The sequence below is a fragment of the Silene latifolia genome, chromosome 2 (genome assembly GCF_048544455.1).
Source record: "Silene latifolia isolate original U9 population chromosome 2, ASM4854445v1, whole genome shotgun sequence".
NCBI lineage: Eukaryota > Viridiplantae > Streptophyta > Magnoliopsida > Caryophyllales > Caryophyllaceae > Silene > Silene latifolia.
In genome coordinates this window covers 68,700,466-68,772,554 of record NC_133527.1, presented here as the reverse complement: position 1 = coordinate 68,772,554, position 72,089 = coordinate 68,700,466, and the positions used below count along the sequence as shown (strand labels likewise).

General features: G+C 35.6%; 3 protein-coding genes, 2 long non-coding RNA genes and 1 other non-coding gene across 7 annotated transcripts; all 6 read left to right on the top strand.

Annotated features, from left to right (window-relative positions):
- Positions 1–2,100: 2,100 nt before the first annotated feature.
- On the top strand, positions 2,101–2,207 carry LOC141644887 (small nucleolar RNA R71). The gene has a single exon (XR_012544489.1). It is a non-coding gene; the product is annotated as a small nucleolar RNA R71 (small nucleolar RNA).
- Positions 2,208–13,839: 11,632 nt separating this feature from the next.
- Positions 13,840–24,487, top strand: LOC141640929 (protein FAR1-RELATED SEQUENCE 5-like). Its single transcript, XM_074449607.1, has 9 exons — positions 13,840–13,894; positions 16,244–16,326; positions 16,371–16,434; positions 17,448–17,711; positions 17,805–19,186; positions 22,334–22,503; positions 23,704–23,737; positions 23,801–24,190; positions 24,470–24,487. The coding sequence occupies exons 1-9, from the start codon at positions 13,840–13,842 to the stop codon at positions 24,485–24,487; spliced, it is 2,460 nt and encodes an 819-aa protein (XP_074305708.1).
- An 18,300-nt stretch (positions 24,488–42,787) lies between these two features.
- LOC141640928 (uncharacterized) lies at positions 42,788–44,610 on the top strand. Its single transcript, XM_074449606.1, has 3 exons — positions 42,788–43,574; positions 43,677–43,864; positions 44,119–44,610. The coding sequence occupies exons 1-3, from the start codon at positions 42,788–42,790 to the stop codon at positions 44,608–44,610; spliced, it is 1,467 nt and encodes a 488-aa protein (XP_074305707.1).
- Positions 44,611–47,806: 3,196 nt separating this feature from the next.
- LOC141640927 (uncharacterized) lies at positions 47,807–50,524 on the top strand. The gene is made up of 3 exons (XM_074449605.1): positions 47,807–48,892; positions 49,154–49,460; positions 50,022–50,524. Exons 1-3 carry the CDS (start codon positions 47,807–47,809, stop codon positions 50,522–50,524), a joined length of 1,896 nt encoding a protein of 631 aa, XP_074305706.1.
- Positions 50,525–51,062: 538 nt separating this feature from the next.
- Positions 51,063–53,371, top strand: LOC141642794 (uncharacterized). The gene is made up of 3 exons (XR_012543440.1): positions 51,063–52,603; positions 52,805–52,979; positions 53,220–53,371. It is a non-coding gene; the product is annotated as an uncharacterized LOC141642794 (long non-coding RNA).
- Positions 53,372–53,653: 282 nt separating this feature from the next.
- Positions 53,654–65,935, top strand: LOC141642795 (uncharacterized). 2 transcript variants are annotated; one of them, XR_012543441.1, is made up of 3 exons: positions 53,654–53,719; positions 65,189–65,344; positions 65,693–65,935. It is a non-coding gene; the product is annotated as an uncharacterized LOC141642795 (long non-coding RNA). The 2 variants fall into 2 exon arrangements; XR_012543442.1 differs by lacking the exon at positions 53,654–53,719 and adding an exon at positions 62,788–62,899.
- Positions 65,936–72,089: the final 6,154 nt, after the last annotated feature.

Sequence of the window (72,089 nt, the reverse complement as noted above, 5' to 3'; positions counted from 1 at the left end):
TCATTGTGGTGACTTGAGTGGAAATGGTCACCAAAGCCTTGGTCGTGGGTCATAGCATTACCAATATAAGGGTTGACTAACCCTTCAAACTCATCATCCCATAGACCGCATACTTCATCTACTTGTTCCCCAATAGTATCATGAGTTAATGAGAACAACTCCTCTTTCTTCTTGTCATTATGGCCAGTGAGGCCTTCCTCTTCTCTTGTCATGAGTGGTGGTGAGCTATTCAAGCTCTCATTCTTGTCGAAACATTCTTGCTCTTTGGGTGGAGCATCTTGGAGATTACCCTTTTTCTTCTCCCATATGGGTGGTGATTCTTTACCCATAGCTTGTTCCTTGCATTGAGATGCCAACTTCTTCCTATCACTTTCTCGGCTATAATGATCAATCGTGAAACATGGATCATGTAGTCGGGGATCTCTCATTGTCTTGTCAAGATTAAAAGTGATTGTTTCATCTCCCACTTCGAGTGTGAGCTCTCCATGTTTCACGTCAATCACCGCTCCCGCGGTGTCTAAGAAAGGTCTTCCTTAAATGATAGGAATGTTGGAGTATTCCTCCATGTCAACAATAACAAAGTCCACCGGGATGAAGAACTTGCCAATTCTTACCGGCATATCCTCCCATACCCCTAAAGGTGTCTTCGTTGATCGATCCGCCATTTGAAGTGTGATATTAGTGCACTTGAGCTATCCCATTCCTAGCCTCTTGCACACCGAGTATGGCATGACACTCACACTTGCCCTAAGGTCACATAGAGCTTTGTTGATTGTAGTATCGCCAATGGTGCATGGGATAGAGAAACTTCCCAGATCCTTTAGTTTTGGAGGTGAACTTCCTTGTAGGATGGCACTACTCACCTTAGTGAAAGCAGTAGTCTCAAGCTTCTGGAAATCCTTTGTAAGAATATCTTTCATGTATTTCGCATAGGCCGGAACGTCATTGATCAATTCCGTAAATGGAATTGAGACTTCCAAGTTTTTCACAATCTCCATAAACTTCCCAAGTTGTTCATCAAACTTAGGCTTAGCTTGACGACTTGGAAATGGAAGTCGAATCACAATAGGCTCTTTCTCCTTAGCCTTCTCTTCATTCTTCTTTGAAACTTCTTGAATGGTGGTGGGTTGTTCTTCTTTCTTAGAGTCTTCAACTCTTTCCTTGTCACTAGCATTCACAACATCTTCATCAACGGGCCTCTTCGGCCCTTCATACCTTGTACCACTCCTCAAATGGATGGCACTCACCGACTCATGTCTTGGGGGATTGCCTTGAGGTGGTAATTGCCCCTTTTGTCATTGTGAACTAGAAGATGCTAATTGAGACATTTGGGTTTCCAACATCTTCGTGTGAGCTAGTATGTTGTTGATGGTGATGTCTTTTGCTTGACTATCTTTTTACATTTGAGTGAAAAATTCTTGTTGGTTCTTTTGCATTTGGAGGACCACTTTTTGAACATCAAAATCTTGGTCATTTGTTTGATTGTATGGAGTTTGATTTTGATAACCTTGGTTTTGATTGTAAAAGGGTCTTTGAGCTTGGTTTCTCATTGGAGGCGGGGTGTATGTTTGTTGAGGGTTTTGAACATTTTGGCTTTTGTATGAGAGGTTGGGGTGAAATTTGGTGTTTTCATTGTAATAGTTGGAATAAGGGGTACCACTCTTGTATGCTTGGAAAGCATTCACTTGTTCACTTGTTCCCCTACATTCACTTTGGTCATGTCCCAAAGTTCCACAACTCTCACATACTCCACTTGGAATTGATGATGATGATGCTACCATAGCATTAACATGTTGCTTGGGTGATTTGGAGGCCTCTTCAAGTTTAGCCATGGCCTTCTCAAACTTCAAATTAATGGTGTCAATGTGAGCACTAAGTTGAGCACCCAATTGAGTAATAAAGACCACTTCATGCTTTCCTCCTCTAGTAGCCTTCCGAGGTCTACTATATTGTGAGTTATGGACCGCCATTTCTTCAATCTTGTTCCATGTTTGATTGTCATCAACTTCGGTAAACATACCATTTGATCCCATATTGAGAATGTTTCGGGAGTCTTCATATAGACCACTCCAAAATTGTTGTACAAGGAAACACTTACTAAGTCCATGGTGTGGACAAGATCGACAAGTATCCTTGAATCTCTCCCATGCTTCATACAAAGATTCCTCTTCCCTTTGTTTGAACCCGGTGATTTGGGCTCTCAACATGTTAGTCTTCTCCGGAGGATATAATTTTTTGTAGAAAGCAAGTGCTAATTTCTTCCAAGAGTCAATACCAATAGTAGCCTTATCTAGGCTCTTTAACCATTGTTTCGCGGATCCAATCAAAGAAAGAGGAAATAAGACCCATCGAATTTGGTCTTAAGTAACTCCGGTTTGAGAAATCGCATCACAATAGTCACAAAAAGTCTCCATATGAGAATGAGGGTCTTCACTAGGCATCCCCCCAAATTGACTTCTCTCAACTAGTTGTATAAATGCGGATTTTGCAATGAAATTACCGATTAGATGTTGTGGGGTAGGAGTACCATTTGGTAGGTTCTCCTCGGTTGGTACGAAATATGATGAAAATTTAGGCATTGTGGGTTGATTTTGTGGTTGATTTTGTGGTTGGTTTTGTGTTGGGTTATCCTCTCCTTCTCTTGCAAAAGGGTTGATGAACTCAATATTATTTGGTTGAATGTCCACAATCTCACCAATACCTCTCAAAGTATTTCTAGCAAGTCTTTTATTGTTGGTCAAAGTTCTTTCAATTTCAAGATCAATGGGTAACAAGTTACCTTGTGATCTCCTAGACATGCAAAATATCAAACAACACAAAAACAATTAGAACAAACCTTGAGGAGTTTAACTTCCCCAAGGTAAAGAAAGACACAACTAAAAATAATTAAAGAAAATCAAATCAAGTTAACACCGTCCCCGACAAAAGTTACCTTGACCAAAACAATATTTATAACTTCACAAACTACTCTACTCTTAGTAAAGAGGTAATTAAAGGTCGGATCCCAAGGGGCGGGTATTGATGTAGGATTTTCAATTGCAAATGGTTGTGTCTAGGGGTGTCACAATTTGGGTTGAGGTAGGAGATCAACTAAACTAATAAACAATGTAAATAAAGTAATGAAAATAAGAAAGATGATTAAAATGAGATGTAAACAATTGATTAAAAGCACTAGGGTGTCATGGGTTCAGGGGATTTATGGGATTTGATCATATAAACATATTCTCTACTAGATGCAAACACTTAAAAAGGTTTGGGTCCCGGAGCCGAATCGATTGTACAACACCTACAAGTCGACTTAATCGTTCCTATCCAACTATATGCATGGTCTAATGAGACTCAAGTTGGTTTATATCTTACAAGTCTCATTGAAAAGGTAAGTGATAGGTAAAAAAATGCAAGGATTCATAGGCTCGCATTTCATCAAACATAACATGTGCATAATTTGAAATCACAACAAGCAAGCAAATTAATTATGAAAACATATTAGATTAAGCATGAATAAATCCCCAGGTTGGTTTCCCCTAATTCCCCATTAACCCTAGTTAAGGAAACTACTCACTCATGATCAAGTTTAACATGCTAACAAGGTTGTCAATCATACTAGTAAGGCAAAACATGATGAACAAATGAAAATGATTAACAATAATAAAAAGGATTAAGAGAGAATTATACCTATGAAGATGATTCCAAATAATAAAGCAAAGAATAATAAAAGTACTTGATGATTGATGGAAGGTTGTCAATCCTCCAAATAAACCCCAAATAATCTTCTAATTACCCAAAATAAATGATGAACAATAGAGAAATTACGGAAAGATTAAGGAATGAGATTTGTATTAATACTAGATTAAAAGTTGATGACAAGATTAAGATAGGATTAAGATTGTATTGAGATGACATGCTAATCTAGGTTGTACAAAGGGGTATTTATACTTAAGATTAGGTACAAAGATTAGGGTTACTAAGGTCTTAAATGACTATTAAGACCCTTTAGAAAACTTGAGGAAGTGCTCCTCTCCAAGGACATGCGCATCTCCGTTTTACTAGTCCCACGAAGATATGCTCATCCCGAGCGTCTAGGAAGCTGGCACGGTGGAATCTGTAAGGGGATCCGAGCAGATCATGGAGGAGACGCTCAGATTGCTTGGCTTCAAGTTGAGCATCTTGGCATTGGGACGCTCGGATGTGTGGGCAAGGAGACGCTCGGATTTCTTCAATCCACTCGGATTGGGAGACAGGCACTTCTCTTTTCTTATTTCCTCAACAATCCGCGGGGATCTTGTTGAGGATTCAAGGATCCTTTCATCATTGCCCAATCTACTTTATTATCTATATAGGCCTTCTAGTATCGCCTTTCCTTTGATGCTTGGTCATTGAATGCGATCAATTTAGCTCCATTTCGCCGTGAAAATGCAAGGTTTGCACTCCTCTCCTACCAAGGAAACAAAACCTCAAAGAATATGCAAAATGGGAAACTAAAGATAGTAAATGGCCCAATTATGCACTATAAAGCATAGGAACGAGGCTAATTCGGGGACTAAATGTGCTCAAATATGAGTCACATCAATCAATTTTAGGGAAAAGTCTCGCATCACTCAGTTCATCAACTATATCATCTAGCCTTTGAATTGGGAATATATACTTGTTAGTGATGTTATTAATGGCTCTACTGTAAGTAAACATTCTCCATGTTCCATCCTTCTTAGGAACAAGCAGTGCAGGGACTGCACATGGACTCAAACACTCCCTGACAAAACCCTTGCTCATGAGCTCTTCAATTTGGTGTTGCAATTTCTTGGTGGCTGCTGGATCACTCCTATAAGCAAGCATGTTAGGTAATACTGAACCTGGTACAAGATCAATATGGTGTTAAATCCCCCTCAAGGGGCAGTCCACTAGGTAATTCTCTTGGAAACAGATCTCTAAACTCTGAATCAAGGGTCCAACCTCTACAGGCACCTATGTACCTTATTTCTCAGTCACTTCCTTAGACAGTAAGATCATTACCGGTTGTTCTTTCTTCATTTCTTTGATCATAGCTGCCTCATATAAAAACAACACCCTATAAATCTCTTAAAGCATGCTGGGACTCCCATAGTTTTTCTAGTTAGGGGGCAATGGGGTTAGTGTGACCTTCTTGCTTTCATGCTTGAAACTGCAGTGTAATGGTGATGGTCTCTTATGTTTTGAGAGACTCGAAGCTGAAACCAACAACCTATAGGGTTGTTCAGAATCAGAGTAGCAACACCTTAAAACAAGGACTAAATTCTTGGAAAAACAGAGGAAATTAAGGCTGTTTTGTGAGATAATTTTCTGAAATAAGATGCAACAAATAAAAGAGATATAATTACTAACTTAATTTCACAAAATACTCACAGGAGATTAAGCTAATAATTTGGGGTATATTGAACTTAAATTCCACAACCTAGGACAGGAATGAAAGAATAATAAGAAACAGCAGGTGTAACTTAATTCACAGTCTTGCACAGAATCAAGCTATCCTTACCAACAGACTTTGATCAATTCCCTACAACAATGCACAAGAGAATTATCAGGTCTGACTCTCAACTACAGCAAAGCACAAGTTGAAAAGATTTTTGTTTGAGAAGACATCTCAAGTTTTTCTTTCATTCAATCATAATCTACATAGTACAAGGACTAAAAGGCTCATTATATAGAGCTTACATATTCAACAAAATAAAACCTAAGAACAAATCCAACCATTGATTTAAAGCTACTTTAATCTAAGGGTTGAGTTCAAAAGAGAAAATAGGACAAATACAATAAAGGGGGTAATTTGTAGTGACTTGGAGACAAGTAGAGTTGTGCCTTATACATTTCGTGGCTCAAAACTGTGCTGGTAGCAGAGGTCAGTAAAAGGAGGAGACAAGAAGCACATAAGGACAAGCTGTCACTTTCCTTGTGTCTTTCCATATGTAAACTGCTTTTCCCTTTACCAAAAGGTTTCATTTTCCTTATAAATAAGGCTCACATACTTAGTGTCATTTAGGGATCAATTTTCATCCTTGTACGTGCCACCTTTGTCAGGAAAACTGGAGAGGAATACCCTTGCTGCACATATAATGCAAAACAGACAACTCAAAGTCATTCAGGAATCAGACCTTTTTTATAGATGCCATATCTTGCTATTCAGGATGATTTAGTGAGACTCCCATATACCAAATGGAAGCTAAATTAACTAGCTTGCCCCTCCACTTGGAATCATTGAAATAAAATGCTTAGAACGTGAGATATAGAGCCTTGATTAAGTTCAGGTCAGAATTTGAGTTCAGCAGTTTCCTGTGCAGCATCAGAGATTTTGAAAAATCATATCTCTTGTCTCAGGTTCAATTAAATAGCTTATGATAGCTCAAATGGAATCTAAGGATGTTATATTTCATATCCAAAAAGAATTAGCTCCAGAAGTGGCCTATAACTTAAGATATAAATTTTTGAGTAAGAACAGGTCAGATTTGGATGTTCAGAACTCTTCCTGTGCAGTAGCAGCATCTTTGAAAATTCATATGTTGTAACTCAGGTAGGCTAAAAATACTCATGATAGCTCAAATGAAAGCTAAAGAAGTTAGATTTCACCTCCATAAATAATAAACCAAAAATATCCAGTGGATTTTGAGTTATTCAAGTTTAAACACTGACAGGTCATTTCAGAAAACTGAGTTGCATTTCTATGTGACAGTCTTTGAAGCCTTCTTGTGAAAAATATACTCGATGAATATTGCTGATTCCAATGCCATTAGAAAGAGGACTACTCCAATATTCTAACCATATAAAGAAAAAAAAAATTACCATATAAATCTCAAGATATAATTAGTTGAAGTCAGACCCGAGATTCTGAACTGTTGGAGCATTTCAGCTTGGCTTGTCTCTTTTGGACAATGCATTTCTCTCAAACAAAAATAGCTTTTGGCCCCAATCCAAAGCTTAGTTAGCTAAGATCATAAGCCTTCCAATGACATAAGAATTAGAGGATTTGCATGAGTAGAGCCTCAGATATGAAGCAAGCAAAATGACCTTAAATCTAAAATCAAAACAGGATGCTTTAAATATTTGTTCATTTTGTCCTTTGAATTACATCCAATTTTGCCATTGCCTTGGGATAGTTCTATGGAATGCTATCTTACCCTGAAAATGAAGGGACTAGGCCCTAGCTCCTACTGCAGCCTCCCCAGTTTGTATGAAATTTGACCTCAAATTTCGAAGGCAAGAAAAAAAAAATTTCCTTACATTTTTGCTGGATCAAAAGAGCAGTTATATCTTCATGGACTGATATCACACTTCTTCCTCCTGGATCAAAGACTAAAATAAGGTGCTCTTCTTTTGGATCAAGCACATCCTCAAATTCAGATTGTCTCCTTGAGAAAACATCAATTTTTTCACTTGGATCACACACCATACAGAAAATTCTTTGCCTCAAGTAGGAAGTATGCTCATGTACATGATATAATGCACCCAGTTCAGTTTGATGGTGAAACCATTCATCATTCCCTATTAATATATCTGAATTTGCACTTAAATGGATAAGTCTAACTTATAACCTCACCAACATGTAAAAATAGAAGTGTGGAGTTGGAAGAGCACAAATTATACCTCCCAAGAAGCAGGTTCGGAACCCCATACAACAACTAATGCAATAAGTTTGTTTTTCTGTTTTTAAGCATGAAACAAGGCAAGAACATCCCTTTTGTTCATTCTTGCTTGAACTCCAACATCTTTTATCATCAAGTAAGGTCAAGAACTGATCCATCTTAAGGCTTAAACGTTGCTGTAATCTTTTGCTTATGTAAAGATCCAAAGGACTCATGTAAGTTCTCAAAAACAAACTTTGGCCAACAACATCATTTTCGTGTTTTGCACCATGAACTTGAACCAGATTGATTTCAGCTTGTTCTTCTTCTATTGAAGGCAAAGGAACATGACTTACATCTTCCCCTCCATAAGGAAGAACCTCTATAGACTTAGGCTCAATTGAGTTCAAGTACTCCTCTGTATAAGCACCATTCACATGGCTTACTTCATGACATACACTTTCAACAAAATGTGTTGGAATCTCAGGTTTTACACACACACTTTCCTGAGCATAGCATCAACATAAGGCTCCTTAAGAACTTGATCCTCATCATCTCCATCCAAAACAGTTTCCACACATCTTAGACTGTTTTCTAATAACAAGTTCTTACTTCCCCTAGTGTTGGTGATCCATTTCACAACAAATATATCCAAATCATGTACCTTACCAGCTGAACAAGCAATTTCCAAATCAGATTGCTCAACAGTTTCAAGCTTTAGTTCATGATAGAGTTCGACACCTTCAGGCTTTGACTCCATGCTCTTTTTACACATAGGCTGGTGTTTCTCACATGGTTTAGTATCCTCATTGAAAACCAAAAGATTATGTTTTAAGGCCTCCACTTTGGTCTCTAATTCACTCATTGTACAAGAAGAAGTGAACTTTATTCTCATGTGGGATTCAAGTTTATGCCAAGATTTAATCCTACTTTTCCCATCCAATCTTCTTGAAAAATTAAGAGTATCATACCACAACAAAGCAACACTCTTTAAACAAGACACAACCAGTTCACACTTCTTTGAATCAAATAGACAATGGCTCTTAAAATAGCATTTGACTTCATACAACCAAAAAAAACTGCTACTATCTTGACCATCAAAAGTAGGGAGTAATGGTGTTATACCTTTGCCCCTTAGGGCGGAGAGGACTTAGGACACTCATGAAGCAGGTGGTGCTCTCCTTGGTACAAATCAGGTGGCTTTGGTTCCCTTGGAACTCCATGGCTGCTGGTTGCCTTCTTTGTGTGCACTCTACTGTCATACCCTCTTCTTAAGGCTTCTAACCTTCCTATGACAGCTTCTAAGGACTTGGAAATGGAGCTAAGTTCACAAGGCTTCCTTTTTTAGCATGGAACAAAAGGAACAACACCAAAAGCTATACCGATTTTCCCATGAAAAATCAGAATGACAACAACTCAAGTAAAACAGGTTTTTCAAGAAACAAACCAAAGCTTTAATAAACCCTATTCTCTCAATGGGCTGTTTTTGTATTTGTAAAGTAGTTAGGAAATATAATGAACTCACAAAGGCTTGAATTAACCCAAGACTAACACAAAGGTGGAATTGTGTTATAACCTGGCTCTGATTACCAAAATGTTGTGTAATGGTGAGGGTCTCTTATGTTTTGAGAGACTCGAAGCTGAAACCAACAACCTATAGGGCTGTTCAAAATCAGAGTAGCAACACCTTAAAACAAGGACTAAATTCTTGGACAAACAGAGGAAATTGAGGCTGTTTTTGTGAGATAATTTTCTGAAATAAGATGCAACAAATAAAAGAGATATAATTACTAACTTAATTCCACATAATACTCACATGAGATTAAGCTAATAATTTGGGGTATATTGAACTTAAATTCCACAACCTAGCATAGGAATGAAAGAATAATAAGAAACAGCAGGTGTAACTTAATTCACAGTCTTGCACAGAATCAAGCTATCCTTACCAACAGACTTTGATCAATTCCCTACAGCAATGCATAAGAGAATTATCAGGTCTGACTCTCAACTACAGCAAAGCACAAGTTGAAAAGATTTTTGATTGAGAAGACATCTCAAGTTTTTCTTTCATTCAATCATAATCTGCATATTACAAGGACTAAAAGGCTCTTTATATAGAGCTTACATGTTCAGAAAAATAAAACCTAAGAACAAATCCAACCATTTATTTAAAGCTACTTTAATCTAAGGGTTGAGTTCAAAAGAAAAAATAGGACAAATACAATAAAGGAGGTGATTTGTAGTGACTTGGAGACAAGTAGAGCTGTGCCTTGTACATTTCGTGGCTCAAAACTGTGCTGGTAGCAGAGGTCAGTAAAAGGAGAAGACAAGAAGCACATAAGGATAAGCTGTCTCTTTCCTTGTGTCTTTCCATATGTAAACTGCTTTTCCCTTTACCAAAAGGTTTCATTTTCCTTGTAAATAAGGCTCACATACTTAGTGTCATTTAGGGATCATTTGTCATCCTTGTACGTGCAACCTTAGCCAGGAAAACTGGAGAGGAATACCCCTGCTGCACACATAATGCAAAACAGACAACTCAATGTCATTCAGGAATCAGACCTTCCTTGCAGATGCCATATCTTGCTGTTCAGGATGAACTAGTGAGCCTCCCATATACCAAATGGAAGCTAAATGAACTATCTTCCCCCTCCACTTGGAATTATTGAAATAAAATGCTTAGAACTTGAGATATAGAACCTTGAATAAGTTCAGGTCACAATTTGAGTTTAGAAGTTTTCGTGTGCAGCATCAGAGACTTTGAAAAATCATATCTCTTGTCTTAACTTGAATTAAATAGCTTATGATGGCTCAAATGGAAGCTAATGATGTTAGCTTTTATATCCAAAAATAATTAGCCCCAGAAGTGGCTTATAACTTGAGATATAAATTTTTGAGTAAGAACAGGTCAGCTTTGGATGTTCAGGACTCTTCCTGTGCAGTAGCAACATCTTTGAAAATTCATATCTTGCAATTCAGCTAGGCTAAAAATACCCATGTTAGCTCAAATCAAAGCTAAAGAACTTAGCTTTCACCTCAAAAAAGAATCAACCAAAAATATCGAGTAGATTTTGAGTTATTCATGTTTGAACACTGACAGGTCATTTTAGAAAACTGAGTTGCATTCCTGCGTGACAATCTTTGAAACCTTCTTGTGGAAAATATACTCGATGAATTTGCTGATTCCAATGCCATTAGAAAGAGGACTTCTCCAAGATTCTAACCATATAAAGAACAAAAATTTTCACCATCTAGATCTCAAGATATAATCAGTTGAAGTCAGGCCTGAGATTCTGAACTGTTGGAGCATTTCAGCTTGGCCTGTCTCTATTGGATAATGCATTTCTCTCAAACAAAAATAGATTTTGGCCCTAATCGAAAGCTCATAGTTAGCTAAGATCATAAGCCTTCCAATGACATAAGAATCGGAGGATTTGCATGAGTAGAGCCTTAGATATGAAGCAAGCAAAATGACCTTAAATCTGAAATCAAAACAGGATGCTTTAAATATTTGTTCATTTTGTCCTTTAAATTACATCCAATTTTGCCATTGCCTTGGGATAGTTCTATAGAATGCTTTCTTAGCCTGAAAATGAAGGGACCTAGGCCCTAGCTTCTGATGCAGAAACTATAAGTGTTCTCCTTACCCTGGTGTGATATTTCTGTCATACTCCCAAGTTTTCCCCAATAACAAATGGCGAGCATCCATGGGAACCACATCACACATCACTTCATCCTTATATACCTTGCCAATTGAAAAAGATACTAGACATTGCTTGTTAACTCTTACCTCAGCTACCTTGTTTAACCACCTCAACTTGTATGGATTTGGGTGCTCTTGGGTGGGTAAACTGAGGTTGCTGACCAAGTTGGTGGAAGCTACATTGGTACAACTTCCCCCATCTATGATCATGTTGCACACCCTTCCCTAAACTGTACATCCGCTTCTGAATATCAGGGATATCATATCAGCTTCTAGTGAAGCTTGTTAGAAATAGATAACCCTCCACAAGACCAAGCTGTGCCCTCTGTCAGGGTGAGCTACAACCTGATCCTGACTTGCCCTCTCCTCAACTCCTATTTCCTCTATGAACAAGTTCTCATCCTCCTCATACTCAACCAGGCCCTCTCTTTCCCATACTTATACTTCAATTGATGTCAAGGCCCTGTTGAAGGTCAGTCCTTCTTGAAATGGCCATATCCTTGGCATTGAAAGCATTTGATTTTGTCCTTGGACAAAGGTGGTTTAGTTTTAGGGTTCATGGGTCCCTTCCCTTTGTCTCCTCCATGTTAGGTCATGGGTTTAGGTGTCTCACCAATTCTAACACCAGTGTAAGGTTTGTAAATAGGCTTAGGTTTAGACACAGCATGCTTAGTCTTTCCCATATTTTCCACTCTGAGAGCTAGGTTTACTACATCATCATATGACCACAGTGGTTGCATCCTAACTCTACTGGCAATGTTTTTATCCAAGCGTTCCAAGAACCTATCAATCATTTGCTCAGGATTCTCAGTTATCTCACATTGCAGGGTGAGCTGTTCAAACTCTCTTAGGTAGGACTCAACAGATTTCTCATCTTGTTTAAGGTTTGACAGCTTAATAAACAAATCCTGAGTATAATACTTAGTGACAAATTTACTCAACAATGTTTTCTTAAGTTTAGACCAAGATCTAAGTGGTTCTTTCCCTTCTCTAAGCCTTTGGTGTTTTAAATTGTCAAACCACAGAGAAGAATAACCCTTTAATTTCCAGACAATAACTTTAAAGGCTTCAACATCAGTATATCCCTTATACTCAAAGATTTTCTCAATATCCCTAATCCATTCTAACAAGTCATCAGGATTAAGGCTACCAGAAAACTCAGGAATTTCTACCTTTAGATGCTTGTCTGTGTGCTCAGGAATCTCCTCCGGAGTTCTATTGCTATCTTAAGAATCCGACCACTCTTCATGCTCATGTGGTGGTTGTCCTCTTCATGCTCCCACAAAGAAGCCTCTTGCTCTGCCTCTGCCTCTACTAGGTGGTGGTCTTCTCTTAGGATCAGGATTTGGGATCGTTTCCATGACAACATTCATGGCATTAGCCATCACATTGACAGTTTCTGTTAGTTGCTCAATTCTTGTTTCAATACCAGCAAGTCTCTCTTCACTCATGGTTGTTTTTTTGTGTTTTTAATGTGGCTAGGGATAATGAACTCACACTTCTCTAAACTCAAGACTAATACAATGTGGAATTGTGTTATAACCTGGCCCTGGTTACCAATTTGTAGTGTAAACTCAGACACTTAGCAGGAATTGACAAACAACAAGCTCTCTGGATTTCAATGGACTTTACAGTTTTAGGAAAAATAGCAAATGGACTCCCAAAATCATGAAATTTGGTGACAATTAACTTAGATGCTTTAACTTAATACTGGAAAATTTTGAGGAGTTTTAGATGAATAGAAGTATTTTTAAAATTTCACACAAGACAGACTGTCTGAATAAGGGTGACTGGTGACCTGTGAGACTGTTATCTGTAATTTGAAGCTAAGGACTGGATATAATTATCAACTTAGTTTCTAAGAAAGCACAAGAAACCAGGCTAACAATTTGAACAACTTAAACTGAAATGAATCCAGCAAGCACAGATAAATTCAGTTAAGTTGTCAGCTGTAATACTCCGTATTTAATAATAATAATAATATTTTATTTATACGAGTTATGTTGAGACGGAATAATAATAATAATAAGATACATGTATTATATACTCCCTTATCCTCATCCACCCAACCTTATCCAATTACAATCCACCAAAATCCATCATCAAATTAGAGAGAGGAAAGAAGAGAGAAAAAAAAAAGGCAGATCGCCTTTTGTCCCTACGCCTTGAGATCGTAAGGTAAACCGTCTTATACTAGCCTTTAAAATGTTATTATTTTTATACCATTGACCCGTCCCGACCTTGACCCACCTTTGACCCGTCTTTGACCACCATAGGGTTGTCGTTGACCACCCATATAGTGGTTTGATCGAGTGGATTTTAGGGGTTTTATTGGGTTTGTGCAGAACCGAGTTAGGGCTTTGGTTTAGGCTGCTTATTTAGGTCGGGTTGGAACGGTTTTGGGGGAGGTTTGGTTGAGGCTGGTGAAAGGAGTTGAGGGGAGGTCGTAGGTGGTAAAGATGGTGGTTGTGGGTGACGTTTTCAGAGGGAGAAAAAGGGATCTCGTGGTGGTGTTGTTGGTTGTTGTTTGTGTCGGGTTTAGGGCCGATGGCGGCGCGTGAGGGGGGTGATATGGTGGCCGAGGGTGGCTGGGCCCACTGTGGTCAGTGGGGGACCCACGGTGGGGCGTGGTGGCCGTGTAGGTTGTTATTGTTGTTGGTGTTGTAAGGTGTTAGTGTTGGGGGTGTTTGTTGGTTTGGTTATGACGGTTAGGGGCGGGTGGATGGTGGATTGGACCCACCGTGGCAGGGTGGTGGCCCACAGTAGGGAGGTGAGGTGGTGGTGGTGGAGTTGGGTTAAGTTTTGGGTATAGTATAAGATGGGTTTAATTAGTAGTATTCATATTGGATTATTATATTTATACGTATTTGTATATATATTTGAATGATTAGATGAGTATATTTATACATATTTGTATTATTATCGTATTTTAGGATATGGGTTTTGTGAGACGGTTTTACGAGACTGGCCTAGCTTGTGTGACAGATTGCTTATGCGGATATACTATGAGGTTGGTTTATCCTACTCAGTTTCATTGTTGCATTTATTTATAAAATGAGTCTTTTATCATTCATCTGTATTGAGTGAGTCGGTAATTGGCATGCTATATGGTGTATCGTATATGTTGTGTTGTCTTGTATGTCGGAGGAGATGGTGGTTTGATTTGTTACCTGTTTTGGAGACGTAAGACGGTTGAGAGACCGTCTTGCGCTTAAGTCGTCTCTTGGAGCTTCCCACTCCAAGAGGGATGTGCACATTAATGGCCCGAGTTACGGAGGATCTCGTGTGGTTGAGACACGACGTCTGGTAGGGGACCCGGTTGGCTTCCGGACCCGGTACGTCTGGGCGTGTCCCGGTACCTATTTGTGGTTATCGATATCTCTGGGCGTGTCCCGGTACCAGTGTGGTTGTCGGTATGTCTGGGCGTGTCCCAGTACCGTGGTGGTGGTTATTGATGGTGGTTCATTTAATCATGGTCATGTTGTATGTTCACACACTCGAGTCGAGTCACACTTTAATTATTTATTGAAGTTGACGTTTGCGTGTCTGTGTATTGTCACCTATCTCTTTTGGGGTGGCCTGTGTCGATCGATATGATATCCTTTGGTCATATGGGGAGCAGGTTAAGTACGGGTTATTTGGATAGTACGCGAGAGACGGGATGAGCTTGATGATATCACGAGACACGTCTAGTTGGCTAGAAGAGTATAGATATCACGAGTTGTATTTTATTTATTCATTTGTTTACGTTTATATAACTCATTAAACCTTACATTAATAAAATGTTCTTTGATTGAAGTTTTGAAACCCTACCTCGGGAAACCGAGATTTTAACGCTCCAATTATCTTGGCCGGATAGTTGGGGCGTTACATCAGCAAGACTCAGACAAACCAAGCAAGCACGGGTTTGTTCAAGCTTTGCTACCAGGTTCTTAATCAACACCCAAGCAAGAACAAGATGTCACTAAGCCTGACTTATAACTTCAGCAAACTGCATAAGTTAATAAGATTTAAAATGAGAGAATTCTCTGGTTTTTTATTACAAAATAAGCTGCCTGTGAACAACCGTCTCAAGGTCCTTATATAGGCCTTGATATTAGGTTACAATTTCGAAATGTTTCCATCCAAGGGCCAGGATCCCTTCTAGGATAAGTACAAATGAAAGATATGTTAGAGTAGGTGTCCTTCACAATAGTGCGTCTACATTATTAAATCTCGTACAAGGAATATCAGGGATGTATTTTATATTTGTCAGTTGATCAACGTATATCGGTAACACTCGGCTGACTAGAGTTTGACGTTACTATCATTTGACGGTGGTGTGCAACTGATCCCTTTCGGTCACACCTATAGGATGACGCACAAATGAAAAATCTAATTATTTGTATTTGATACAAGTTAGTCAATCTCTTACACACACACACACATATATATATATATATATATATATATATAGAGAGAGAGAGAGAGAGAGAGGCAATATCCGGTGAGTTTGACACTTTTCGTGAGTTTCCCCCGCATATATAAGCAAATGAGTTGACAAAACCCAATTATCAAAAATTGAGCCGTCATAATCTTCCCAGCTCTTTCTCTCTCTTTCTCCCCCTTTCTCTCTCTACTGATCAAACACTCTGTTTCATCTCAAAACCACGCGAAATTTTTTCATCAGTTCTTCAAATTTTGATCAACAAATTTGATCAACAAATTCATCAGTTCTTCAAAATTTGATCAACAATTCATTCATTATTTTGATTTTTTCAATTAAAACTATCAATTTATTCATCAATTTTTCGAAATTTGATCAACAATTCTCCGAAAACCCTAATTCTTCAAATTCGACTGAAGGTATTGATATTTCTTCCGATTTCTGATTTAATAATCGAATAACTTCAGTAATTGAATCAAATAACAAATTCTGATTTGATTTACGTGTTTTTTCCATAAATTTCAGCTTCAACGATGCTGAATTCAGACGATCAAACGCTTACTCTGCATGATGATATTGCTAATAATCAAACAACGATGAATTCAGGTGTAAATTTGTGACATAATGCTGATATAATAACTGTTGTTATTAGGTTGATAAGTTTTTTGTAAAAATTACTGATTGCATGAAGATTGTTTTCATAACAGTAATTGCATGTAGGTTTTCATTCATGATATCATTCAATATCTAGTATTTGAATAACTGGATTACAATAATATAATAACTGCCTTACAGTATTAAAATAGCATTGATATTACATTAAAATAACTGTGTGTGCATTGTGGTGGACTAGGCTACCAAGTTCACAAAAATCTTCACCCCCCCCCCTCTGATAGAATAATTGCATTTGTATAATACAATAACTGCATTATAACGTTAAAATAACTGCTGTAGCAGAGATTGTTTTTTTCATAATAAATACTATTTTACAGGATCTGACAAAAAAATCCTTACAATAACTACTCTTTAATAATGAAATAACTTTAATACTACATTAAAATAACTGTGTGTGCGTTGTGGTGGACTAGGCTACCAATTCCACTAAAACCCTCCCCTCTCTGATAGAATAATTGTATTTGTATAATACAATAACTGCATTATAACGTTAAAATAATTGCTGTAACAGAGATTGTTTTTTTCATAATAAATACTACTTTATAGGATCTGACAAAAAAATCCTTACAATAACTACTCTTTAATAATGAAATAACTTTAATATTACATTAAAATAATTGTGTGTGCATTGTGGTGGACTAGGGTACCAATTTCACTAAAACCCTCCCCTGTCTGATAGAATAATTGTATTTGTATAATACAATATCTGCATTATAACATTAAAATAACTGCTGTAGCAGAGATTGTTTTTTTTTATAACAAATACTAGTTTATAGGATTTGACAAAAAAATCCTTACAATAACTACTCTTTAATAATGAAATAACTTTAATACTACATTAAAATAACTGTGTGTGTATTGTGGTGGACTAGGCTACCAATTTCACTAAAACACTCCCCCCTCTGATAGAATAATTGCATTTGTATAATACAATAACTGCATTATAACGTTAAAATAACTGCTGCTGCAAAGGTTCTATTGTTTTGTTTTGTATAGAATCTAAGATATTGAAATTAATAATACCATAACAGTTCTCCTGTTTTAATGTTTCCAGGCATTGAAATTAATACTACCAATGCAACAACTTTTTCTACACCTACTGTTGCGTCTGAAACAGGAGAAAATACTATCCATAATCTGGGATTGAGATATACTCCAGGTGGCAGTGAGGAGTGGAATAAGATGGTAGAAAATGGTTTCAAACCTTCTCTGGGGTTAATGTTTGTAAAGCTGGAGGAGGCAATAGAGTTTTACAATTTATATGCTGTGGCTTGTGGTTTCATACCAAGAAAGTACACAAAAACAAGATTCCGTGATGGTTTGATAGACAAAAAATCAATGGTCTGCAACAGACATGGATTCAAAGAGGATCGCAAAAAACTCAAACCTGTTGTTGAATTTGAAAACACAGAAGAGAAAAAGAAGAGGAAAAGGTCTGTAGAGCCAAAGAAAACAAAAATAACAAGATTTGGTTGCAAGGCAAAAATACGGTTTTGTGCTGTATTCAATGACCTTAAGGAGCTAATAGGGTATGCTATTGATACGTTTTATGAGGGTCATAATCACAGACTCTGCTCACTCAAAGAACGGGAATTCCACAAAAACGTAAGAACACTTAACCTTTACATGAAGCAGACAATTGTTAACAATTGTAAACTCAACATCGGGACTACCAAGACTTTTAGAATTATGGCAGAACAATCAAATGGGTATGCAAACATTGGTGCATCTCTCACAGAATTCAAGAACTTCAAAAGAAATATTAAATGTTATATAGGTGAGAAGGATGCTGACATGATTCTCGATTATTTAAAGGCACTTTTTGAATCACAAGATGGCTTTTACTATGCTTACCAAGTTGATGAGGATAATTGTTTGGCTAAAATCTTTTGGGCAGATGCACAAGCAAGAATGAATTATTCCTTGTTTGGGGACACCATCACCTTTGATCCTACTTACGGTACTAACAAGTACCACATGGCCTTCACCCCATTCACTGGTGTTGACAACCACAAAAAATCAGTGACTTTTGCTGCTGCACTTGTCGATCATGAGAACGATGGGTCATTCATTTGGGTGTTTAAGAAGTTCCTTGATTGTATGGGCAACAAGGAACCTCAGTGCATTCTTACTGATAAAGATCCAGCAATTAAACTCGGGGTGCGTTCTGTATTCAAGCAAGCAAGACATCGTTACTGCATGTGGCATATAATGAAAAAACTTACCGATAAAGTTGAGTCACAGATTTGTAAGGAGACTGACTTTGTTGAGCGGATATGCGGAGTTATTTGGGATACTGACTTGGAACCCATTGAGTTTGAAGAAAAATGGACTCAAGTGATTAATGACTTTGAGTTGAATGATAATACTTGGTTGACATACATGTATGGCAAAAGGCACAAATGGATACCTACTTACTTTAGGGATTTGCCTTTAGGCTGCCTTTTGAAGACTACACAAATATCAGAGAGTCAAAACAGTTATTTCAAAAGATTTGAGAGCATAGATGGCACACTTGTAGAATTTTGGTTGCGTTTTCAGAGTGCAATGGAACAACAACGCTATAATCACAGATTTCTTGATGCTGCAAGTGACAGCACATTGCCACAGGTTTCTTCTAAGACAATGATTGAAAAACATGCCTCTAAAATCTACACACATACTGTTTTCTATGATTTCCAAGAGAAAGTGCAAATGGCTCCCTGTTCGTGTGCCGTAAGGGGGTTTTCTGAGCAAGGAAACATGCACATTATAAATGTTGAAGATGCCTACAGGAAGCATAGAATATTTCAGGTTATTCAATTTTATAAACATAATTGTCTTTTTACTTTAACATACAATAACTGTGATAAAAGAATACAATAACCGTGTTTTACCATTAAAAAAATCATGTGAAAACTATACAATAATCACAATTATGCTTTACAATAATTGATGTTGAGTTTATTTGCAATTGTTCTAATTTTTTTTCATAAATATATTAATTTGATAATGCTTTACAGTAATTGATAATGCTTTACACTTGCCAATTTGTTACAATAATCAAGGATATGCTTTAAAATAATTTGGGAAGAGCTTTACATTAATCAGATACATGAGAGCTTTAAAATAATCAGAGGTATGCTTTACAATAATTGGGCAAACGATTTACAATAATCAGGTACATGAAAGCTTCAAAATAATTGCATTTGATCATTTGAATAACATAATAATCATGTGAAAACTACTTTGTAACATTATATTAAACATAAAAAAACTGAAGGACTTCTACCTTGGTGTTAATTGCTAGTCTGCATAAAATAATTCATGTTGAACTATATTTTACAATAAGCGTGTTAGACTTTTACAATAATCAAAGTTATGCTTTACATTAATTGATGTTGAATATTTTTTCAATTGTTCTGATTTTGTTCATTTAATAATACCTTGCGCTATTACAATAATCATGTGAAAACTATAGCATAATCACAATTATGCTTTACAATAATTGATGTTGAGTTTATTTGCAACTGTTCTGATTTTTTTCCATAAATATATTAATTTGATAATGCTTTACAGTAATTGATAATGCTTTACACTTGCCAATTTGTTACAGTAATCAAGGATATGCTTTAAAATAATTTGGGAAGAGCTTTACAATAATCAGATACATGAAAGCTTTAAAATAACCAGAGGTATGCTTTACAATAATTGGGCAAACGCTTTACAATAATCAGCTACATGAAAGCTTTGAAATAATTGCATTTGATCATTTGAATAACTGAATAATCATGTGAAAACTATACAATAATCACAATTATGCTTTATAATAATTGATGCTGAGTTTATTTGCAATCGTTTTGATTTTTTTTCCACAAATATATTTATTTGATAATGCTTTACTGTAATTGATAATGCTTTGCACTTGCCAATTTGTTACAATAATCAAAGATATGCTTTAAAATAATTTGGGAAGAGCTTTACAATAATCAGATACATGAGAGCTTTAAAATAATCAGAGGTATGCTTTACAATAATTGGGCAAACGCTTTACAATAATCAGTTACATCAAAGCTTTAAAATAATTGCATTTGATCATTTGAATAACTTAATAATCATGTGAAAACTACTTTGTAACATTATATTAGACATAAAAAAACTGAAGGACTTCTACCTTGGTGTTAATTGCTAGTCTGCATAAAATAATTCATGTTGAACTATATAATAACTATGTTTGCCTTTTAAAATAACTACACTGTAATGCAGGTTGCTCACAATAACGAATCAAAGGAAACAACATGTACGTGCAAGATGTTTGAGAGGAAAGGAATCCTTTGTAAACACATGATATGGATTATATCAGGAAAAGGACTGCAAAGCATACCGGAGCAGTACATCGAAACTAGATGGACGAAGAAATCATATAGAAAGCCTTTGTATGGACTGGATGGAAAGTTATTGCAAGACTACGATCCCACTGATTTGAGAAAGTTGGAATTATCAAGGGTATGGTCAGAGTTTTATGCAACAATAAGTGTTCTTAACTCGATGCCTGAAAATCAAATCAAGGAGCTAAGTTTGATGCTTTTACAATTTCGAGAGAAAATAAATCCAACCAAAGAGAGCTTGACAAAGGATCAAGAACTGGAAATGCTCTTAGGTTGTTCAGCAAAATCAAATATTACTGTTCTTCCACCAAAGATTGCAAAAAACAAAGGAAGCGGCATGAGAATGAAATCAAACAAGGATAAGGCAATTGAGAAGGCGAGCAAACCGAAGAGGCTATGTAATAACTGCAAACAAATGGGACACCATGACAAGAGAAACTGTCCAAATCCGTTTATTGAGCATGCTTTGGAGGAAGAAGATGAAGAGGAAAATGAAATGGAGGATGAAGATGAAGAAGAAGAATGAAAAATGCATTAAGCTTTAAAATAATCAAGATTACGTTTTAAAATAATCCATATTATGCTTTACAATAACCGCAAGATTGAAAAATAATTGTGTTAGACTTTTTTTACAAATAATCAGGGGTATACTTTACAATAAGCGTGTTAGACTTTTACAATAATCAAAGTTATGCTTTACATTAATTGATGTTGAATTTTTTTGCAATTGTTCTGATTTTGTTCATTTAATAATACCTTGCGCTATTACAATAATCATGTGAAAACTATAGCATAATCACAATTATGCTTTACAATAATTGATGTTGAGTTTATTTGCAATTGTTCTGATTTTTTTCCATAAATATATTAATTTGATAATGCTTTACAGTAATTGATAATGCTTTACACTTGCCAATTTGTTACAATAATCAAGGATATGCTTTAAAATAATTTGGGAAGAGCTTTACAATAATCAGATACATGAAAGCTTTAAAATAACCAGAGGTATGCTTTACAATAATTGGGCAAACGCTTTACAATAATCTGCTTCATGAAAGCTTTAAAATAATTGCATTTGATCATTTGAATAACTGAATAATCATGTGAAAACTATACAATAATCACAATTATGCTTTATAATAATTGATCTTGAGTTTATTTGCAATCGTTCGATTTTTTCCATAAATATATTAATTTGATAATGCTTTACTGTAATTGATAATGCTTTGCACTTGCCAATTTGTTACAATAATCAAAGATATGCTTTAAAATAATTTGGGAAGAGCTTTACAATAATCAGATACAAGAGAGCTTTAAAATAATCAGAGGTATGCTTTACAATAATTGGGCAAACGCTTTACAATAATCAGCTACATGAAAGCTTTAAAATAATTGCATTTGATCATTTGAATAACTTAATAATCATGTGAAAACTACTTTGTAACATTATATTAAACATAAAAAAACTGAAGGACTTCTACCTTGGTGTTAATTGCTAGTCTGCATAAAATAATTCATGTTGAACTATATAATAACTATGTTTGCCTTTTAAAATAACTATACTGTAATGCAGGTTGCTCACAATAACGAATCAAAGGAAACAACATGTACGTGCAAGATGTTTGAGAGGAAAGGAATCCTTTGTAAACACATGATATGGATTATATCAGGAAAAGGACTGCAAAGCATACCGGAGCAGTACATCGAAACTAGATGGACGAAGAAATCATATAGAAAGCCTTTGTATGGACTGGATGGAAAGTTATTGCAAGACTACGATCCCACTGATTTGAGAAAGTTGGAATTATCAAGGGTATGGTCAGAGTTTTATGCAACAATAAGTGTTCTTAACTCGATGCCTGAAAATCAAATCAAGGAGCTAAGTTTGATGCTTTTACAATTCCGAGAGAAAATAAATCCAACCAAAGAGAGCTTGACAAAGGATCAAGAACTGGAAATGCTCTTAGGTTGTTCAGCAAAATCAAATATTACTGTTCTTCCACCAAAGATTGCAAAAAACAAAGGAAGCGGCATGAGAATGAAATCAAACAAGGATAAGGCAATTGAGAAGGCGAGCAAACCGAAGAGGCTATGTAATAACTGCAAACAAATGGGACACCATGACAAGAGAAACTGTCCAGATCCGTTTATTGAGCATGCTTTGGAGGAAGAAGATGAAGAGGAAAATGAAATGGAGGATGAAGATGAAGAAGAAGAATGAAAAATGCATTAAGCTTTAAAATAATCAAGATTACGTTTTAAAATAATCCATATTATGCTTTACAATAACCGCAAGATTGAAAAATAATTGTGTTAGACTTTTTTACAAATAATCGGGGTATACTTTACGATAAGCGTGTTAGACTTTTACAATAATCAAAGTTATGCTTTACATTAATTGATGTTGATTTTTTTTGCAATTGTTTCGATTTTGTTCATTTAATAATACCTTGCGCTATTACAATAATCATGTGAAAACTATAGCATAATCACAATTATGCTTTACAATAATTGATGTTGAGTTTATTTGCAATTGTTCTGATTTTTTTCCATAAATATATTAATTTGATAATGCTTTACAGTAATTGATAATGCTTTACACTTGCCAATTTGTTACAATAATCAAGGATATGCTTTAAAATAATTTGGGAAGAGCTTTACAATAATCAGATACATGAAAGCTTTAAAATAACCAGAGGTATGCTTTACAATAATTGGGCAAACGCTTTACAATAATCAGCTACATGAAAGCTTTAAAATAATTGCATTTGATCATTTGAATAACTTAATAATCATGTGAAAACTACTTTGTAACATTATATTAAACATAAAAAAACTGAAGGACTTCTACCTTGGTGTTAATTGCTAGTCTGCATAAAATAATTCATGTTGAACTATATAATAACTATGTTTGCCTTTTAAAATAACTACACTGTAATGCAGGTTGCTCACAATAACGAATCAAAGGAAACAACATGTACGTGCAAGATGTTTGAGAGGAAAGGAATCCTTTGTAAACACATGATATGGATTATATCAGGAAAAGGACTGCAAAGCATACCGGAGCAAAGACATCGAAACTAGATGGACGAAGAAATCATATAGAAAGCCTTTGTATGGATTGGATGGAAAGTTATTGCAAGACTACGATCCCACTGATTTGAGAAAGTTGGAATTATCAAGGGTATGGTCAGAGTTTTATGCAACAATAAGTGTTCTTAACTCGATGCCTGAAAATCAAATCAAGGAGCTAAGTTTGATGCTTTTACAATTCCGAGAGAAAATAAATCCAACCAAAGAGAGCTTGACAAAGGATCAAGAACTGGAAATGCTCTTAGGTTGTTCAGCAAAATCAAATATTACTGTTCTTCCACCAAAGATTGCAAAAAACAAAGGAAGCGGCATGAGAATGAAATCAAACAAGGATAAGGCAATTGAGAAGGCGAGCAAACCGAAGAGGCTATGTAATAACTGCAAACAAATGGGACACCATGACAAGAGAAACTGTCCAGATCCGTTTATTGAGCATGCTTTGGAGGAAGAAGATGAAGAGGAAAATGAAATGGAGGATGAAGATGAAGAAGAAGAATGAAAAATGCATTAAGCTTTAAAATAATCAAGATTACGTTTTAAAATAATCCATATTATGCTTTACAATAACCGCAAGATTGAAAAATAATTGTGTTAGACTTTTTTTACAAATAATCAGGGGTATACTTTACAGTAAGCGTGTTAGACTTTTACAATAATCAAAGTTATGCTTTACATTAATTGATGTTGATTTTTTTTTTGCAATTGTTCTGATTTTGTTCATTTAATAATACCTTGCGCTATTACAATAATCATGTGAAAACTATAGCATAATCACAATTATGCTTTACAATAATTGATGTTGAGTTTATTTGCAATTGTTCTGATTTTTTTCCATAAATATATTAATTTGATAATGCTTTACAGTAATTGATAATGCTTTACACTTGCCAATTTGTTACAATAATCAAGGATATGCTTTAAAATAATTTGGGAAGAGCTTTACAATAATCAGATACATGAAAGCTTTAAAATAACCAGAGGTATGCTTTACAATAATTGGGCAAACGCTTTACAATAATCAGCTTCATGAAAGCTTTAAAATAATTGCATTTGATCATTTGAATAACTGAATAATCATGTGAAAACTATACAATAATCACAATTATGCTTTATAATAATTGATGCTGAGTTTATTTGCAATCGTTCTGATTTTTTTTCCATAAATATATTAATTTGATAATGCTTTACTGTAATTGATAATGCTTTGCACTTGCCAATTTGTTACAATAATCAAAGATATGCTTTAAAATAATTTGGGAAGAGCTTTACAATAATCAGATACAAGAGAGCTTTAAAATAATCAGAGGTATGCTTTACAATAATTGGGCAAACGCTTTACAATAATCAGCTACATGAAAGCTTTAAAATAATTGCATTTGATCATTTGAATAACTTAATAATCATGTGAAAACTACTTTGTAACATTATATTAAACATAAAAAAACTGAAGGACTTCTACCTTGGTGTTAATTGCTAGTCTGCATAAAATAATTCATGTTGAACTATATAATAACTATGTTTGCCTTTTAAAATAACTACACTGTAATGCAGGTTGCTCACAATAACGAATCAAAGGAAACAACATGTACGTGCAAGATGTTTGAGAGGAAAGGAATCCTTTGTAAACACATGATATGGATTATATCAGGAAAAGGACTGCAAAGCATACCGGAGAAGCGATACATCGAAACTAGATGGACGAAGAAATCATATAGAAAGCCTTTGTATGGACTGGATGGAAAGTTATTGCAAGACTACGATCCCACTGATTTGAGAAAGTTGGAATTATCAAGGGTATGGTCAGAGTTTTATGCAACAATAAGTGTTCTTAACTCGATGCCTGAAAATCAAATCAAGGAGCTAAGTTTGATGCTTTTACAATTCCGAGAGAAAATAAATCCAACCAAAGAGAGCTTGACAAAGGATCAAGAACTGGAAATGCTCTTAGGTTGTTCAGCAAAATCAAATATTACTGTTCTTCCACCAAAGATTGCAAAAAACAAAGGAAGCGGCATGAGAATGAAATCAAACAAGGATAAGGCAATTGAGAAGGCGAGCAAACCGAAGAGGCTATGTAATAACTGCAAACAAATGGGACACCATGACAAGAGAAACTGTCCAAATCCGTTTATTGAGCATGCTTTGGAGGAAGAAGATGAAGAGGAAAATGAAATGGAGGATGAAGATGAAGAAGAAGAATGAAAAATGCATTAAGCTTTAAAATAATCAAGATTACGTTTTAAAATAATCCATATTATGCTTTACAATAACCGCAAGATTAAAAATAATTGTGTTAGACTTTTTTTACAAATAATCAGGGGTATACTTTACAATAAGCGTGTTAGACTTTTACAATAATCAAAGTTATGCTTTACATTAATTGATGTTGAATTTTTTTTTGCAATTGTTCTGATTTTGTTCATTTAATAATACCTTGCGCTATTACAATAATCATGTGAAAACTATAGCATAATCACAATTATGCTTTACAATAATTGATGTTGAGTTTATTTGCAATTGTTCTGATTTTTTTCCATAAATATATTAATTTGATAATGCTTTGATAATTGATAATGCTTTACACTTGCCAATTTGTTACAATAATCAAGGATATGCTTTAAAATAATTTGGGAAGAGCTTTACAATAATCAGATACATGAGAGCTTTAAAATAACCAGAGGTATGCTTTACAATAATTGGGCAAACGCTTTACAATAATCAGCTACATGAAAGCTTTAAAATAATTGCATTTGATCATTTGAATAACTGAATAATCATGTGAAAACTATACAATAATCACAATTATGCTTTATAATAATTGATGCTGAGTTTATTTGCAATCGTTCTGATTTTTTTTCCATAAATATATTAATTTGATAATGCTTTACTGTAATTGATAATGCTTTGCACTTGCCAATTTGTTACAATAATCAAAGATATGCTTTAAAATAATTGGAGAGGAGCTTTACAATAATCAGATACAAGAGAGCTTTAAAATAATCAGAGGTATGCTTTAAAATAATTGGGCAACGCATTACAATAATTAGCTACATGAAAGCTTTAAAATAATTGCATTTGATCATTTGAATAACTGTCTAGAGATATTACAATAACAACTTCACGGTATTACAAAAACACTAACTTGTTCATCAATCAATATGACTACATCAAATTTGTTTGATCAATCAATAATGACTATCTAAAACGTTAGATTATCCAACAAATCCATCTAGAATTGTTTGCTAAATCCATCTATAATCAATCAATTGTTCTTTTATGTGTTTCGCCGAGAAGGACCAGTAACGACTGTTGTTTTAACCCTTTTCCTCCCTGATCTTCTGACTTTTAAAAGTTCTTTCTCTACTTCCAATATACTCCGCCTCAAAATTTCCACTTCTTCCAAAAGAGACGCTCTTGACTTGTTGACATCTGACATCAACAAAATAGCCACCATCTCAAGCCATATAGGAATCCTCTCAACTTTCTTCTTAACCGCATACAATCCTTGCTCGTGCTTCCCTTCATATGTGAACATGTGAAACATGGTGAAAAATCCCGATTCCTTATCAGCCTTGACATTCGATTTCCATTCAAAATCAACATCCACGAATGTAAATGGGTTAATGAGAACTCCTTCTTTTGCTGTTTTCCTTGTATCCAAAAAGTCAGAAAAACAATCAACCTACAGCATGTACAAAAAAAAAAAAGAATTAGAAAGCACGACTATACAATAACAAGTTTAAAACAATACAATAACTTTGTTACAGCAATACAATAATTCTGACTGAAAATAGCATTTGTATATGATCAGGAGTTAGAAAAACGTACTGCAATCTTTGCAAGTCTGTAAAAATCGGATTTTTCCCAATCTTTATGCGACGTATGGTCCAGCACATCAACCGTCTTGTTCATAAAGTTCACACAAACACAAAAGTAGTACTTCTCTAAAGACAACGGGATGAAGACAAGGTCCACATCGATCTCAGAGTTTACAACATTTTCACCCAAATAATAGGACCAAAACTGCACAACCTTGTCTTTCTGGCTGTCAGTTACATCATCACTATCCCCTCCTTGCTCTAGCATGTCTTCAAAGATTCCCTATAAATGCCATAAAACTGTGAAGAAAATTGAAGATAAATGATTAAACATTCTACAGTAACTGCACAATGAAAAACAGATCATACCATATGTTGTGTCCCAAGGAACATCATCACTGGCGCTTCTTTCTCCTTAACCTCCATGAAATTCAAGACAACTGACCAGGCAGCTATTATGCGCAACTCAGTGTAATTTTCGGGCTTCGTAGAAAGAATATCAGACCTATCCAAGATAGCATTGCCCGCAGAAAACAAAAGTTCACTGCAAAGGAGTAAAAAAAAGCTTAGTAATATTTTAAAAACAATATTTAAAAAATAACTACCAGCTACAATAACTGAGTTTTTCATAATACAATAACTATGTTAATGTAATACAATAATCGATTATTGTACTACATTAACATAGTTATTGTATTATGAAAACTCAGTTATTGTAATTTGTAAAAAAGATAGAATAATTGAACTTGTAGAATACAATAACTGCAATACATTATTAGAATAATCACACAAACTTGTTTCTCATTGAGTTTGGAGAAAAATGAACATACTCATTTGCAAGATTGTAATCATCCAAGAAACAATAATCAACAACTTGTTTCTTCTTGCTTGGCATAGCGCGTGTATATCTGCTGTTAGCCCTCATAACTTTTGAAACAACAACAAGATTTGTATCTGCCTTGCCACAGTTTATTGAGCAGCCAAGACCATCAGAGTTCGGTCTACTACCTCGGCCTAATCTAATCATCCCGGCGCTCATAGGTGTATCATGCATACTCTTTTTCCCAGGCCCCGGAGTACCTACACCATCATCCAGTTCCTCTGCCATAACCCTAACAGCTTCCAAAGCATCTGCTTCAGCCCTTGCCGCTTCCAACTCAGCTAGCTTACGCTTCTCAAGCAAAACAGGCAGCAAAGGTGCCTTTGTCTTTGTAAAATCATCAACCAAATCCAACAATTGTTTCCTAATTTTGTTGATATTGGCTAAAACCAAGATGGCAGCTATCTCAACTCTATATATGATCCTTTTCAATGCGTCATGCAACTCAGATTTGAACAACATCCCAGCATAAAACATCATATAAATCATGATAAAAACACCACAATCCAAATTCTGGGACCCTTCCGATTTCCACCCAAAAGCCACATTTACAAATTTGATATTGCGGACCTCACTGCCTCTTTCAAAACCTTTCTCGACAAGATAACTACCAAATATTTCAAACTGGTTACATTTTTAAATCAAAATTCATCACTCAAGAACAAAAAAATAACTAAAAGAAGTAGATGAAAACAAAAACTTATAATAAGGTACATACAATAGAGTTGGTAGCCAACACCCAGATACTATCTTCAAAATCATCATATACACGATTGTCCAGATAGTCCACAGTCTTCCCCACAAAATTAACAACAACACAGAAAAAATGATCTCCAAAATGAACAGGGATAAAAACCTGGCATGATAAAACAGGCGTACATAAACCTTTGCTGTTCTCAACGATAAAATAATCAACAGAAGAAAGAAAGAAGAGGAAGGATTGGAAAAATTACAAAATCGGCACCAATGTCAAGAGAACCTTCGCTGTTCTCAATGACAGTGTCCCAAACATTACAAATTTCCTTTTTGTATAAATCTTTCTCATCATCAGCAGCTTTGATAAGCTTAAACAAACAAGCCTATGAAAAATATTACCACACTATAAGAGAAAATGAAGTATCACAATTGAAAAAACTTGGTTAACTGAATACAATAACTACTATTCTGCTTTACAATAACTATCACAACAATAACAGCTTTCATAATACAATAACTGAGTTTTCATAATACAATAACTATGTTATTGTAATACAATAACATTGTTATTGTAATACAATAATCGATTATTGTATTACGATAACATAGTTATTGTATTATGAAAACTCAGTTATTGTAACTTGTAAAAAAGATAGAATAATTGAACTTGTATAATACAATAACTGAAATACAGTATTAGAATAATCACAGAAACAATAAACAAAATTGAAGAATAGGAAAATTGAAGAATAGGAAAACTGTTTTAGCTGAATAAAATAACAGCTAATATACTTTACAATAATCAAGGAACTACAATAGAATAACTGTCATAACCATTTTAAATTTACTGATACAGAAATATATAAAAAAAATTTCACATACCGAATGACTTGTACAAAAAAAACTTCTTGTGAGGGATAACCCTTTCCCAACCTTGACCAGCATGTCATTAAGTAAGAATGACCAGCAATCAATCACGTTCGATGTGATCATAGTCTTAGCAGACAGTGAAATAATGTCATCTCGAGTTAACATGTGATGAAATGAAAACACAACCAAGTCCTCCCTGCCACATGGAAACAAATTATATAGTAAAGACAAAAACCCAAAACAACAATAAATGCTTTTAAAAAGTAGATATATTAGCAAAAAAAGAAAAAAAGAGAGGGAACAAAAAACATATAATGCTTACCCAATTCGTAGGTCATGATCGTGCAGAAAACAGTAATTAAGTACAGTCTTCCTCCGCATTAAAATAGGAGCAAAAAGCTCCTTGTACTTGCACAAAAAAACAGAAACTACAACTGTATCAGGATTGGGTCATTCACAATTTAAATCACACCCTATACCACAATTCCCAAAAACCGTATGCTCAGGCATAACGTCTGAATGCAGCAGGTAAGCACTTATAACAGAATTATCTTGAATTCTATCCCCAACAACAGCCTCGTTGACAACTTTGTTAGCAACGTCATCAACACTACTCAAGTCCACAAATTCATTCTCAACATCAATATTATCAATGCAGTCATTAGTTGGCACCTCCTCATTCGGTTTCTCAACCGCTACATCAGGGACATTATTTTTACCTTTCTCCCGAGAATAAACCACCTTATATTTTTCTGGATCAAACGCTAAACCCCCATTCCTTTCATCTTTTCCCTTTTCATGCTCCCCCTTTTCATGCTTCCCCTTTTCATGCTCCATGCAAAAACTTTCATACAACGGCAGTTTACTTCCCGCCTGTTTCATTTCCTCAGCTTTTTCACAAATAAAATTGAAATATTTAGTGAACAAAGAATCATCGTCACTAATGAAAGCAGGAGTCGAAGAAACTGAAGTGGCTGTCAAAGTATCTTCAACTGTTGAAGAACCACACTCCTTTCTCATCGCTTCCTTCCATTGCGTGTACAAATGGAGAAATATCTCAACATCCCTCTTCATCATCAAAAGATGTGCTTGGGAAACCTAAGAAAAAGAAAAAAAAAGAAAAAAAGAATAATTATACTAAGTCTTTACAATAATTATACTAAGTCTTTACAATAATTATCCTAAGTCTTTACAATAATTTACAATAATTGAAAAAATAACTGCTACAAAGCTTTAAAATAACTACACTACACCTTTACAGTAACTACACAAAAATGATTGAAAGAAAGATTGGAACTTACATCAGCGGCCTTTGCTCGAATAACATCATCAGTATCAAAACAGTCAGGCAGTTCCAGATACTTTTTCCCAGGTTCAGGTTTATCAACGACTGCACACACCTCAGCAGCTTTTGCTTCTCTTAAACGTTTGCAGATAGGATACACACCATTGACATATTCCCCATTCCCTAGTGAACCAGAATTGAGCTCTGATATACCCCTACTAACAAAAGACTTCTCATCCCAGTGCTTGATAAGAAGAGTCTCAGAAGACATTGTATCTTCCTTAAAACGCATACGATGGAAGTATGCCACCATAACAACAAGTATGCAATCACGCAAAGTAGAGGACCCAGTTCTACACCGGTCAACACCTTAACTAATTTATCAAACACATACCCACACCAATCCAAATGGTGGATACGTGAAACATCTTGCACCGCTTTAAGAATTGAAAAGTCAATTCCATAATTTGAAGGGGGAACAAGGACAATGGACATAGCATAAAGCACAAACAGCCTCCGAAATTCATCTCCCCCATCATCCCCCAAATCAGTAATTGCATTATAAACAGTAGGGATAGTAACATAATTTGTCCCTTCTACTTTAAACTTCTTCCGGAACTCAGCTTTCAACGTTTCTTGTGAAGACAATACACTATATCCAGTGTAAACAACCTCAACCTTATCACCACCATTTGGCAATCCAAAAACATCATACACATCATCTTTTGACAGAAAAAATTTGACATCTCTTGCTTTAAAAATATGAGCAGTAGCATTAAAGTGTTTTACAAACAATGGTATAACACCCAATGGTATACTGTTCACTTTAAAATCAAGCAAACCACCAAATCCGATCTCAATGATGACCTTTTTTGATTTGGACCAAGTTGTTTTACCAGATTAACCAAACCATTAGGACGACAGCTCACTTTAATGTTTGCAGCACTGAAAATGGAAAATCAAGCAAAAAATAAAAAGAGTAACACATCAAATAAAGAGAAACTCATAACATGGGACCCATTTGTTTGTATCACTGAGCAGCAGAATACAAAATTATCAGAACAAACACAAAAAATATGACAACAACTAATACAATAACTGAGTTTTAATAATACAATAATCAGCATACAGTAATACAATAACTGGACTTGACTAAAATGATACCTAAATAATACTACGCATAGAATAACTAAATTACTAAATTACAATAACTATCACAATACATTACAATAACAACATCAATATATTACAATAACAAACTTTTCATATTAAAATAACTGGACTTGACTAAAAGCTGACTTTTAAACATTAACCAAAGATCAATATCTAAAATAATACTCATTACAATAACAGATTTTCTAAATTATAATAACTAGCACAAATACATTACAATAACAACATCAATATATTACAATAACAAAAATAATTCCAAACAAACACACATTATGTTCATTAGAATGTACAGGAATTCAAGACAAAAAAGAAAAACCTCAAGAAAAGATACAAAAATGAAAAAATGAATTACGAAACCCTAAATTATGCGGAAAAATTGAAAAAAATTAATTTAACAACAAAAACAAAACAAATTAAACTATATACTAAACAAAATGAAGAATAAACACAACAAACAAAAGAAAATCAAGTAGAAAACAAGAAGAGCACAAAATACAAAATCAGCGGAAAAATTTAGAAGGACGGACAAAAATTGAGTTCATTGATTACCTGTTGAGAGAAACCGAAAATGGAGTAGAAGGACGAACAAATTGAGCACAATAACTGAAGTTCAATTGACAAGAAGCACGAACAAAAATAGAGAACACCAGAAACTGACGAGAAATGGAGAAACTGACGAACGAAAAATATGAGAGAGAGAGAGAGAGATAGAGAAACTGACTGAAAAAAGTGGGAAAAAAAGAAGTTCAAGTGTCAAAATTTGCTTTATAGATGAGATGTAAGATTAAATCTCAGCCACATATCTTATGTTAGATGAATGGTCCAGATTTAGAGGGGTAACTCACCAAAAGTACCCTAACTCATTTGATCATATATATATATATATATATATATATATATATATATATATATATATATATATATATATATATATATATATATATATATATATATATAGTTATGTGAGTTAATTATTTAATATGAGTTTGGAACTCATGATTATTAAATGAGATTTTATATTTTTTTGAGGTAGAGGTTATAAGGTAATTATATTTGCAAGGAGTTTTAAATTAATTAAATTGGGAATTTTAATACCCATCATACATTGCGATGATGATAAAATATCACTCAACAAGTTGAATGTATATCGTTTATTAATTTGTCACATAATTATTATATGATCATATTAATATTTAGTTATGTAAGATAATTAAACACGAGACTAATAAGCATTTGCGGGACAAATGTCGAAAACCAAAATGGATCCGTAAACCCCACATAACCGGTTATGAGGAGTATTAGGGACTCCATTAGGCTTTTGTCTTTTAATGCTTGGAAGATGCTAAAAACATAATCATTTTTTGATTTGACAAGACCCAATCATCATAGCTACTCTATACACTACCTACAAGCATGTGAATAAAATAAGCAAAAAAAACCACCCACTAAGGCATAAGAGGTGTCGGTTTTTGGGCTATAAAAGAGAGCTATTGTCGCTCAATTTTTACTCACTTGTGACATATATTTTTCACATGCTCTCTCACTAGAATTCACATAAAAATATATAGTATTCATATATTATTCCTAGAGTAGTAATGCATATTATTATTAAGGGTATATTACTATAATTCTCTAGTTAGTAATTATAGTAATCTTTGTGCTAATCTTGGGTGCCATCTTAAGGAGGTATTCTATTTTGAATATTCGGTTTTAGGAAGATCATCCGGTTTTTATTTAAGCTCAAGAATCACAAAGAGAAGGAGTCTCTTTGTGGTGCCCTTTTACTGCCTTATCAACAAAGTGAGGAAATTTCTTACCTTTCACATATATATTCTTTTTTTTGCAAGAAAATTATAGTCCATATTATTCATCCATTAAGAGGAAATAACAGGACATTTTCATACAAAAGAATAACCCCTGAAACCAAGATAAGACTAATTCCTATTTAGTGTTTGTACAACTTGGTCATAATGCACATCTTTAACCCTATGCAGGATTTGAACATTAATAGTGAACCTAAGAGTATGGAGCACTTGTTCCACTGTCTTCTCAGTCCCTTTAAAGATTCTTTCATTTCTTCCAGTCCAGATAAAGTAATAAACCGCAGCTATGCAGCTCCTTAGCCAACCAGTCTTCCAATGTCGTTTGTGCTTACTATCCATACTACAAAGGAGCGCTGTTAGGCAATCATTACTTTCACATATATTTCCAAGTTTCACTTGCATGCATGTTAATTAAAGACCACCAAATAAAATTAACAAGTAATTTTAGGTAACATTAGAAATGTCTAATGAGGGTCTAGGACCCTAACAAGTGATATTAGAGCCGTGTTACTTACATGCATGTCATTTTAAGGCGGTTTTATGAATTTATGAGATAAATTGATAAAATGTGTATTTTGATATTAAAATTAGTTTTTACATAAAATATTATTTTGCATGTTAATAATATGGTCATGAGATGATATGGGTCGAAAATTTGATTTCTATTAAATTTTATGGCATTTATTATTTTTTTAGGATTAATTAACAAGAATAATCCAAACTTCTTTTAATTCCAAAATAAACCACACTATTCATCTTCTCTTTTCATAATAGACTTAGGTATTTTGTTACCTATTGTGTCAGGTAAAATATGATGTGGCAGATCATTAAAAAAAAAATTATTGTATATAATATCCCTCTTCTTCCCCAATTAACCCCCTTCCACTGTTAAAAAAATCACACTCCATCTTCTTCCCCAAATCAATGTTCACCCTCATAACACCATACTTGTCTCCTTGTTCCCTAATCACCAATCTCCATTTGGATCAAACACCCTTTTAACTTCAACCAATTCAAAACTTGAGTCTACCCATCCTCGGATTTCAATTGCCCAACATAGAAAATAGAGTACCACCGTAATCGGAACTCCATCGCCCAAAACAGAAAATGGCATACCACCATCGAAGCTACCACCTCATGTGATAACAATGTATCACATGGTTTGTGTCTACTTCAAATTGATATTGAAAATCCTTATCATCACAATCAAATCTTCACATAATAATCATCATCACAATCGACATCATTACATAATCAGCCCATAAAATTAGATGGGCGATTCATTAATTAACACATTCAAAGACAATATTTTACCACAATACCATCTTTCACAGAGCAATCTTTCTCTGGTTCTCCTTCTTCCTTGCACCTTACCAGTAAGTCATCGTCAACCATCTAATTCTTGTTGTCATCAGCTTTCGTGAGGCCGCTCCTCCATCATCAATTGGGGTAATTTTCAAAAATTGTAAATCCCCATTTCAATTTGGGGTTTGGGTGGTTGTGGGGTTGTGGGGTTGTGTTGTTATGGTCATTTTGCGGGTGCTTGTAGGAGATATGCAAATTGGGCAAATATGATTGTGGCGGTTGTGGTGGTAGTGGTAGTAGTGATACGGTGAGGAAGAAGTGTTGGGTGAGTGGGTTGGTGAGGGTTAGGGATACAGTTAAGATTAGAAAAATATAAGGTTTCATAAAAATAAAAAATAAAAATGAAACAAATAAGCAAGGTTAGTTAACCTCTTTAACAGGTACCAGGTTACTCGAGATCGTTATGAGAAGAGGGTGCAATAGTTTAGTTTATTGTGAGTTAAAATGGAGTTCGGATTATTATAAGAAGGTGGTCAATAGTCTGGATTAATCTTATTAATTAATTCTTTTTTTATTGCATAAAAATGAGTTAATATGCATTTATTTTATATAAAAGTTAATAAAATTATGATGCATGTTAATTTTGCATGTTTATTTGTAAATAACCACTTGCATGTTATAGTTATGAGAAGTAGAGTTTTTATAAATTAATGGGATTAATTTAATTAGTTTATTGATTTTTATTTGATAGAAATCTGTAAATAATGGTTATTTAGCAAATAAATATTTATTAATCTTTTGGGCACGAATTTTTTTTGTACTTAGCTACTGGAAGTGGTTCCAAAATGATAAAATTTTTATTTTGAAATTTTTTAGGTTTTTATGTTTTAATTTGGAATTAAATCGTAAAAGCTGTTATTAACTGATAAAATCGTAAAAATATTTAAAATAATTTTTTCTGATCAGTTTTTCCTTCATGCATGTCATTTTGGTGAGTGACCAGAATGTACAAAAATTTTAATATTTGATTTTTAGATAAGTGTTATGATTAAATTGATTTTTTAATATAAAAGTTATGTTTTTATGACTTATTATGCTATAAATAATCTTTTAAACCCATAAAATCACCAAATAATTAGTGGGGACTAATTTTTGGAGTTGGATCAGATTAGTATGAAAGGTTCATATTAAAAATGTTTAAGTATTAATTATGGAATTTTTAATGGTTAAAAAGAATGATCAATACGGCAAAAAGCGAGCTCAAATGATCGTTGTTGGTAAGTTAGGACGATTTGGCATGTCATATTTTATTTCATGCATATTTTTATTCATGTTGATGAATGGTATTATTTATTTTACATTATGTAATTTTTTTCCTAGTATGACCATAGTTAGTAATCGGTATTACTCGCAATGTATGGGAATATAGATTGGTTTGTAATTTAATTACGATCTCGTATCGTTGGTTTGTAATTAATTAATTAATAGTTTTACTTTATTTTATTTCTTTTAATTAATGTATAATATGACTTGCTATGTAATTAATTTTAGTAGTAATATATTTTTATTTTCCCAAGATGGAGTTTTCCTAAACACGGTGTTTTCGGAAAGGCGTTCCGAAATCTAAAAGATGGTGAATCCTTGGAAGTGTTTCCTTTGAAGAATCAATGGACCAAAGGAGTTGGTTTCAAAAATGTAATGGAGTAGTTAATTAGATTAACTAGGTGGCCATATTAGGATTTATTGCTTTTATGTTTATGCATGCATGTCAAATCGTGACTACATGTTTTTCTTATCATTATCGATTTAAAGTTGTCTAAAATTCACTAAATTCACTAAATTAGTTCACTTAAGCATGATAGACAATTAAATTGATAATATATTTCCCAATTTTTTTAAGGATTAATTAATGGGAATAATCCATACTATGAATGCCCTTCTAATATTACTCCAATTTATGAATTAACCTACTATAATCCTAATTATCCTACATTCTTCCCTGATTGCACCGAAGGGACTGGCTACCTGAACAACAGGTAACCTTATGTTTTAAGTGATTTTTCAAATCTCTTTATTTCCTTTTTCTCTTCTAGTCTTCCACAGTAACACTCTCCTTCCTTCTTCACTTAATTTCTTGTCCTTAATCTTCCTCCCTAAATTGACTTGTCACTATTTTTTTTTCCGCCATTTATCATTATCAGAACATCATTTGGCATCATAAACAGGAGCATATTTTTGTCATACCCTGCTAGGTTGCTACACCTTCAACCAATCTTCCGGACAGCTCCCAATAATGGCCACCGGCAACCGCCGCCAAACTCGACAACTTCGCGTTTGTGACTCCTCTATGCCATTGATTCCCTCGTTTTTCTTCTCCTTCTCTTCGTCGTTCTCAGTTTACACCCTTGACCTCCTCTTATCATTTTTTGGTAAATTAACTTTCAATTGTAATTATTACTTTATTGTTATTAATGTAATTGAAGTATTTGCAGTGATACAAGTTTAGAAGATAAAAATCTTGCTTTTGCTTGACAAATTGATTGTATGAGTTGACTTCTGACTCTTTTTGTTTGTATTGATTTGTAGGTGTATATTTGTTTGATTTTTTTTCTCAATGTGTCCAGAAAATGTGTTAATTTTTTTGAGTTGCTTGCAAATGTCGTGAAAGGTTGGTTACTTTTGATCCTTCATAATATATTAATTAATTTGGATAAAGAAAGTAAGAGGGAAAATAACCTAGTAATGTAATGGAGAAAGAACAAGAAGAAAGAGATTACAGGAAGAAAGATAGAGAACAATGAAGAAGAAGGAAATGAACAGATTACCGACCCCAACAGGTGAAAAAAGAGGACAAGTGCAATCAGGGAAGGGTGTGTGATAGTTAGGATTATAGTAGGTTAATTCATAGATTGAAGTAATATAAGAACGACACCTATAGTATGGATTATTCCTATTAATTAATCCTTTTTTTAATTAGTAGGACCTATGAATGCCATCATCATTAGGGAGTGGGCTCGGCTCACCAGGCTGCTTTTTTTTATGTTGGGTAACTAGGGTAATAAGTGTTATTATTCGCGAAAATTGGTTGGACTCAACGGAATAAGTAGGGGATGAATCGACTCACCGTGCCCTTATTTAATTCCGGGGCTAGTAGACGGGATTTAATTTTTAAATTCGTCAACCAAGAGTTCTATTAGTAGAACCGGTCCAAAAGCTGACCCCCCAAATTTGTGTAAGTATGGGATGAATCGGCCCACCGTGCCCATATTTATATAAAAATGGGTCTTGTAATCATTTATATAATTTAGTGGGAGATTATTATATAAATGCTATTATTTAAAAATTGTTTTAAAATTTACGATAAATGTTAATTGTTCCTTCCACTTCCGTTTTGTAGTAATTGAAAATGGCTACAAGTAGTCAACCCATCACCATATCAAAAGATTCATGCCTTCTCTCATTCATGGACAAATACACTTTAAAAGCAAATGATAGTAACTTTAAAGATTGAGAAGAACAACTTCGTTTAGCCGCCGTTGGCGGTGGCAAGTTACATTATCTTGTTGAACCACCCATTACAATACCAACCACTCGAACTAGCATCGCGGCAAAGGGATGCTTATGAAGAATACCAAAGGGAATCCCTAGCTATCAAGAATGTCTTGATTTTTGCTATGGAGGCGTCCTCGTAAAAGCAATGAATCATGTTCGCCAATGCTTATGAAGTATTCTCAAGGCTTTACACCATGTTCTCTCAAGCTTCTAGAATCCAACAATATGATGCGGCGGTCCATTTCTTTGAGGCTAAACTCAAGGATGGACAATCCGTGAGTTCACACGTACTTCAGATGATTGAGCACGTGAAAACTCTTAATGAGCTTGGATGCAAGATCCCCGAAGAGCTCGCTGTTGACCGAGTGCTTTACTCCCTCTCTCAAGTTAAGGGGTTCACCCAATTTAGGGTGAACTATAATATGGCTAACATGAAGAAAAGTTTTCATGAGCTCCATTCTCTACTTGTTCAAGCGGAGAAGGACATGGGAGGTAGTGGGAGCACAAGGAAGGATGTTCTTAACATCAAGGTAAGGGGTAAGGGTACATTCAAGAAGAGTGGTGGTAAGGGAAAGATTTCCGCACCCATCAAGGATAAAGGGAAAGCTATTGTGACTAGCTCTTCCAAACCTAAGAAGGGTGATCCTTTGGGTGACAAGTGCCATTATTGTGATAATGTAGGACATTGGAAACGTAGTTGCCCCAAGTATTTGGATGATATCAAGGCGGGTCGTGTGACACCCACAAGTAATTTCTCATCCGTACTTTACATGATAGATATTAATTACGCTTCAAATACAACTTGGATATTGGATATGGGTTGTGGTTCTCATTTGTGTAATCATTTACAAGGCCTAAGAAGCGTAAGGAAGCTACCTAAAGGTGATGTGGAATTTCGGATGGGCAACGGTTCTAAAGTAGCGGCCGTTTCCGTAGGAACATATGTAATTTGTCTACCTTCGGGTTTGGAATTGTATCTTAATAATTGTTATTTTGTTCCGACTTTGTCTAAGAATACTATATCCGTGTCCGTGTTGGATGCGGAATGATTTCATTTTGTGATCAAAGACAAGAGTTGTATATTTTCCCTTAATGACTTGGTTTATGGCCAAGCTATTTCTGTTAATGGTATTTATATTCTCGACACTTCTAGTAATGTTTATCATGTAGAGAACAAAATATTCAATACGGATGATTCCGATCTTTCTTATCTTTGGCATTGTCGTCTAGGACACATAAGTGAGAACTACATTAAAAGACTAGTGTCGACTAGTATCATTAAACCATTTAATTTCCAATCATATGATACATGCGAATTTTGTCTTCTTGGCAAAATGATTCGTACACCTTTTATAGGAAAAGAAACTAGAGCTAATGAGTTGTTGGGTTTAATACATACCGATGTATGTGGTCCAATGACAATCATCGTAAGAGGTAATTATGACTACTTCATCACTTTTACCGATGACCAAAGTAGGTTTTGTTTCATATACTTAATGAAGTATAAAAGTGAAGCGTTTGAAAAATTCAAAGAATTTCAAAATGAAGTAGAAAACCAACTAGATAAGAAAATCAAAACGTTACGTTCAGATCGTGGTGGCGAATACATGAGTAATGAATTCATTTCTCACCTTAAAAACTGTGGTATTGTATCTCAGTTAACTCCCCCTGGCACACCACAATTAAATGGAGTGGCCGAAAGGAGAAATCGAACCTAATTAGATATGGTTTGATCAATGATGAGTCAATCTGAGTTACCAGACTCGTTTTGGGGGTTTGCCATTTTGTCTGCTATTCGATCACTAAATCAAAGCCCAACTAAAGCCACCAAAAAAACTCCATATGAGATATGGAAAGGGAAGGTCCCGAATTTGTCATACATGAAAATATGGGGTTGCGATGCTTATGTCAAGAACAAGTCTGACGATAAGCTAGCCCCTCGTTCTGACAAATATATCTTTGTAGGCTACCCAAAGGAAACTCGTGGCTATTAATTTTAAAATCGTAACGAGAACAAAGTGTTTGTGGCTCGTGAGGTTGTCTTTATAGGAAAGGAATTTATTTCTAGAAGACAGAGTGGGAGAAAATTTGAACTTAAAGAAGCTCAAGAGCCACAAACTGGGGAGATAATAGAGGAAGATGTTTCTTCTTCACCTGGCTCAATTGTTGTTCCTAAGAAGTCAAGCAGGGTTAGTCGCCAACCTGATAAACTGTTATTTCCTTCCTTTCAATAAAATCTCTAATTACATGAAATTTTCTAGGTACATGTCTAGACTTGTTACTAGACTTGGGCTCTTTTGCTTGAAAAATTGCCCCACTATTATCACAATAAATAGTGATAGGATCTATAGCAGACGAAACTACTTTTAGTCCCTCCAAGAATTGTCGAAGCCAAGCAGCCTCCTTTGCAGCTTCAGAGGCTGCGATGTACTCAGCTTCCGTTGTAGAATCAGCAGTCACAGATTCTTTAAAGCTTCTCCAGCATATCGCTCCTCCATTTATCAAAAAGACAAAACCAGCCTCGGATTTAAAATCATCCCTCTCTGTTTGGAAACTAGCATCCGTGTAACCACTTACACGTAACTCAGAATTTCCTCCAAACACAAAGAATGAATCCTTAGTTCTTCTCAAGTACTTAAAGATATTGATGCAGGAGCACTCGAAGAAAATGAAAATGAAGTCTTAATTACTCGAAATGTAACTCACATTTATGAAGGTTTCAAAATGGGCTCAAGTATCGTGAATATGATAGCATAGAGAAGCAAGGGAGACGGATTGGAGTCCGTCTAGTCAACACGCTAACAAAGGAGTGTCAAGGTCAGTGCTGATGGAGTCTCTAAAATTATTAGTTTCCTTATTTTTGCTTTCTTAATTCTAGTCAATAAATTTAAGATAGTATTGTTATTTATTTATTGTCTCTTTCCTAATCTTAGCAAGATTGTAATAAGGCAATTGCCATCATAAGGGTAGGATTTCCAAATCTGTTTAGGGCGTTTTAGGGAAGTCTAGGGAAGGGAGGTCGGTTTCCTTATAGTATAAATAGGGGTGTTTTGTATTCAGTTTTTAATATACAAATACACATTGAGTTGAGAATTAATACAAGTTTTCTTGTTGTTAATTGCTTGCGAGCTTTGAGTGTTTTATTTTCTTCTTGCGAGGGAGATATAGAGTGTGAGTTGATCCTTACGAGGTGAGAGTCACAAAAACCAGTCGTGTGTTGCAATCAAGTTCCTTGCGAGGGAGGAGAGAGTGATCACGTCATATCTTTTAAATTTCCGTTCGAAAACATATAAAAATCAAATAAACAGTTTAATATTCCGCTACGTGTTTTACAACATAAATCGAACAGTTCACAAGACCGTTCATATCCTTAAAATTGACAAGATTTTACATCAATTTGGTTACTAGAGCAAGGTTATTAATTTGTTTCTTAACAAGTTTATCATGGGAAGTGAAGATGCCAGGAGATGCCGATTCCAGTAAGGACATTGGTGATGACGCTACTAGCTCGTTTCAAGGATAGTTGGACGAGATGAAGAAAGCTATGGTCGAGCTAAAATATATGATGAAGAACCTTGGACGAGGAGGAAGAGAACGAAGTCCAAGTCGTAGTAGGTCTCGGGGATCAGATTCTGATGATGCGATTTCCAAGTGTAAAAAGGAGAACAAGGACGATGATGATCGAAGTCTAAAACTTGACATACCTGATTTTAATGGAGATTTGGATACCGAGAAGTTTTCGGATTGGATTAGGCAAGCAGAACGAGTTTTTGAGTACAAGGAATACGATGAGCATAAACAATTCAAGGTAGCTATTCTAAAACTCACTAAATATGCATCATTGTGGTATGAAAACTTGAAAAAGCGAGATAAGAAGTGCAAGGTTGATACTTGGGAGAAACTTAAGAAACATCTTATGAGGGGATTCTTTCCAAGAGACTATGACCAAGAAAATTACCTAAAGTTGCAATCTTTATCACAAGAAAATCTATCCGTGGCCGAGTTTATTAAAGAATTCGAGATGATGATGATTGTTTGTGATCTTGAAGAGAAGGAAGACCTTAGAGTTGCGAGATTTATCAAAGGTCTAATACCGTCACTTGCTTCAAGAGTTGAAGTTCAGATTTACAATGGATTTGATGATGTGTGTCGTTTGGCTCTAAAATTTGAAAAGCAAGACAAAACAAAGAAATCGTACACTTATTCAAGAGGAGCAAGTTCTGGCACAGGTTCTTATTCTAAATCAACAACTAGCAAGCCAAAGGAAGTTACGAAAGAAGAAGTGAAGGACAAAGGTAAGGGTGTCGTGGAGCCTAAAGGTAACTCATTGAGGTGTTGTTTTAAATACCAAGGCTATGGACACATAGATAATAAATGTCAACAAAAGTGAGCACTCATTGCTCAAGAATTGCGCATCATAGTTCCAGAATTCGTTCAAATTGAACAGTCCACAGAACTGTCTGATATTGAGGAGATCGAAGAAGAAGCCGTGTCCTATGATGTTGATCCGTTAAGTGAAGAGGAGTGTTTGGTGATTCGTAATCTTCATGTGGAAACAACTCCGGTTGAAGCTGAACAAAGGGAGCAAATATTTCACACTCGTTGCAAGGTACATTCTAAAATTTGCAATCTAATCATTGATAGTGGTTCATGTACCAATGTTGTGTCAAAGGAGTGAGTTGATGAGCTTAAATTACAAACCAAGAATCATAATAGACCGCACAATGGTTGAATGGAGACAATGTAATTCAATTAAGGAAGCAAGCGTTGGTTTCTTTGAGCTTAGGACCTTATAATTATGATATTTGGTGCGATGTGATTCCTATAAGTGTGTGCCATATTTTATTGGGATGACCATGACAGTTTGATCGAAAGGTTGAACATGATGGAAGAACTAACATATATAGCGTGACCAAGGGTAAAATAACATTCAATTTGAAGCCTTTATCACCTAATATAATCAAGGAGCTGAAATCAAAGAAGGAGAGCTTATTCATGGAGGCTCGTGAGGTTGAAGAAGTTCTAGCTTGTAGAGAACAAGCCTATGTTCTTATGGTTCGAGATTTGGAGGACAATGGTGAAAGTAATAGCCGTGAAGTTCAAGGGATGTTAAAAGAATTTTGTGATGTATTTCCCGAAGAATTGCCGGTTGGATTACCTCCATTAAGAGGTATTGAACATCAAATTGACTTAAATCCAGGAGCTCAATTGTCAAATAAACCAGCTTATCGTAGTAATCCCGAAGAAACAAAAGAACTACAAAGGCAAGTACAAGAATTAAATGATAGGGGTTATGTTCAAGAAAGTTTAAGTCCTTGTGCCGTACCATCTCTATTGGTGCCAAAGAAAGAGTAGAGCCGTTAACAATATCACAATCAAATATCGATTTCCTATGCCGAGATTGGATGATATGTTAGATGAGTTGAGTGGATCACGAGTATTTTTGAAGCTTGATTTACGAAGTGGTTATCATCAAATGAGAATTCGTGAAGGTGAGGAATGGAAAACAGCGTTCAAGACTAAGCAAGGTTTGTACGAGTGGCTCGTTATGCTATTTGGTCTTTGCAATGCCCCTAGTTCGTTTATGAGGTTGATGAATGAAGTGTTGAGGCCGTTCTTAAATAAGTTCGTTGCGGTGTATCTCGATGACATTCTTATTTATATCAAGAGCAAGGAAGAACATATTGAACATCTCCGTGAAGTGTTTAAAATGCTACGAAAATAGAAGCTATATGGCAAGATGGAGAAGTACACATTCATGGTGCAAAGCGTGGTGTTCTAGGTTATATTTTGGGTGAAAATGGTGTAAGCATGGATCCGTCCATGGTGGAGTCAATCAAAGCATGGCCGGTTCCTAAATCACAACTGTGGCTCGTAGTTTCCATGGTTTGGCGTCATTTTATCGAAGATTTATTCAAAATTTCAGTACAGTCATGGCACCTATAACCGAGTTGAATTACATGGACTCCTAGTGCAGAGAAGGCATTCGAAGAGGTAAAATCTAAACTAAGCTCCGCACCTGTTTTAACACTTCCTAATTTCGATAAATTGTTCGAAGTTGAGTGTGATGCGAGTGGAGTTGGGATTAGGGCTGTTTTGCTGCAAGATATACGACCAGTAGTATATTTTAGTGAGAAGTTTGGCGGAGCTCGATTAAATTACTCAACTTATGATAAGGGGTTCTATGCAATTGTGAGAGCATTGGATCACTGGGGTCATTATTTGCGACTTAAACCGTTTGTGTTACATTCAGATCATGAAGCATTGAAGCATATTCATGGACAACAAAAATTAAATCCAAGACATGCCAAATGGGTTGAGTTTCGACAATCTTTTACTTTCTCATCAAAGTATAAGACGGGAGCTTCTAATGTTGCTGATGTGTTGTCTCGAAGACATATTTTATTGATCGAATTGGATGCGAGAATGCTTGGATTTAAACATATCAAGGAATTGTACAAAACTGATCCAGATTTTGCTAAGGAGATTATTGAGCCAACGGGGTTATATACTGTTTAAGATGGTTATCTATTCAAAGGCAATCGACTATGTATTTCTAATGGTTCAATTCGAGAGTTTTTTATTCGTGAAGCTCATGATGGTGCAATAGTTGGACACTTTGGAGTAAACAAGACTAATGATATTGTGAGTGAGAATTTTTATTGGCCAAAGCTGAGCAAAGATGTGCAAGAGATTGTGGCTAAGTGTGTGGTGTGCTAAAAAGCAAAGAGTACGTTCAATAAGGGACTTTATACGCCCCTGCCCGTACCAACACAACCGTGGAATGAGGTAAGAATGGGCTTTATGCTTGGTTTACCTAGAACTCAAAGAGAAAAGGATTCGATTATGGTTGTTGTGGATCGATTTTCAAAGATGGCGTCTTTTATCCCATGTCATAAAACCGATGAGGCTACCAATGTTGTTGTACTTTATTACAAAGAGATTGTAAAATTATATGCTATTCCACTTACTATTGTGTCAGATCGAGATGTTAAGTTCTTAAGCTACTTTTGGAAGACATTATGGAGATTGGTTGGAACGAAGTTATTATTTAGTACTTCTCATCATCAATAAACAGATGGACAAACCGAGGTGACTAATAGAACTTTGGGAAGCTTGTTACAAGGTTTGGTTAGCAAGAGTACGAAAGATTGGGATGTTAAGTTAGCTCATGCTGAGTTTGCATATAATCGCACACCATCAATGACTACTGGAAGATCACCATTTGAGATTGTTATGGGGTGAATCCGTATCATCCTATTGATTTTGTTCCTATACCAAAGAAGGATGTGATGAGTTTCAAAGCAAAGGAAAGACAAGCTGCATTTTTTCGAGTTTGTGAGCAAGTTAAGGCACAAATCCAGAAATCCAATGCTAGATACAAAGAGAAAGCAAATAAACATCGAAAACAACCTGTTTTCAAAGTTGGAGACTTAGTATGGTTACACTTAAGGAAGGAACGTTTTCTATCCAAAAGGAAGAATAAGTTGATGCTGAGAGCCGATGGACGATTCAAGATACTTGAGAGCTATGGGACTAATGCCTACAGGCTAGAATTGCCGAGTGAGTATGGAGGTGTAAGTGGGACATTCAATGTTGGAGATTTGTCACCATACTTAGATGACAAAAATTTGAGGTCAAATTCTCAAAAAGAAGGGGAGAATGATGCAGGAGCACTCGAAGAAAATGAAAGTGAAGCCTTAATTACTCGAAATGTAACTCACATTTTTGAAGGTTTCAAAATGGGCTCAAGTATCGTGAATATGATAGCATGGAGAAGCAAGGGAGACGGGTTGGAGTCCGTCTAGTCAACACGCCAACCAAGGAGTGTCAAGGTCGGTGCTGATGGAGTCTCTAAAATTATTAGTTTCCTTATTTTTGTTTTCCTAATTCTAGTCAATAAATTTAAGGTAGTATTGCTATTTCTTTATTTTTTCGTTCCTAATCTTAGCAAGATTGTAATAAGGCAATTGCCATCATAAGGGTCGAATTTCCTAATATGTTTAGGACGTTTTAGGGAAGTCTAGGGAAGGGAGGTCGGTTTCCTTATAGTATAAATAAGGGGTCTTTTGTATTCAGTTTTTAATATAAAGATACACATTGAGTTGAGAATTAATACAAGTTTTCTTGTTCCTTATTGCTTGCGAGCGTTGAGTGTTTTATTTCTTTCTTGCGCGGGAGAGATAGAGTGTGAGTCTGTCCTAGCGAGGTGAGAGTCACAAAAACCAGTCGTGTGTTGCAATCAAGTTCCTTGCGAGGGAGGAGAGAGTGATCACGTCATATCTTTTAAATTTCCGTTCAAAAACATATAAAAATCAAATAAACAGTTTAATATTCCGCTGCGTGTTTTACAACATAAATCGAACAGTTCACAAGACCGTTTATATCCTTAAAATTGACCAGATTTTATATCAATTTGGTTACCAGAGCAAGGTTATTAATTTGTTTCTTAACAAGTTTATCTTGGGAAGTGAAGATGCCAGGAGATACCGATTCCAGTAAAGGCATTGGTGATGACGCGACTAGCTCTTTTCAAGGATAGTTGGACGAGATGAAGCAAGATATGGCCGAGCTAAAATATATGATGAAGAACCTTGGACGAGGAGGTAAAGAACGAAGTCCAAGTCGTAGTAGGTCTCGTGGATCAGATTCTGATGATGCGATTTCCAAGTCTAAAAAGAAGAACAAGGACGATGATGATCGAGGTCTAAAACTTGACATACCTGATTTTAATGGAGTTTTGGATCCCAAAAAGTTTTCGGATTGGATTAGGCAAGCAGAACGAGTTTTTCAGTACAAGGAATACGATGAGCATAAACAATTCAAGGTAGCTATTCTAAAACTCACTAAATATGCATCATTGTGGTATGAAAACTTGAAAAAGCAGAGAAAGCGAGATAAGAAGTGCAAGATTGATATTTGGGAGAAACTTAAGAAGCATCTTATGAGGAGATTCTTACCAAGAGACTATGAGCAAGAAAATTACCTAAAGTTGCAATCTTTATCACAAGAAAATCTGTCCGTGGCCGAGTATATTAAAGAATTCGAGAGGATGATAATTTTTTGTGATCTTGAAGAAAAGGAAGAGCTTAGAGTTGCAAGATTTATCAAAGGTCTAATACCGTCACTTGCTTCAAGAGTTGAAGTTCAGATTTACAATAGATTTAATGATGTGTGTCGTTTGGCTCTAAATTTTGAAAAGAAAGGCAAAACAAAGAAATCCTATACTCATTCCAGAGGAGCAAGTTCTGGCTCAGGTTCTTATTCTAAATCAACAACTAGCAAGCCAAAGGAAGTTGTGAAAGAAGAAGTGAAGGACAAAGGTAAGGTTGTCGTGGAGCCTAAAGGTAACTCATTGAGGCGTTGTTTTAAACACCAAGGCTATGGACACATAGATAATGAAAGTCAACAAAAGCGAGCACTCACCGCTCAAGAATTGCGCAACATAGTTCCAGAATTCATTCAAATTGAACAGTCCAAAGAACTGTCTGATATTGAGGAGAACGAAGAAGAAGGCGTGTCCAATGATGTTGTTCCGTTAAGTGAAGAGGAGTGTTTGGTGATTCGTAATCTTCATGTGGAAACAACTCCGGTTGAAGCTGAACAAATGGAGCAAATATTTCACACTCGCTGCAAGGTACATTCTAAAATTTGCAATCTAATCATTGATAGTGGTTCATGTACCAATGTTGTGTCAAAGGAGTTAGTTGATGAGCTGAAATTACAACCCAAGAATCATAATAGACCGTATAAATTGCATTGATTGAATGGAGACAATGGAATTCAAGTAAGGAAGCAAGCGTTGGTTTCTTTGAGCTTGGGACCTTATAATGATGATATTTGGTGCGATGTGATTCCTATGAGTGTCTGCCATATTCTATTGGGATGACCATGGCAGTTTGATCGAAAGGTTGAACATGATGATAGAACTAACATATATAGCGTGACCAAGGGCAAAACAACATTCAATTTGAAGCCTTTATCACCTAATAAAATCAAGGAGCTGAAATCAAAGAAGGAGAGTTTATTCATGGAGGCTAGTGAGGTTGAAGAAGTTCTAGCTCGTGGAGAACAAGCCTATGTTCTTATGGTTCGAGATTTGGAGGCCAATGGTGAAAGTAGTAGCCGTGAAGTTCAAGGGATGTTAAAAGAATTTTGCGATGTATTTCCCGAAGAATTGCCGGTTGGATTACCTCCTTTAAGAGGTATTGAACATCAAATTGACTTAATTCCAGGAGCTCAATTGCCACATAAACCAGCTTATCGTTGTAATCCCGAAGAAGTAAATGAATTACAAAGGCAAGTACAAGAATTGATGATAGGGGTTATGTTCTATAAAGTTGAAGTCCTTGTGCCGTACCAGCTCTATTGGTGCAAAAGAAAGAGTAGAGTCGTTAACAATATCACAATTAAATATCGATTTCCTATGCCGAGATTAGATGATATGTTATACGATTTGAGTGGATCACGAGTATTTTTGAAGCTTGACTTATGAAGTGGTAAGTGGTTATCATCAAATGAGAATTCGTGAAGGTGAGGAATGGAAAACAACGTTCAAGACTAAGCAAGGTTTGTACGAGTGGCTCGTTATGCCATTTGGTCTTTGCAATACCCCTAGTTCGTTTATTAGGTTGTTGAATGAAGTGTTGAGGCCGTTCTTAAACGAGTTCGTTGTGGTGTATCTCGATGACATTCTTATTTATAGCAAGAGCAAGTAGGAACATATTGAACATCTCCGTGAAGTGTTTAAAATACTACGAAAACAGAAGCTATATGGCAAGATGGAGAAGTGCACATTCATGGTGCAAAGCGTGGTGTTCTAGGTTATATTGTGGGTGAAAATGGTGTGAGCATGGATCCGTCCAAGGTGGAGACAATCAAAGCATGGCCGGTTCCTAAATCAACAACTGAGGTTCGTAGTTTCAATGGTTTGGCGTCATTTTATCGGAGATTTATTCAAAATTTCAGTACAATTATGGCACCTATAACCGAGTTGACAAAGAGAGGTGAATTTTTATGGACTCCTAGTGCAGAGAAGGAATTCGAAGAGGTAAAATCTAAACTAAGCTCCGCACCTTATTTAACACTTCTTAATTTCGATAAATTGTTTGAAGTTGAGTGTGATGCGAGTGGAGTTGGGATTGGGGTTGTTTTGGTGCAAGATAAACAACCAGTAGCATACTTTAGTGAGAATTTTGGTGGAGCTCGATTAAATTACTCAACTTATGATAAGGGGTTCTATGTAATTGTGAGAGCATTGGATCACTGAGGTCATTATTTGCGACCTAAACCGTTGTGTTACATTCAGATCATGAAGCATTGAAGTATATTCATGGACAACAAAAATTAAATCCAAGACATGCCAAATGGGTTGAGTTTCTAAAATCTTTTACTTTCTCATCAAAGTATAAGACGGGAGCTTCTAATGTTATTGCTAATGTGTTGTCTCGAAGACATATTTTATTGATCGAATTGGATGCGAGAATGCTTGGATTTGAACATATCAAGGAATTGAACAAAACTGATCTAGATTTTGCTAAGGAGATTATTGAGCCAACGGGGTTATATACTGTTTAAGATGGTTATCTATTCAAAGGCAATCGACTATGTATTCCTAATGGTTCAATTCGAGAGTTTTTTATTCGTGAAGCTCATGATGGTGCAATAGTTGGACACTCACTACTACAAATCCCTTTCTTTCATGACGCTTCAACCTCGACGCTTTTATAGGCGTCGACCTCATAATCACCCTTTTATCTTATTTTAATGCCTTTTTATTATAGTAACCGCTCATATGCCTTAGATGAGCGCGTATACGAAAAATTAAACCCTCTGAACCTCTTTTCTGTGTCCTCTTCATCTTCTTCCATAAAAAAACCCCTAAAACAAAAAATTTTCACCTAATAGTTCTAAATCATGGGAGACACCAATATTAACTCAAAGGCACAGTCACGGCCACCGATACTGTCACGTCGGTCTGTATGTCCGCAGTCACGCCAATTACCCGACTGTCCTTCGCCCTATGTTGACTCAACTCGTTTGAATATTATTGGTGGTCATATGTTCTTCTTTTTTATTTTTCTAATCTAAATTTCAATATTTTTTTAGATTGTTGTTTTGTTATTTGTTGTAATAGTTTAGTCCCAATTTCGGTGAATTAAGTACTTTATTGAATTTATGTGAAATTGATTGAGCTTTGGTCGATCTACTGTTGATTATCTCCCATTATTTAGAAGTTTGATGGAATTCATTTAGTATGAATGTTTGATTTGGTAATGATGTTTTAATTGCTGTGAGCTACCCTAGAAATGAGCGAAACTAATGTATATCCCAATTATTTGATGTAAGTATGATGTCACTCTTCCTTTCTTTTGTCCTTGTTAATCTCCATGTGTTCTGTGAGTGCTATGGTTCCAAGCATTGTGTTTGTTAATCTGCTTTCTTTTGGTTTTGCATCCTTTTTGTTTCTTGATCTTGTGGAACTCAAATTCGCTAACAAGATGATTTTTTTTATTACCCAATTTGTTGCTTTGAGTTTCATTTGTGTTAATTTGAGGGTTTTAGGTGTGGTTAGTGGTTGAAATAATTGAAAGTTTTATATATGCCATCTTGAATCTGGGGTTGAGACTAAGACTATATGTGTCTTTCACCTTTGTCAAAGACAGTATTAAGTTCGTGGAAGAACAACTAGATGAGCTCCTCCATCTACCAAAATTGACTTAGGTGGTTGATTGAATCCTGAAATGACTTGGTGTTCATGGTTTTTCGGTATCCGAGACCTCTGAATTCGACCCCCTATGAGTTTTGTAGCTTATTGTATACTCTACTATTATAAGGTTGTACTCTTGCACCTTCTTTTCCATCCTACATTCACCACCTCCTATGCTTATCATAAACGATACTACTATAAAGTTAAATATTCCCATCAACTTCGTTGTCGAATTCTGCTATAATTTCAAAAACAACATGTTAGTTTTGATTATATAGGAATAAAATGAATTGTTGTTGTGATATTATTGCTTTATGACATATATGAATGCTTTGTCTAAGCTAACGTTCCACTTGGCTATAGCTGTTAAAATATTTTTGTTCAGATCACGCCTAGTCTTGTAGGAATGTTATCCAACGTTCTACATTTATCTCTGCTTTATCAGTTTGTCAGGTTTCTCTCTCGATCTCTCGTATCATTTTGTTTTTGGACTCTTACATTAGTACGCTATTTTTTAAAATTATGTAATTTGAATTGTAACATTCGCATAGTGGAAGATTATGTAGTTGGATACGATGAAAATGTTTTGTTTTCTCCTTCACAAAGTCACAGCAAGCTGCAAATATTTACGCCTAAGAGGTATTTTGATTTCTGAAATTTCCCTTCTTCGTCTTTTCCAATATGTTTTAATTGAATTTGCTAAAAATTTTATTGTCACTTTTAATTGAATTGGCTCACATGTATCTCACAACCATAGCTTTACATTCCTTTCATTCATGATTCATTTCCAGCACAACTGCCTCTCAATTCTCAAAGTCTTTGGTTTGCTTTTGAAATCAGTTTCCATATTTTAAGGCAAAGACGGAGATGAAAGATTGGATTAATCGGTTATCGAAGATGGGAGCTTCCGACGAATTGACTGAGCAGCAAGCCAGGCAGCTTCACTTTGATTTGGAGTCTTCGTATAACTCTTTCGAGGCAGCTTTGTCGCATGCTGGGAATTGACTGTTTTTGGGTAAGCTTGCTATTCCATGTTTCTTAACCTTAGACATTTGGTTTTTGTTTATAATTGTACCTCGGTTGCTGCCTTCATCATAGGATGTCAAGGGTGAAAATGCATCATCGTATCATGAAACTAGGGAGCTATAAAATGTATTGTGTGATTATTAAGTTCACTAAATTAAATCCCTAGTGGTCTTCTTTGTTGTGGTTGTTAGTACTTTATATAATTATGTGATTATGCATTCTTGGTTAGGTATCTTATCAGTAGAAAACTGTTGGATGCAATTGAAACTCCATTATTGACGGAAAACTCCCAGGCCTGCCTCCTACCTCCTCTTCTGCGAAGTACCGACTCAACTGTCAAGGGGTTTTACTGATGCCCCAATCTAAAGTGTCTAAGCACCCATTGAGATAGATTCTGATTAACTTTGGTTTTTTGTGTTGCTGCTTGTCTTGAAAAAAATAATTAGAACTTTTAATTTTTTTTTTCAAGTTTTTTTAATCAGGGGGTTTTACTAGTATTTTTTATCGATTTTGAATATAGGTGTGTCAATGGCTACCAATCCCACTTGGATTTTAATTAGTGTGGATACATATTATTCCTAGTATTTGAAATAATCAATATACGACGAAAAATTTGATAATTGAATTGGTGAAATTCTCATAAGACAGTTTTACTGAAACTGTAGGTGGTGATTAAGAAAATGAAGGAAGTAAGGGTTAGTCTTCAAGATTGACATCCACGGTTAAGAGGTATTGTATTCTAACCATCTAGCCATTTGATTATTTCATTTCCTAGCTACTAGAAATGCGTACAACTAAAATGCTAGACGGTTGAGCTTTACCTACCCGTGTCTATTCAATCTTTTTGTTCATTTCTTTCTTCAAAATTGAAAGCTATGTTGTAATCACTATACGGCTTAATTATACCCAGTTACGGATTTAAATCATAAGCTTAAACAAATTAGTTATACGGCTTAATTCATAAGCTTACTTATATTCTTTATACTGAAATGTTGTAACCATTACACAACTTTATTCATAAGCTTAACTAGTTTAGTGTGTGAGTGCCAATATCTGTAGTATTAGATTTTTTTTGACATTAAGGCACCATTGTAGCGAAAATCATAATCTTTAACTTGTTTTAGCAAAAAGCCATTAATATATAAAGATACTTGTGGGGTTACTTAATGTTTTATATCTTCTATTCTTCTTTGTTGATTGTTTTCTCTTATCTCAAGAGATATAAAGTAAAGCAACAAGAATGTACCCGAGAAATTAGAAAATCGGCATCATTCAGAAGAGTAAACCCACAAGTATTTTGAGTTAGTCTTCAAGATTGACATCCATGGGTAAGAGGTACATTCTGGTTGCTAACTATTATTTCTCAACAGTTGTGCTAACCGAATGAGTGATTTTTTTTCAACTGAAGCTTATTGTAGGCACTTTTCAATTACAATTATTCGTAGATACGTGAAAACTTGCTATTTATATGACACTTTCTTTGTTAGTTATAGACCTGACATTCTATTTCATCATATACCGTCTTAATCTCTAGGTAATTTTAATCAGTTCTACTAATTTCCGAGTTTTAGATTATTAGTAAATAGACCTTAACTCTTTAACTTTGTAATATCTTGATAGAGTCGGACAACTCGTCTTATTCGGCAATGGCTAGTATGCGTAGTAGTAGGCTCACTATTTTCTGAGCTTGAGATCGTACCTCATGAACTAAAATATTCAAGATTTGCCAGATTGACTTCCATCTTTACTGAATTTGCACTGCTTTGTAATATTACTATTTAAACCGTGTGTTGTGTCGACCTGATTTTTCACCTTGTGTCTGTGGACTATGGTGTTTATAAAATTGAAAGTTCACCGTGGATTGAAAATTCTGATATTTTCCAACAAGCTAACTTGTAGAAAAGAATAAAATTTGGGAATGTTGTTTTTATAATGTCATATGATGATGTATTAGTTTGTCGTAATGTGCAAATTGCAAACTAATGTATGGGGATCTTTCACATAACTGATAAATGTTTGTATGGATATAAGTTTACATAAATATGGTGTTATGTAGTCACCGTTTAGCTAAAAATAAGTTTTTCAGTAATTCCGAGGGAGAGGTTGTTCACCTGTATAATGATGGTTTCTTATGTTTCCACTTTGGTGCATAATGCTTCACCAACGCTACAAACTACACGGCTCTTTCCGTTATTAATTTAGGGATTTAATGTAGTTAGAAATTCACGAGCAATTACTGTTTTCAATTATTTAAATGTAATCAATGCCAATTAATTTTCGGACTAATGAATATTTGTTGTTCTTGTTGTACTGTTGAACAATGATTGTTGTTTGATATAGACAGTAATGTAAAGCAACTATTTTGATAAAATTTATACAAATGGTTCGATTCCACTTTTTTATTGAGCTTGTTTAGTTGCCATCGATTCTTGACTATATGTATTTTCGCTGTAGACTATATGATGATACTTTCGACAGAAATTTCTTTTGCTTATTCATGTCATAACCATTAGTTTCTTACATCCCATTTTTATCGCCTATTGAAGGAGCGTTGTAACACTCCGTAAATTTGAAGACATTTATTATATTTTAAAAGTGATATTTTAATCCATTTTAATTTAATATTAATTTATTTTGAAATAATAATAATTTGATAAAATATAATCTTATTTTATTTTGAAGAAATGTAATTATTTTTTATAGTTTAGAAATGTTTAAAAGTGATTTAAACTATATTTAAACCTTTTCCTTTGATAAAATAGATTTCGGATAAAAGTCGTAATATTGAGATTTTCCCATTTCTTACGGTCGTTGGGTAAACGAGTTTGGATATTGGGCATATGAGTACTTAATCTTTTAGTAAAATCGTGTTTAAGAACTTTAATATTCTCGGAAATCGCGTTCGACGAATATTTCTAATTTCCGTCGAAACGAACCAAAACGTAAACAATTGAAACTCACCCAAACACCCTACCCCAAACCATGCACCCTCCATCCTCCATGGGTCTCCTCTTCATCTTTCATTTCCTCTATAATTCACTCTCTCTCTTCCTTTCATCAAACACCAAAAATCTATCAAAATAACCTCATTACAATCCCTAAATCCTTCATAAATCCTTCATTTCTCCACCAAATCTCATAAAAATTATATATTTGGAATACTCTCTTCAATCCTCATCTACTAGTAAGATTTATTTTTATTTCCCCCAATTTTGTTTTAAGACTCATATTTTAGGGTTTCGAATTTAAAGCTTAATAATTGTGTTTTTGTTGTTCTTATAGGTGAAGAATTTGAAGATGAGTTAGGTGACTCATATGTTGTTGAAGATGAAGAGTAATTTTGGGTTTTAGAAGCTTTCTCAAGTTATTACTTGTCTCTTTGCTAGCTTAAGGTAACTATTCCGAGTTACTCGACGAATTAATGTCACATTAGTAGTTGTATTTGTTGTTGTTGTTGTTGTTGTTGTTGTTGTTGTTGTTGTTGTTGTTGTTGTTGTTGTTGTTGTTGTTGTTGTTGTTGTTGTTGTTGTTGTTGTTGGTTGTTGTTTGAGATGATCTTGTTGATAAATGAATGAATGGAGTAAGATGAGTATGCTTATGTTTAATTTATGTACCCATTGGTATATTATTGTTTGGAACAAATTTGGATGAGGAATTATGTGTTGTGACAAGTCCGCGTATTGGCTGGAACGCGTCAGTACCGGACCGTGACGGTTTCCAATGTTTCCAAAAATATGACAGATTGAACGACATCGAAAAATTAGGTGGGTTTAGCCACTTGAATCACTCAATTCGGAGTCCGTATGAGTAAATGGCATCGTTTTATCGATTAAAAATTCATAGAAAAGTTTACCCTTGTGTGAGACGGTTATTTATGCTATTTTATTATACGAGAATTTTGTGGAATTAGTTATTTTGTAAGTTGGAATATATTTCCTTATGTTAATAGTTTTTCACATGATAGCAATTGGAAATGGTGTGAGAATGATATTGTGATGAATTTTGTGATTTGGGCCAAAGTAGGCCAAGACTCTGAGCTGGGCCAGATTGACCGAACGAGTTTGGTCAAACTAGGTTTAAACCGTTCAGCCTCGATTTAACCGATGACCCGTCGCGGGACTCAGGTCGAGGGTTTGTCTTTGAGGTGAGATTGGTTGTTATTGGATGTTTTATGTTATGCCTTGATATTTGTAATTATCATTTCACATGTTGGTTGTTGGATGCTTTGGATGCCTTATGCTTGAGTCTTGTTGCCTCTCTGCCATTTTAGCTTGTTCTCATGGATTATGGTACTGTTGTTAGCTGGAATTTGGATTATTATTGATATTGGAGATATTGTTGGATTGTCAGCTGAATATGCTCTTGCGTAGTCTTTCATAAGCTAGGGTGTGTATGATCATTTGTGTGTGTGCAAGTTTGGACTCTTTGCCCCTCTTATGGTTAATTGGGTGTCCTACTTGTCTTGTGTGGTGTGGGCTAAAGTATTCAAGCTGGGACTAGGTCCTAGGTGAGTATTTCGGCCTTCGTCATAGATAGGCCCTTATAGTCTTTGACGAGTGTATGTTCACAGCTTAATAGCCTTTGTGTCTTAGCTTGGTGGACTTATATCCAAGTTAGGGCATGACCTCCTGACGTACTCTTAGAAGTAAGTGGTCAGCTTAAGTACTAGCCAACCCTTTGGTGGAGTCCTTAGGGGTACTCATGTGTGTGATCATGGGTCTTGGATGCGGTACTTTCCGCATGTCGCTAGTTCTGCACAGGTTTAGGACTAGGGTGTTTACCTTACCTCGTGGTATAGACTCGAGTTACAGAGTGACTATTGACTGTACTAGGAATTTATGCATGTCTCTAGATATATTGTCCTTTCTTGTTGATGATTCTATGAATCATAGAAGGTGAGATGCAAGCCGGCTATGGTTGATAGAGTTTGGATTCCTGGATGTTATGTGATTCACATGATAGTGTAGTATGAGTCGGTCTAGTATTCATTTGCTAGGACTATGTGTTGTTATATTGTTGTTCACATGATGAGTACGATTGTCTAGCATCTATATGCTAAGGCTATGTGTTATTCATATTCATATTCTTATGTTTACATGTTATATTAATTATGACATTTCGTGGCTGGGAGAACTCGGAGTTACTCCCCACTGACTGTGGCTTTCGTATTTGTATAAAATGCGATTGTGGTAAAGTGATGCATATATGGGGTACATGGATGAGCTAGCGAGCAAAGTAACCTTGGGACCTAGATTGGCTTTATTTTATTGTGACCCTTAAGCACTTTTTATGTTATATACTTTTTAGGGACATATGTCTCCCTTTTTCATATTTGGGTTGTATAACTTTGTTTCGCGACTTTAGCGATGTTTTATTTATGAGATTCATTTTAGACCTTGCATGTTTGATACCTTCCCATTTGGATATTTTTATAACAGGTTCAGGTTTCGTTTTCGACTTTTGAAAATTACAGGTTTTTACCTAAATGAACCTATTACAAACATATCCATGCAGTTTTTATCTAGAATTATATGTTTACTTTTCCGCAATGAATGAGGGTGTCACAGTTGGTATCAGAGCATATTTGCTCCCGACGCACGTTTGTGCACCCCCAATATAAATAACTTGACCTTAAAATAATAAACTTGAGAGATGGGTAGGATGGGTAGACTTAGGACCTTATGTTGTAGTCTCTTTGTGTATGCTTCGTGGTAGGTTCTAACATGTTTGTTGATTGTCAATTATTTTTGTACCCTTGGATCAATGACCGCGAGCTTACCTACATGAAGATCAAGATTTGGTGCCTATTGCCGAGGACTGAAGATTTGTTCACCTTTGAAAAATCCTTCTACTTCCTCGAAGATGTTTCTCATTCTTTGTGTACCTTGCCTTTTTTTTTTTTTATCTCTTGGCGCCTATTCTTCTTCTAAACTCCCTCTTCTCTTTCCTTGAAAGTTACTCTTGTATCCTCCTAACTTGTCCGTTGTTCCATGCTTATCCTCCCTTAACGCCTTTTGATAGTACTCTTTCTTTTGAGAAATGTTGGCCTTGGTTGGAAAATTCGACTTTTGTGGAGATTGTTTGTGGTTGACCCATAACCCTGGTTTTGAGAGGTTGTGATGTTAGGAAGACTGAGGTAGGATGATAAGACACACTTGGTGATTCCTATACCTAGTTCCTTGATAAAGTGAGTATTCTTGATTGGTGGATTTTGTGTTGTCAAGTGTGAGTTGGGTTTGTTCCTAAGGCTATAGAACTTGACTTTGTTGTTTAGGTTTGGGATTTGAAAGTCTTGGGGAGTGTAGTGAGACATGTCTTGGGATACTAGTGCTTGGTACTTGACTTTAAATGGATAGAATTGAATGGTGGAATATTTGAGGATCCCTTTCTGGGAATTTATAGCTTGGTATTCGGATCTTTGATTGAAGATTTTACTATTTTGAGAAACCCATGGTTGCCACTAGTTGGATATGAGTATAGCTTTGTTGGAACTTTGACCTTGATCTTGTGGAAGTTGTTTGTGGATGTTTGAAGATTTGGAGTGGTGAAATCACACTTATAGATGGAGTACCCTGTTTCAGGGAATAGATTAGGATGAAGTAACATGAGCGTTTTGAGGAAATCCTTGGGAGTGATGTGGTTATAAGTTTTGTTGCTAAGAATTTTTCGGAACCGCTTAGGTTGATGTTGTTGTGTGAGTTTTGAGTACCTGACATTTCCTTGTTGTCTAATTTCCTTTCATCTTTGATCATAAGCGTTACCGTTCATACTTTCTTTCCTCGCTTCATCTTGCTCATGATCTTGAATTAGCCGCCGTAGTGCATGCCTTGAAGACATGGAGACATTACCTTATTGAAGTTCATTGCCGCATTTATACCGATCATAAGAGTTTGAGGTGTATCTTTACCCAGAAAGAATTGAATATGAGGCAAAGAAGATGGCTAGAGTTGGTGAATGATTATGATGCCGAGTTGATCTATCATGAAGGGAAAGCAAATGTGGTGGCCGATGCCTTGAGTAGGAAGACTAGTCACTCTTTGAGCACTATCCGTGTGTTACCTGATGAACTTACCATGGAATTTCAAAAGTTAGGGATAAGCCTTGTTGGAAAGGGCTTTGACTATCTTAGTGCCATGAGTGCAGAACCCGACTTTTACCATGAGATCCGTACTTGCCTACCTGAGGATTCTACTCAGGTCCATTCGAGCAAAAATCCAACTTGGGCAAGCTAAGGATTGTGTGGTGGATTGTGATGGATACCTTCGTTACCAAGGTAGGATGTATGTTCCGAGAGTAGCCGAGTTGAGGAAGGAGATCCTTGATGAAGTTCACCTTTCTCCTTACTCTATTCATCCTGGTGGTGACAAGATGTATAAAGACTTGAGATTACAATTTTGGTGGCCTAGGATAAAGATTGATGTCCTAGAGTATGTTAGCAAGTGTCTTACCTGTCAGAAAGTGAAGATTGAGCATCAGAAACCCGAGGGTTTGCTACAACCTTTGGATGTTCCCCTTTGGAAATGGGAGTCCATCTCCATGGACTTTGTGATGGCTTTACCTAAGACTGCTAGCGGAAAAGATGCGGTTTGGGTGGTTGTAGATCGATTGACCAAATGTGCTAGGTTTATACCTATCAAGGAGACATGGAAATTAGATGTCCTTGCTGGTGCCTACGTGAAAGACATAGTAAGCTACCATGGAGTGCCTAAGGATATAGTTTCAGATCGTGACCCTAGATTCTGTTCCCGTTTCTGGGCTGCTTTGCAAGAAGCTATGGGTAGTAAGCTACTGATGAGTACCGCTTTTCATGCCGCTACAGATGGGCAGACTGAGAGAACTATCCAGACTTTAGAGGACCTCCTCCTTGCTTGTGCTTTAGACTTCCACACTTCTTGGGAGAAATATTTACCTCTTGTCGAATTCTCCTACAACAATAGCTATCATTCCTCTATCAAAATGTCACCTTATGAGGCTCTGTATGATAGGAAGTGCCGTAGTCCTGTTTGTTGGGATCAAGTCCAAGATGCTCATGTGTTGGGACCTGATTTGGTGACTGAGACCATCAATCAGGTTCAGATCATTCGAGAGCGTATGAAAACCGCTCAAGACCGACAGAAATCTTATGCCGATGTCCGTCGTCGACCACTTACCTTTGAGGTTGATGATCGAGTGTTCCTTAAGGTATCACCTATGAAAGGGGTGAAACGGTTTGGTGTGAAAGGAAAGCTGAGTCCTAAATACATTGGACCTTTCCGTGTGCTTGAGAAGATTGGCCCCGTTGCTTACCGTTTGGAGTTGCCCCCGAATTTGAGCAAGGTTCATAATGTCTTCCATGTATCTCAGTTGAGGAAGTACATTAGTGATCCGAGCCATGTTATTGAAGAAGAAATCCCAGATTTGGAACCTAACTTGGCTTTGGAAGAAAGGCCGATCCGAATCCTCAAAAGGGCAAACAAGCAACTTAGAAACAAAGTGGTGCCCCTAGTTCGTATACTTTGGCGTTGTGGAAATGTCGAAGAAGAAACTTGGGAGCCTGAATCCTCTATGTTAGCTAAATATCCCGAACTTTTCTCGTGAGGTAATCCTCTTTCCTTTATCTAATTCTTGTGAGTTTTAGCTATCCTTTCGAGTGTTCCTCTCCTTCTCTTAAATACCCTCCGCGTTAGTAGTCCTTGCTTAGTTGTTTAAAAGTCCTAGTTAGAGTTTGGTCATAGCTAGTGGAGTTATTATCCTTTTTATAAAGTTTCGAACTAAAGATTTTTGAAAATGTTTCACTGTTTTCCACTGGTTTTAACGTCAATGAGTGGTAAAGCTCATTATTGGAGACGTCCGATAATTGGTTTTCTCATTTGTTGGTGTAAAAATATATATTTTTATGTCTTTGATTTGCAATGTTGATGTTCTTGAACTGTCGACGAGAATATTCCGTTCCATTGAAAAGACACTTATATTTCATACGTTCATATTTTGAAGACTTTGCTTACTTGATTTTAAAGAGATAGACCTACATATATACAATGTTTCTTCTTCTAAGTTTCGGGGACGAAACTTCTTAAAAGGAGGGATGATTGTAACACCCTGTAAATTTGAAGACCTTTATTATATTTTAAAAGTGATATTTTAATGCATTTTAATTTAATAATAATTTATTTTGAAATAATAATAATTTGATAAAATATAATCTTTTTTTATTTTGAAGAAATGTAATTATTTTTGATAGTTTAGAAATGTTTAAAAGTGATTTAAACTATATTTAAACCTTTTCCTTTGATAAAATAGATTTCGGATAAAAGTCGTAATATTGGGATTTTCCCATTTCTTACTGTCGTTGGGTAAACGAGTTTGGATATTGGGCATAGGAGTACTTAATCTTTTAGTAAAATCGTGTTTAAGAACCTTAATATTCTCGGAAATCGCGTTCGATGAATATTTCTAATTTCCGTCGAAACGAACCAAAACGTAAACAATTGAAACTCACCCAAACACCCTACCCCAAACCACGCACCCTCCATCCTCCATGAGTCTCCTCTTCATCATTCATTTCCTCCATAATTCACTCTCTCTCTTCCTTTCATCAAACACCAAAAATCTATCAAAATAACCTCCTTACAATCCCTAAATCCTTCATAAATCCTTCATTTCTCCACCAAATCTCATAAAAATTATATATTTAGAATCCTCTCTTCAATCCTCGTCTACTAGTAAGATTTATTTTCATTTCCCCCAATTTTGTTTTAAGACTCATCTTTTAGGGTTTCGAATTTAAAGCTTAATAATTGTGTTTTTGTTGTTCTTATAGGTGAAGAATTTGAAGATGAGTTAGGTGACTCATATGTTGTTGAAGATGAAGAGTAATTTTGGGTTTTAGAAGCTTTCTCAAGTTATTACTTGTCTCTTTGCTAGCTTAAGGTAACTATTCCGAGTTACTCGACGAATTAATGTCACATTAGTAGTTGTATTTGTTGTTTGTTGTTGTTGTTTGTTGTTGTTGTTGTTGTTGTTGTTGTTGTTGTTGTTGTTGTTGTTGTTGTTGTTGTTGTTGTTGTTGTTGTTGTTGTTGTTGTTGTTGTTGTTGTTGTTGTTGTTGTTGTTGTTGTTGTTGTTGTTGTTGTTGTTGTTGTTGTTGTTGTTGTTATTGTTGTTGTTGTTGTTTGTTGTTGTTTGAGACGATCTTGTTGATAAATGAATGAATGGAGTAAGATGAGTATGCTTATGTTTAATTTATGTTACCCATTGGTATATTATTGTTTGGAACAAATTTGGATGAGGAATTATGTGTTGTGACAAGTCCGCGTGTTGGCTGAAACGCGTCAGTACCGGACCGAGACGGTTTCCAATGTTTCCAAAAATATGACATATTAAACGGCATTGAAAAATTAGGTGGGTTTAGCCACTTGAATCACTCAATTCGGAGTCCGTATGAGTAAATGGCATCGTTTTATCGATTAAAAATTTATAGAAAAGTTTACCCTTGTGTGAGACGGTTATTTATGCTATTTTATTATACGAGAATTTTGTGGAATTAGTTATTTTGTAAGTTGGAATATATTTCCTTATGTTAATAGTTTTTCACATGATAGAAATTGGAAATGGTGTGAGAATGATATTGTGATGAATTTTGTGATTTGGGCCAAAGTAGGCCAAGACTCTGAGCTGGGCCAAATTGACCGAACGAGTTTGGTCAAACTAGGTTTAAACCGGTCAGCCTCGATTTGACCGATGACCCGTCGCGGGACTCAGGTCGAGGGTTTGTCTTTGAGGTGAGATTGGTTGTTATTGGATGTTTTATGTTATGCATTGATATTTGTAATTATCATTTCACATGTTGGTTGTTGGATGCTTTGGATGCCTTATGCTTGAGTCTTGTTGCCTCTCTGCCATTTTAGCTTGTTCTCATGGATTATGTTACTGTTGGTTAGGTTGAATTTGGATTATTATTGATATTGGAGATATTGTTGGATTGTCAGCTGAATATGCTCTTGCGTAGTCTTTCATATGCTAGGGTGTGTATGATCATTTGTGTGTGTGCAAGTTTGGACTCTTTGCCCCTCTTATGGTTAATTGGGTGTCCTACTTGTCTTGTGTGGTGTGGGCTAAAGTGTTCAAGCTGGGACTAGGTCCTAGGTGAGTATTTCGGCCTTCGTCATAGATAGGCCCTTATAGTCTTTGACGAGTGTATGTTCACAGCTTAATAGCCTTTGTGTCTTAGCTTGGTGGGCTTATATCCAAGTTAGGGCATGACCTCCTGACGTACTCTTTGAAGTATGTGGTCAGCTTAAGTACTAGACAACCCTTTGGTGGACTCCTTAGGGGTACTCATGTGTGTGATCATGGGTCTTGGATGCGGTACTTTCCGTATGTCGCTAGGTCTGCGCAGGTTTAGGACTAGGCTGTTTACCTTACCTCGTGGTATAGACTCGAGTTACAGAGTGACTATTGACTAGACTAGGAACTTATGCCTGTCTCTAGATATATTGTCCTTTCTTGTTGATGATTCTATGAATCATAGAAGGTGAGATGCAAGCCGGCTATGGTTGATAGAGTTTGGATTCCTGGATGTTATGTGATTCACATGATAGTGTAGTATGAGTCGGTCTAGTATTCATATGCTAGGACTATGTGTTGTTATATTGTTGTTCACATGATGAGTACGATTGTCTAGCATCTATATGCTAAGGCTATGTGTTATTCATATTCATATTCTAATGTTTACATGTTATATTAATTATGACATTTCGTGGCTGGGAGAACTCGGAGTTACTCCCCACTGACTGTTGCTTTCGTATTTGTATAAAATGCGATTGACAGGTAAGTGATGCATATATGGGGTACATGGTCGAGCTAGCGAGCAAAGTAACCTTGGGACCTAGATTGGCTTTATTTTATTGTGACCCTTAAAACACTTTTTATGTTATATACTTTTTAGGGACATATGTCTCCCGTTTTCATATTTAGGTTGTATAACTTTGTTTCGCGACTTTAGCGATGTTTTATTTATGAGATTCATTTTAGACCTTGCATGTTTGACACCTTCCCATTTGGATAATTTTATAACAGGTTCAGGTTTCGTTTTCGACTTTTGAAAATTACAGGTTTTTACCCAAATGAACCTATTACAAACATATCCATGCAGTTTTTATCTAGAATTATGTGTTTACTTTTCCGCAATGAATGAGGGTGTCACAAGCGTTCATGCAGTGGCTGGGCTAGGTGGCTTTGGAGGAGCTCATGTGGGGAGATGCAGCACAGAAGTTCATACCTCTCGGCTACCTGTATACATGTCGACCTTGGACTTAGAAGATTCAGTCACTTAATGAAGTCCCCTTAAACTTCAACATAGCTCTTTATTTGAAGGTTAGTTATTGTCATTAGTGCACAAAGTTTCCTGTTGAATGTAAGGATTACAAGATCTACACATATTAGCCTCTAAATCATGTGGATCTGTAGAAGATTGTTAGGATACATGGAATTTTTTCATGTGCTCATTGTAACTCGATATTATAGACGAGCCTGGTTGCCTTTTTAAGGTTAATGATATGATATGGTGTTATGTGGTCACTGTTTAGCTATGATTTTTTTTATTAGTTTCATTGTACTAGTATAAGCTCTTGATATTTTTTAATTTACTCGTCTTTAATGGCTATTATGTCTATATTTATATTCCTACTTTACGTAATTGATATTTAATTCTCATTTGTCTAGGTACCAAATTCAGCGAATACCCTTGGCGCGGTGCATTTGGAAGAAAGGAGCATTTTCTCGATTTCACTTTTGGGAGCGGATAAGCCGCCCCGAGCTAGGAATTATGGTTGTGAAACATTTTTGTATTTTTGCTTGATCTTATGATTTCTCTTGTATGGATATTTAGTTACTATATTTTCTGTGAATTAGTAATGTATATAATTTGATAATGCAAGTTTATGCTATAAAATTTTGTTTTGGATATATGTTTCTTATTATTATATTCTATATGCTCTTTATGAGTTGATCTAGTAATATATACATTTAATTTTGCCGATTATAGTGAAGAAAACATTAGAAGCAAAAAAATTATTAGAAGGCCTGGAAAAAGCGTCGGGAAGCTCCAGATTCTCGGCGCATAGAAGTGTCAAAAGTCCTTGACATTGAAAAGCGTCGGTAATTTAAAAGGCTGCTGACACCAAAAGGCGTGGTCAAGATTGACGCTAAAAAGCGTCACGAATTTCTGACGGCTCAAAAAACCACACTTTTCAAAACGTCGAGAAATAAAATTTCGACGCTTTTAAGCTTCAAAAACAGCCTTAAAAAGCGTCGAGAAATGGCAGGATTTGTTGTAGTGACTTTGGAGTAAACAAGACTAATGATATTGTGAGTGAGCATTTTTATTGGCCAAAGATGAGCAAAGATGTGCAAGAGATTGTGGCTAAGTGTGTGGTGTGCCAAAAAGCAAAGAGTACGTTCAATAAGGGACTTTATACGCCCCTGCCCGTACCAACACAACCGTGGAATGAGGTAAGTATGGACTTTATACTTGGTTTACCTAGAACTCAAGAGGAAAGGATTCGATTATGGTTGTTGTGGATCGATTTTCAAAGATGTCGCCTTTTATCCCATGTCATAAAACCGACGATGCTACCAATGTTGTTGTACTTTATTACAAAGAGATTGTTCGATTACATGGTATTCCACTTACTATTGTGTCAGATCGAGATGTTAATTTCTTAAGCTACTTTTGGAAGACATTATGGAGATTGGTTGGAACGAAGTTATTATTTAGTACTTCTCATCATCCATAAACAGATGGACAAACCGAGGTGACTAATAGAACTTTGGGAAGCTTGTTACAAGGTTTGGTTAGTAAGAGTACGAAAGATTGGGATGTTAAGTTAGCTCATGCTGAGTTTGCATATAATCGCACGCCGTCAATGACTACTGGAAGATCACCATTCGAGATTGTTTATGGGGTGAATCCATATCTTCCTATTGATTTGGTTCCTATACCAAAGAAGGATGTGATGAGTTTCAAAGCAAAGGAAAGACAAGCTGCATTTTTTCGAGTTTGTGAGCAAGTTAAGCCACAAATCGAGAAAGCCAATGCTAGATGCAAAGAGAAAGCAAATAAACATCGAAAACAACCTGTTTTCAAAGTTGGAGCCTTAGTATGGTTACACTTGAGGAAGGAACGTTTTCCATCCAAAAGGAACAATAAGTTGATGTCGAGAGCCAATGGACAATTCAAGATACTTGAGAGCTATGGGACTAATGCCTACAGGCTAGAATTGCCGAGTGAGTATGGAGGTGTAAGTGCGACATTCAATGTTGGGGATTTGTCACCATACTTAGATGACGAAAATTTGAGGTCAAATTCTCAAAAAGAAGGGGACATGATGCAGGAGCACTCGCAGAAAATTAAAATGAAGTCTTAATTACTCGAAATGTAACTCACATTTCTGAAGGTTTCAAAATGGGCTCAAGTATCTTGAATATGATAGCATAGAGAAGCAAGGGAGACGGGTTGGAGTCCGTCTAGTCAACACGCCAACCAAGGAGTGTCAAGGTCGGTGCTGATGGAGTCTCTAAAATTATTAGTTTCCTTATTTTTGCTTTCCTAATTCTAGTCAATAAATTTAAGGTAGTATTGTTATTTCTTTATTGTTTCTTTCCTAATCTTTGCAAGATTGTAATAAGGCAATTGCCATCATAAGGGTCGGATTTCCTAATCTGTTTAGCATGTTTTAGGGAAGTCTAGAGAAGGGAGGTCGGTTTCGTTATAGTATAAATAAGGGTCTTTTGTATTCAGTTTTTAATATACAGATACACATAGAGTTAAGAATTAATACAAGTTTTCTTGTTGCTCATTGCTTGCGAGCTTTGAGTGTTTTATTTATTTCTTGTGAGGGAGAGATAGAGTGTGAGTTGATCCTTGCGAGATGAGAGTCACAAAAACCAGTCGTGTGTTGCAATCAAGTTCCTTGCGAGGGAGGAGAGAGTGATCACGTCATATCTTTTAAATTTCCGTTCAAAAACATATAAAAATAAAATAAACAGTTTAATATTCCGCTGCGTGTTTTACAACATAAATAGAACAGTTCACAAGACCGTTTATATCCATAAAATCGACTAGATTTTACATCAATTTGTTTACCAGAGCAAGGTTATTAATTTGTTTTTTAACAAGTTAATCTTGGGAAGTGAAGATGCTAGGAGATGCCGATTCCAGTAAGGGCATAGGTGATGACGCTACTAGCTCGTTTCAAGGACAGCTGGACGAGATGAAGCAAGCTATGGATGAGCTAAAATATATGATGAAGAACCTTGGACGAGGAGGTAGAGAACGAAGTCCAAGTCGTAGTAGGTCTCGTGGATCAGATTCTGATGATGCGATTTCCATGTCCAAAAAGGAGAACAAGAATGATGATGATCGACGTCTAAAACTTGACATACCTGATTTCAATGGAGATTTGGATCCCGAAAGGTTTTTGGATTGGATTAGGCAAGCAGAACGTGTTTTTGAGTACAAGGAATACGATGAGCATAAACAATTCAAGGTAGCTATTCTAAATTTGACTAAATATGCATCATTGTTGTATGAAAACTTGAAAAAGCAGAGAAAGCGAGATATGAAGTGCAAGATTGATATTTGGGAGAAACTTAAGAAGCATCTAATGAGGAGATTCTTACCAAGAGACTATGAGCAAGAAAATTACCTAAAGTTGCAATCTTAATCACAAGAAAATCTGTCCGTGGCCGAGTATATTAAAGAATTCGAGAGGATGATGATTGTTTGTTATCTTGAAGAGAAGGAAGAGCTTAGAGTTCATTGAGAGGGAGGAGAGAGTGATCACGTCATATCTTTTAAATTTCCGTTCAAAAACATATAAAAATCAAATAAACAGTTTACTATTCTGCTGCGTGTTTTACAACATAAATCGAACAATTCACAAGACCGTTCATATCCTTAAAATCGACCAGATTTTACATCAGATTTTCTTAACGGCTATCCAGTGACACTCACCTGGATTTTGTTGATAGCGACTTGTCATACTCAAAGCATATGAAACGACGGGACGAGTGCACATCATGGCATACATTATCGATCCAACAGCGGAAGCGTAGTGGATCGATTTCATGCGCTCAATATCCTTAGGCTCTGTAGGACACTGTGACTTACTCAAAGTTATCCCACTACCCATCGGTAGAAACCCTCTCTTAGAGTTTCTCATATTGAATCGGTCAATAATCTTATCAATATAAGCTTCTTGACTCAATACCAATATCCTTTTAGATCTATCTCTATAGATTCCGATACCTAGGATGCTCTGAGCTTCTCCCAAATCATTAATTTTAAAATGATTTCCCAACCACTCCTTAATAGAAGCAAGCATTGGTACATCATTTCCAGTGAGTAGTATGTCATCTACATACAAAACCAAGAAAACAACTTTACTCCCACTAAACTTCATGTATAAACATGGTTCTTTAACACTTCGAGAAAAACCATATTGTTTAACGACATGATCAAAGTGATGATTCCAACTCCTAAAAGCTTGCTTAAGACCATAATTCTTAAGTTTGCATACTTTGTTAGGATTTTTAGGATCCAGAAAACCTTCAGGTTGTGTCATATACATTTCCTCTTCCAGAAATCCATTCAGGAACGCGGTCTTGACACCATTTGCCATATTTCATAGTCATGAAATGCGGCAATCGCTAACATGATCCGAATAGATCTTAACATAGAAATAGGTGCAAAGGTTTCATTATAGTGTAAACCATGAACTTGTGTAAAACCTTTTGCAACTAGTTTAACTTTGTAGCCATCGTTATGTCCATCTATGCCGATTTTAACCTTAAATATCCAATTACACTTAAGAGGTTGCACCTTATCAGGTAAGTCAACCAGGTCCCATACCTGATTATCGTATATAGAATCTATTTCGGATTGCATGGCATCAAGCCATAATTTGGAGTCGGGACTAGCAATAGCCGCTTTGTAGGGAGCAACCTCATCACTTTCTAAAAGCAATACTTCATAATCACCATCCTCTTCGATAAATCCCAGATATCTATCAGGTTGGCGACTAACCCTGCTTGACTTCCTAGGAACAACAATTGAGTCAGTTTGTGGCTCTTGAACTTCATTAAGTTTGAACTTAAAGAAGTTCAAGAGCCACAAATTGAGGAGACGATAGAGGAAGATGTTCCTTCTTCATCTGGCTCAACTGGTCGATTACATAGGCAAATTGTAGAGACATTCTGTTGGACAGTGACTATTTATAGAATCCTCATGTTGCCAGGTCGTGGCAACAATTTCTATTTATTCTTTCGAGTCAATTCTTTAGACTTGCGACTATTTGTATAAGTTGGTATAGTTTTCCGGTGGCTTTGGTTCTTGTCCTAGGTCGCGCCGTAAAAGGATGCTAAAGGGCATTTAATGGGACATTGTGATCTGTATCGAACGAAGAAAATAGATCAACAGGATTGTCCACCCATGTCATATTTATATCTAAAGGCCACAGGAGGAGAGGTGACTAGAAATGCGTGGCCACGCTCGGATGAGATCTACAGTAGATTATCAGGTCAGACAGTCATTCTCCTGATCGAGAAAAACCGCTCTATGATGTGATCACGTGCAAGAACGACCTGAAAGATGTCTTGCTTTGAGTGGGAGATTTTTATGGACAGAGAATTGGTAACGCACACTTGTGTCGGTCAAGTGGGAGATTGTTAGAGTAGGTGTCCTCCACAATAATGCGTCTACATTATTAAATCTCATACAAGGAATATCAGGGATGTATTTTATATTTGTCAGTTGATCAACGTACATCGGTAGCGCTCGGCTGACTAGAGTTTGACGTTACTGTCGTTTGACGGCGGTGTTCAACTGATCCCTTTCGGTCACACCTATAGGATGACGCACAAATGGAAAACCGAATTATTTGTATTTGATACAAGTTAATTGATCCCTTATAAATATATATATATATATATATATATATATATATATATATATATATATATATATATATATATATATATATAGTCGGGATCCGGTGAGAACCCCTAAATATTTGAGGATTGCATAACGCATACAATATCGCGCAATATACTAAACAATATCACTTACAAAATAAGGTAACAAAAACAAACACGCACGCCTGTTCAAATTCATAAACGCGCGACAGTTTTTTCGACTATTTACTCTCTCTCTCTAAAAACTCAAAAAACCACAAAAACTCTCGATTATTAAAGTGAATCAACAACAATTTACGAAGAAATACTAATCATTGTTCAATTCAATTGCATTTTGACTGGAAATCAGGTACAATTTCAATCTTAATTCTCTCGAGGACTTGAATTTTAGTGAAATCATTGTTAAAATCGAGTGTTTGTTAGTTTAAGTATGAAAATTATTGATAAATTTCGTTAATTTCCAATAATTTTCATATAATTGTACAACTTCGTAGTTGTTAATTGAATGTTTTTCTGTTACAGTTGAAATTACATATTTTCCTCTTTAAATCTGCTAAATTAGCGTTGAATATTGTGCGACTACGAAAATTAGGGTTCGACATTGTTCGAAGTGCAAAATTAGTATTTCGTATTGTTTTAATCAATTAAGAATAGGTTTTAACCTATTCAATGAAGAAATTTATGTTTAAACACTGTTCGATTGTGATATTCAAAGTTCAACATTGTTTATTTGTGAAAAATTAGGGTTAAAACTGGTTAAAAACTGTTTAATATATTAAATCGTTTAATTATTCTTTTGAACACTATTCGATTGTGAAATTGAAAGTTCAAAATTGTGTATTTGTCAAAATAACGGTTGCAAATTGTTTGAATCGCGAAAATTAGGGTTAAACGTTTGGTTAAATGTGAACAAGTACAGTTTCATATCACTGAATTGAATTTGTTTGACAATGAGGTCCATGAATTGAAAGTTTCTGTTCAGTACATGAGTAACGTTGATATATGTGTTGGCAATGAGAAAGAAAAACTTGTAATACTATTATTTGTATGGTCTGATATTGAATTTGAATATTAGTGGTACTCAATCTTCATGAATTTTGTGTAGTTGTATTATTGATGATGTTTTCAGAAATACAAAATTGTATAC

Bases quoted from the DNA above. Each gene is read 5' to 3' on its own strand.
- LOC141640927 (XM_074449605.1), top strand. From the start codon at position 47,807: ATGAAGCAAGATATGGCCGAGCTAAAATATATGATGAAGAACCTTGGA. The intron at 48,893-49,153 runs GTACATTCTAAA...TGACCATGGCAG, and splicing joins TATTTCACACTCGCTGCAAG to TTTGATCGAAAGGTTGAACA. The intron at 49,461-50,021 runs GTATTGAACATC...CTACGAAAACAG, and splicing joins TGGATTACCTCCTTTAAGAG to AAGCTATATGGCAAGATGGA.
- LOC141640928 (XM_074449606.1), top strand. From the start codon at position 42,788: ATGAAGAAAGCTATGGTCGAGCTAAAATATATGATGAAGAACCTTGGA. The intron at 43,575-43,676 runs GTAACTCATTGA...TGCGCATCATAG, and splicing joins GGGTGTCGTGGAGCCTAAAG to TTCCAGAATTCGTTCAAATT. The intron at 43,865-44,118 runs GTACATTCTAAA...TGACCATGACAG, and splicing joins TATTTCACACTCGTTGCAAG to TTTGATCGAAAGGTTGAACA.
- LOC141640929 (XM_074449607.1), top strand. From the start codon at position 13,840: ATGGCGGCGCGTGAGGGGGGTGATATGGTGGCCGAGGGTGGCTGGGCC. The intron at 16,435-17,447 runs GTAGGTTTTCAT...TAATGTTTCCAG, and splicing joins TTTCATAACAGTAATTGCAT to GCATTGAAATTAATACTACC. The intron at 22,504-23,703 runs GTATGGACTGGA...ACTGTAATGCAG, and splicing joins AAATCATATAGAAAGCCTTT to GTTGCTCACAATAACGAATC.